At 38.7% G+C, this 72,089-nt stretch overlaps 4 protein-coding genes, 2 long non-coding RNA genes and 1 other non-coding gene across 7 annotated transcripts; 3 read left to right on the top strand and 4 right to left on the bottom strand.

The window, feature by feature from the left end:
• Positions 1 to 32,434: 32,434 nt before the first annotated feature.
• LOC118482514 lies at positions 32,435 to 32,541 on the top strand. The gene has a single exon (XR_004868548.1). It is a non-coding gene; the product is annotated as a small nucleolar RNA R71 (small nucleolar RNA).
• Positions 32,542 to 37,203: 4,662 nt separating this feature from the next.
• LOC110875224 lies at positions 37,204 to 37,971 on the bottom strand. Its single transcript, XM_022123421.1, has 2 exons — positions 37,590 to 37,971; positions 37,204 to 37,538 (listed from the first exon to the last, which is right to left on the bottom strand). The coding sequence occupies exons 1-2, from the start codon at positions 37,969 to 37,971 to the stop codon at positions 37,204 to 37,206; spliced, it is 717 nt and encodes a 238-aa protein (XP_021979113.1).
• A 3,519-nt stretch (positions 37,972 to 41,490) lies between these two features.
• Positions 41,491 to 42,539, bottom strand: LOC118481941 (disease resistance protein RPP4-like). Its single transcript, XM_035977292.1, has 2 exons — positions 42,299 to 42,539; positions 41,491 to 42,206 (listed from the first exon to the last, which is right to left on the bottom strand). Exons 1-2 carry the CDS (start codon positions 42,527 to 42,529, stop codon positions 41,835 to 41,837), a joined length of 603 nt encoding a protein of 200 aa, XP_035833185.1. The 5' UTR covers positions 42,530 to 42,539; the 3' UTR covers positions 41,491 to 41,834.
• A 111-nt stretch (positions 42,540 to 42,650) lies between these two features.
• On the bottom strand, positions 42,651 to 44,381 carry LOC110875225 (TMV resistance protein N). The gene is made up of 2 exons (XM_022123422.2): positions 43,903 to 44,381; positions 42,651 to 43,779 (listed from the first exon to the last, which is right to left on the bottom strand). Exons 1-2 carry the CDS (start codon positions 44,379 to 44,381, stop codon positions 42,651 to 42,653), a joined length of 1,608 nt encoding a protein of 535 aa, XP_021979114.2.
• Positions 44,382 to 45,153: 772 nt separating this feature from the next.
• Positions 45,154 to 46,485, top strand: LOC110874087. Its single transcript, XR_002555627.2, has 3 exons — positions 45,154 to 45,405; positions 45,473 to 45,584; positions 46,319 to 46,485. It is a non-coding gene; the product is annotated as an uncharacterized LOC110874087 (long non-coding RNA).
• A 12,483-nt stretch (positions 46,486 to 58,968) lies between these two features.
• Positions 58,969 to 59,478, bottom strand: LOC110875226 (toll/interleukin-1 receptor-like protein). The gene has a single exon (XM_022123423.1). The coding sequence runs from the start codon at positions 59,476 to 59,478 to the stop codon at positions 58,969 to 58,971; it is 510 nt and encodes a 169-aa protein (XP_021979115.1).
• A 1,306-nt stretch (positions 59,479 to 60,784) lies between these two features.
• On the top strand, positions 60,785 to 69,430 carry LOC110877129. Its single transcript, XR_002556780.2, has 3 exons — positions 60,785 to 60,943; positions 61,011 to 61,122; positions 69,255 to 69,430. It is a non-coding gene; the product is annotated as an uncharacterized LOC110877129 (long non-coding RNA).
• The last annotated feature ends 2,659 nt before the right edge of the window (positions 69,431 to 72,089 follow it).

Genomic DNA, 72,089 nt, shown 5'->3' with positions numbered 1-72,089 from the left:
CATATGAATCACCCCAAAACAATTGAAAACAGTAAAATAGGGGAACTATGTACTCACTTGAGATTGTTGGGTATCCCTGATTTAGTGAACTATCAATGCTCGAGCAATCAAGAAATCAAGTGGTACCAGTATTGGATCGCTAGTCAAACAATAGACGTCTAAATCGGAAGATCGGAAAGAATGAGGTCTTGTAAACCAAATGAGTGTAAGAACTCATGTGATATGGTTTAACAAAGCCTAGATTCTAAATCGGAACCTAACTTAAGTGCTTTTGACCCATCGCGACCCATTAAGGTAGCTTACGCCACGTTAATGCGTCGTGCGCGCAAACGCGCGTTCGAGACGTCTAACTAGTCCTATGACAAGTATTATATGCCTAAACATGTTTAAATAGGTTGCATAATCAGTTATGTGACAAAAGTTTAGGTTACATTGGCTTAAAATCCAATTATGCATGAAAAGGGCGTTTTGGTAATTTACCTAAGGCATATAATCTTCCTATCATACAACTACTTAAACTCGGTGACCATAAGGTATAACCTCGGAAGGTTATTCCCTATGCAACTATGGTCATTAAACATGCTTGGTCAGATCCTAACGATCGACCAAACGGGTCGAGTTTGAAAGTCTAAGCGGTGGTTTAGACCGCTCGACTTACGACTCTAAATAAGCACTAACTATTAGTGACGAGTTAAACATGTCAAAACATGTTTAACTTACTGATTTGGTATCAAAACAAAGTGTTTTGATACCTAAAAGTAGTTCCGTTGCAAAATGCGTGCTAAAACGCATTTTGACCGAAACTTCGACTCGTCACTACACCTAGTCAATGTGGTAATCAATTGGTATAGTCACTAAGGACTATAACTAACGTGATTACGCTCATGTTGCGAAGTTCAAACGAACTTCTCGTTGACCAACTCGTGGTCAAAGCTGAAAGTCAAACTATATTTGACTTTCAAACTAGAAAAACAATAAAAAGAATGAAAGAATGCTCGCAATGGGTCCTTGCTATCTTTTCTACAAGAAAACCAAGTTCCCAATCAGATTAGAGAGCTCCTAACACTTGAGGGAGCCTTCCAAATCAGATGGTAGAGAAGAGAAGAGTGAATGAGCAAAGAAAACAATGAAGGTCCTTGGCTATTTATACTAGAGCATGATGAACAAGATCATGCCAAGTTTTTGTGTGGCCAACAAGGAATAATCATGGCCCTACACTTGTTAAGGACTGATTGGTAGCCTTGAAGAACACTTAAACTTGCCTATCACACAAAGAATTTGCATAAACAGCCCCTAAAGATCAAACAGATTGCAGATAACAAGTTTCTGGTCGCTGGCACTATCACACGGACCGCGTAAGAATAGGTAGGGGGCTTACGCGGCCCGCCTAGCCTCCCCAGATCAGTAAAAGTTTGTAAATTGGCAGATTAGGTCCCTGCATGTGTTTGAGCTCATTTCAGGCGTTTTTGACACCCGTTAAGCCATTTTCAAGGCTCTACAAGGTCAATAAAGTTTAGAGGACTCAAAATATGCTTGGAACACTCTCGGGTGTTGGTTCGTTTGATCGTACGATCGCGTTGTTCGGTTAATTACGACGGAAGTCGTAACGAACGCAAAAACGATCCAAATTGAGCGACGAATGAAATTTTATCATGCCAATCACTAAAATAAAATATTTTAATAACTACATAAATTTTTGGATGTCCGGATATATTCAGAACGTAAGATATGCGCGAAAATGCAAACTTACGTCGTTTTTGACACTTTTAGTCCCTCTAAGATCAAATACGCATGTTTTCACACACCGAACCCCTCAAAGCTTATTTCTAAGCTATGTTTAAGATATTTATGGTATGTTTAGCTTATGATCAAGTTCCGGAATGTTCGACATCATACGAATCGGTATAGTTTCGCAGTTTGACACAAATAGTCCCTGCGATCGAACAAACTTGTTTCCGACACACCAAACCATCCAAAACTTATTTCTAAGTTATGTGAAGGTTATTTAAGGTATGTTAAGCCTATTTCACTATCCCGGAGTGTTTGTCGCGTTTAACTGATTGCGTTTATGCACCAGTTTGCGTATAACCTTCCAGAAAGAGATTTAAAGCTTGAAATCGAATCGGATCGAATCGAATCATAAAATCATCAAACACATAAAACACATATAATAACACCAAAACACATTGTATTGTTGAAAATTAACATTGTTTTGCATTGTTCATCGATTAAAGAGCACAGTTGTCACATAAAATCATACGCCGTTGGTATGTTACCCACATGGTACATAGTTCGTTAAGTTTATATCACTTAGTATCTTTTATCATTTTGAGTGTCAAGCCTATCGACATATCGCAGTAGATCCTAGTCTTTTCAGCTATGGCACCATACATGTGTTAGTCAAACCCTTTAACACAAACATTTATTTCACTTCCCATGTCATGCAATCTTTCTTTTTGGCTTTTTCATTTTTCTAATGTTTTTGTATTTATCTCATTTTCTCCCCCTAAAGCAATACTTATATATACAGCAAACTTTTTTTTGTATTTTTCTTTTCTGAGTTTTCTCCCCCTAAACTCTATATCTATCAAACCTGCAACTTCCTGCTTCACAACACCACCATTAACAACCACCATAGTCTCCGGTCATCTTTCCGACTCAATCACCTCCGTTCACCGTTCCTCCGCAGTTCTCCTTTGTCACTGTTGTCATTGATAATCGAATTGAAGAAGACGAGTAGTAGTTGTTGTGACTGCGGCTGATCATTCGAAATTAGGGTTCCGGTGGGTTTTGAACGAAGAAGACAGACATACAGACGTTATATATTCTCGTTTAGGTTTTAATATATCATTATATTATTTATAATGATAATAATTATAATAATCATTAGATCATCATTACTTAATCAATAATTATAATTTATTAATATTAATAATAGTTATAATTAGGTTTTCTTTTAATAATAAAAATTAAAAAAAGGGGGTTTGTTTGTTTTTTGGAGTAAGTTTTGACAGGATTTTGAGGTGCGGTTTAGAGAGTGGGTTCGTTCTTTCACGTGCAAAGGGTTTGAGTTAGCGAGTACTCAGGTTCTCGTTTGCTTTGTGTTTTGAGGAGAAGAAGAAAAGTATCAACCACCCACTGTATTTATGGCATTCTTCACTAAAGAAGAACTACTTTCTGTCTTTTGCACTCCTGAATGTAGGGGCAGAGTAGAATATTACCGGTTACAAAATGCTGAGTAGATTCAAGACTATCAAGATATTAAAAATAAAAACTTTACTTAATCGAAAAATGAGAAACTTTATAAAGAAAAAATTGAAACTCATCGAAAAGACATCATCAAACTTAAGGACGATGTAAGTGTAAAAGGAGCCCAACTCTTATATGTTCAGGAGAAATTATGCACATTGACTAAAGAACTGGAGGATATCAGAGATAGATATCAAAGAAATGAACTCAGTATTAAAAAATTTGATTCTTCCAGTAAATTAGTTAAAAACTTGTGTGATCAACAGCTTGAATATAAGAAAAAGAAAGGGTGTGGACTGGGATTTAATCAGGTTCCTCCTACTTATAATGACAATTATACTTATTTACCTATGACTGAGGAGGAGACGATGAATGAAAGTAAAATGACTTATGGTCCCAAAAACAATAAGTCATCATTTAATGGCATACGAGTTGAGAAACAGAAGTCTACTCCAATAAATTTTGTTTCTAAAGGCTCAATTGATCCTAACACTTTGTCTTCATGTGCAGATAAAATATCTGAAGTAAAGTGTGGAGATGTTCTTGGGAGTGAACCAGTTGTTTATTTCTGAAAATTAATTTGAACAAACTAAATCAGATATTGCTTTTAGTAGATCTTTTTTTGAGTCGTTTTGTGCTTATGTTTCGTCAAGTGAGCCTGATGTTTGGGGCATAACTGATGATGTTTGTGTTGAATCCTTGAACAATAAGTGTGGTGATGATTGTTTTTAGTTAATGCACGTGATTGTGATGTTTCTAATATTTCAGTTGTTGACAGTGTTACAGGTGACGTCCCTCAGGACACTTTTAGTGAAACCACTGAAACTTCTTCTCAAGAAAATCAAGAGTATCATGATTCTTCTTCTGAATCTGCCTCAGTGGGTGTCCATAATGTTGAATATAGTGGGACCCCGTTGGCAACTGTAGTAGAAAACAAACCTAAATCGGACTCACATGATATATGTGTTGACGAAACATGTGTTGATGAAATTTCAACTTGTTCTCAAATTGAAACTGAATCTGAATCTATAAAAGAAGAAAAAGGAGTTGAAATAAATGAATAGTCATCGAACATTGTTTCTGAAAATAAAGATAAAACTGAAACACTAGTTTTTCAAAATGATCATGATAAAAGTGTGAAGGATGAATCTCATCATCAGTCTACATCTCATGCTTGTGCTAGTTCTGATCAACAGGTATAGAAGAACTCAGAAAAGGCACATGGAACACAGGCAATGCAAGCTCGGTCATCTAGACCCATCAAATCAGCTAATTCTGCTAGCTCTCAGAATCTCCATACATTGAAACGACAGACATGCTTCAACTGTGGAATTCCTGGACACATTGCTAGAAATTGTGTTCATCGTCCAAAAGTTCAGCAAAATGCCAATACTCACTCTTGTGCTGATGTTTGTGAGCCGGTTCATAACACGCAAAAGGAGCCAAAATGAGTAGATCAAAGTCGAGGATATAAGAAGTTTGCTCACCAAGGATAAGGCAGCAATAATCCTCATAAGGCTCGTGACAAGGTGAATGAAGGCTCCAATCAAGGAGTAAAGACGAAGAATGGTGCTCATAGCAAAAAGAGTTATGCAAACAGCAAATACAAGCACCCAAATTCATCTACGTCTAAGAGTAAAGTGCAGGCACATCCAACGCAAAAAGGACCGGTTCATCCTTCAGGACCTCCTAGAGCAAGTCAAGCTGCTCAAAACGTCTTTCCGATAAAAAGACAGACTTGCTACAACTGTGGCATTGCGGGTCAAATTGCTAGAAGCTGCACACGGCATCCCCATGTATCCTATTATATGCGAAATCATAGGTTTGCACCAAAGGATAACAATCATTCCAAGCCAATGAAGGTGTCTTCACCTAAGGCAATGAAGAATGTGAATCCCAAGGTTAAATCTTCTGATGGGGATTGGAACGCTGCTAAAAACAAACACAAGGTTGTTGAAGAACAAAAACGTTTTTCTAAAACTAACAAGCCTGAATCAGCTAAAATTGCTCAACCGAAGGCAACAAACACGTTTGTTAAACCTAAACAGATTTGGAAACCCAAATCCAAAGCAACAATATCTCTAATCCATGAAACTAAAGGGGACTTATGTTTAAAGGAAGTTTCTTATTTTGATGCTTCAGGAAATCCCAGGACCACGATGGCCTGGGTACCCATGTCTTACTAATCTCCTTACTTTTCAGGAACAACCCAGGAGGAGCTGTTGACAATCTCTGGAATGTTGATAGCGGTTGTTCTAGAGATAAAAACAGGTAACATTTCACTATTGCGAAAAGTTCAATTTTTTTTTACAGATGATATGTTTCCTTTGGAGGAGATAACAGAAGTAAGAAATGATCAGCAAAAGGTACCGTTTAAATTCAGTACTTTGATTTGAATTTGATACGTCTTCAATCTGATGACGGAACGGTTCAACAAAAATATTTTTTCTCTTTCTTAGTTCATTACTTTGTACATAACATGTCCTTTCTCTAGTAAATGTTACATTTGAACAAAAATACAAGATTTATGCACAAATTTAGGGGGGAGAAGACCGGAGACTATGGTGGTTGTTAATCGTGGGGTTGTGAAGCAGGAAGTTGCAGGTTTGATGATGAGTGATCGGAGACTGTTTGCGGCGGAGTTGATGGGTTACGAATCGGAGATATAACGACGCGATGATAGAGGTTATGGTGGTGAAACAGTTTCAAAACCAGTGACTTGACAACAGTGGACTCGAAATGAATGATGATTAGAAGACAAGCAACTCGAAACCTTTATGTGTCGGAAACGGAACGCGGAACCGTGAATTGGAAAAGATGTAACTCGAAACCAAAGTGACTCGAGATCTTAACTCTGAACCAGATGAACACAAATGATGAACGTTGCAGGTGGATGATTTCGACTCGGAGATGAAGTAGTTGTCAAAACGGAGATGGTGAATGATGTTGATGGCAATTGTGATTTAAGTAGTTGTCGACTCGAGACGGAGAAGCTTGCAACTCGAGACCTTGTGAAAGATGAATGGAGGTTGCGACTAATGATTGGAGCTCTGGTTGAACGATGATTGAAGAGTCGAAACCAGTGAATGAGTCGAGACCTCCTTGAGTCGAGAACTCTTTGAAGGTTGTGAGCAGTAAGTCGAGACCAGAGGATGACTCAAGACCAGATGATGAAGTTGATGACTCAAAACCAAATATTCGCTAATGGTTACGACTCTAGAAGAAAGGTTGCTAGTCGAGACCAAATGTAGAATACTCGAGACCTCAATTGGTTGCGAGTCGAGACCTACAAAAACAGATGTGAGATAATATTGTTGACTCGTAATCCCTGATTTTCAACGCTTTTCCAAAAATTCAAAGATATCGAATCTTTGAATTTTCTTTTATCACCAAACTTCCGAGAAATCAGCAAACAAATCTCTGAAATCACACAAACCAAAATCAACACCAATTAAGTACAATATGCTAAGAACAGTTTGAAGATGTGAATCTTAAAATCAAGAAAACACATCAAAACAAACTGTGTTCCTGTAAAACAAAACTGGTAAACAATATCAGTAATAAAACTATCTTCTTGAATCCGAATGATATCAAACCGAACCAAGAATTGGTTTCTTGGCTCTGATACCAATTGTAAAACCCTTGAGGATCTTTCAATGATATCAAACAGAAACTTGTGTAAGTGCAGAAATCAAACACAAGTGGATTCAAGAACAAATATAACTGAAACACTAAAAGTAATAAAAAACAAACCAAATATCTTGCATTCACTAATTGAAGGTGACGGATACAAGACACAAAACTGGTTTCGGCTCCTTCCTTATTCTCGATAATTGATCAACCTCAACACAATGGTTAAGATTTGCTTAAATACAAAACAATTGGGTCGAGACCCTAGGCCCACTCGAAACCAATTGCAAAAACCCAAACCATACATATTAACCCAAACTATTAATGAACAAACATACTAATCAACCCCTATACTTTGAACTCCTTCATGAATAAACTTTCAGGTTCCAACAAAGATTGAAACTCATGATCTTAAACTGCACAAACAAAGCAAGATGAGCGGTTCTTCACATCAATAAAATGTGGGTCTATACTACAAAGGTAACATACTTTCAGTGAAAGCTAGTGATTCACCAAAGACCGGACTCAGCGTCGAAAAGACGAAAGAACCACAAACAAGCTCATCAAGCTACAATCAAGGATATCATTCATCTTCTTCATAAGCAAGCCCTGAAGAATCTGAAGAAGTTCTCTACAACATCGTTCTTAAACTGAAGAATTCCCCGGCTCTGAGCATCAATGCAGCAAAACAACAAATGAGTTTTCTGGCATCTGTGTTAGAGTCATACGAAGGTCTAGTGTCTGGGAAAATAGGAAACTCAGAACTGACAAAGGAAGACTACGACCAGATCGACCCAACAGAAATGGAACTCATTGACATACGCTGGTGTTTAGCAAGTTGCATCTGAAGAGCTCAGAGGTATGTGGAGATTACTGGGAAGCAGTCTATTGGTGGTCCGTCAACAAAACTAGGATTCGAAAAATCCAGAGTGACCTATTTCAGATGCAAACAAAAGGGTCATTTCAAAAGAGAATGCAAAAATTCTGAAGTTGACGAAACTGAGAAACCTTTCAATGATGATTATTACCGAAAGGCGATTTACCACCGTAGCAAAGAAGAGCCAAAAATGATCGAAAATAATCTCAAAGAGAAGTCAAGAGCATGTGCAGTAATCCATGATGATGAAGGGTATGATTGGAGTGAGATTCTTCCAGAAGAAGATCGTGTTGATGATCGATTCACAGCTCGTGGCAGAACAATATCAAAAAGCAAACATCGTGCCTTTGTTGCTGAAATAAAGGAGAAAACTAGAGAAGAGATTTTGAAGGAGAAAACACCCAGAGAAAGATATATAGTTGGATACAGAATGGATAAAAATGCAAGAAGAGTATGAAGATGCTGTCAGCAATAAAAGATGGGACAAGAAGCGAGAATGTTATGTCAACAGAGATGGTGAACGTGTTGTACACAGGAGTGACATAGTTCATTATGATGTTCTTTTGGTAATTCCTCGATCCAGCGAATACTATTCAAATGCTGAAAAAGATAAAACTTATGTGAAAAGGCTGGATAAAATCATAAGAGATGCCATGACATCAAGTTTGAGGAAGATGGATGAAGAAAGAATGAAGAAAAATGTTGACTGTATCGTGAACGATTTGAAGAAAGTTGCTAAAGAAGATAAAATCAAAGTTGTTAAAGAAGAAGATGTGAAGATTGTTGAGGAAGAGAAGGTAGAAGAAAAAGTTGTTGAAAAAGAAGCTGTTACTGAAGACCAGCAAGTTGAAGAAGCTGAAAAGAAGCTTGAAAGTTCGGTTGAAGTGAATAGTGATGATGGTGTTGGTGATGAGAAAAGGAGAGATGCTGATCAAACTCAGACAGATGCAGAAGAAAACACCGAATTGCCAATCACTGAGGTAAATTCTGATTCTGAGATCATAAACAAAAATGTTGAACAGTGCAAGCAATGCATGGAAACGTGCAGTGCTTGTACTGAAAAAGATGAGAAATTCAGAAGAAGAGATCTTGAATTCAATAAAATAGAAGAAGTTTTCAAAAATAAATGTAAAGAAATGCTAGAAAATGAAAAGGTTTTAAAAGATAATGATGAAAAACTTACACAAAAATGTAAAAGTTTAGAAAAAGAAAATGAAATTTTAAAATAAAAAGTTTTGAAAATGACAGAAGAATGGGTTCAAAAAGAAAATGCTTTTTAAGAAATGAAAAAGGAATATGATTCAATAAAGTTGGCTTATCACATTACAAAAGAGTCATATGAAATTGTGAAAAGTCAAATGAAACTTGTTCAATCCAGATTGAAATACTATTCTGAAACAACTGATACGCTTAAGCGAGAGTATTCAATAAAGAAACAAGTTGTCAATTCTTGTATTGAGGATGTTGCTAAGCTAAAGCGTCAAATAGCTGATTTAGAACAGGATAACAACAAGTTACATAGTTATCATGCGTCATCATATGTGCTTGAACGTATTTTCAACATAAAACCGGGTGATGATGATTCTAAGAAGAACAAGAAAGGTATTGGCTCAGAGTTTCATCAAGTTCCACCACCGGAAAAGTTTGCATTTTATGATGATGAAAAGGTCGAAAAAGCTTTCAACATGGTAGATCAATTGCCAGATAACATTGACGTGACCTATTCCAAATCTAATGATTCAAGTGATTCAGAGGTGGTAGGTAAGGTCGTTGAAAGTGTGTTGAAAGAAGAGTCGGTTGAAACAGGTAAATCTGAATCACAGGATGAAAATGAAAGTAGTTTTCATGAAGAATATCTGAAAAGCTCAAAATCCGAGAAAAATTTGAATGATGATTCAAAAGGATTGGTTTATACCATGATTGGATCGGACAAATTATTCTTAAATGTTGTATTCCCGATTCAGAATGTGATTTCAGAAAAGATTGACAAAGTTTTCAAAATGGTAGAGATTGAAAAGTCTGAGATTCCAAAGTTTGCTGGAAAAGGTCATAAAACTTTTTATAATAAACATGGTTACAAGAAGAAAAACATGAAGGCTGGGTTAGGTTATAAAAAGAAACAAAATTGGAAGAAAAATGAAACGCCAAATTATCAGGCAAAAATGAATTTGGTTCATGGAACAAGTTCAGAAGAAGAGAAAGAACTCCAATTTAGACGACAGTCTAATGAAGAGTTCCATGCTCAGAAAAAGCAACAACTATAGGTCAAAGATGTCTCAAAGAGAAAACGTTTAAAATGTGATCAAACTGGATATCTTGCACGCAAGTGTTCAAATCTGAAACCTGTTGGTGTTGAAACGAAAAAGAAGTCTGATGACGTTGAGAAACAGAAATCTGAGGATATGAGACAAAGGTCAACCAAATTTGATTCAAAACTAACTTGGAGGTACAATACAAACAAGTTTGCTTTAAATCAAATTTGGAAATCAAATCCAAATAGATTCGATTCAAGACAGACCAGGAATTCTCACACACCCAGATTCAGAACAACGCAAAGTTGGCAAACATCAGTTGATATGACAAAACCCCAACAGTTTTGGAAATCAAATATTGTTCAAAATCAAAATGTTCAAAAAGATTCACATTTTTATAAAAGAGGGACTCCAAAAGGTCAAACATGGTCTGTTAAGAAACAAATGACTTCGGCAAATGATGAAAAAGTTGAAGTGAAAATTGAAAAAGTCTTTGTACAAAATGACAAAGATTTAATGAAGTTAAATGAAGTATATTGTGTTGAAATGCCTAAGGTCAAACAAACCTGGGCTAAATTGTTCAAGTAATTGAATTAAGTTAAATGTGCAGGTGCTTTAGAAAGAGGACAAAAATCAAATCTGTGACAACTCAAATTTCCAAGATTCTATTTCGCATTTATTGCACGTTCATGTATTTGCACAACTGATGGCCATGGAATTATATATGTTGTGACTGTTTGATTGTGCATAGTTGGTTGTTAATTGTGAAATTGGTAAATATATGAACTTGGTGGTAAAATTATGAAATTGTTATGAGATGGTGTACTATTGTAAAATATAATACTTGAGGATGTAGAGGACAATTAGTGAAATTCTAGTCATACTTAACCCTAATCTCATTTCACTAATCACTTTCACAAAAACCAAAGCACGTACATTCACTTTCTCTAACAATCATCATCACCAAATCATTGGCAAGACATCACAAGTTTGATTCCTCTCTAGGATCAACACAAGGTAAATGATTATTGTTTATTGATTTATTGATTCTATCAAATGATTATTGTTTTCTTGATTATGTGTTCATGGAAAACCCTAGTTTCTCATGTGATAGTCTGTGATTTGATCTTGAATAGTTGAGATTATGACATGATTAGATACTTGCTGGATAGGTTATCATTGTGATAATTGTTGTTGTTGATTAGCATTTGGTGAATTGTTATGTTCTGCCGTCATTGTGTATGAAGTTAGGGTTTGTCCAGAATCGTATGAAAATGGAACGTAACTGTTACAATCTTCATTACTTGTAGTCTGAGTTTAATCCATGAAATGCTACCCGAATTTGTTAGTGATTATTGTCTGAGTTTTGTAATCAAGCATGCATGATCTGAGTTTATGTTAATATATTGCCTGAGTTTAATATAATGCCATCCAGTCCGAGTTTATTGAGTGGAACATGTCTGACCTTGTTCAAAGGATTAAGATGCCCGAGTTTAATGATCACACCATGCCCGAGTTTAATGTGATGATCACCATGTCCGAGTTTAATGTGAGGATCACCTTGTCCGAGTTTAAATAAAGCATGATGGTCCGAACTTAAAAGGGAATCATAGGGTCTGAGTTTAATTAAAGCATAATGGTCCGAGTTTATGGGGTGGCCATATGTCCGAGTTTCAAGCCCCCCCCACACCCTGTCCGAGTTTGTTGAAAGGATATGTGGACCGAGCTTAGTGAATGGATATATGTCCGAGTTTAGTATAATATCACAAGGTCCGAGTTTAATGATATTAAACCATGTCCGACTTTTAAAAACATCAAGGGTCCGAGTTTAACTCCTCTCCTGTAGGTCCGACTTTTTAAAGCTCACATGGTCCGAAAATGTTGAGGTTATGTTGTCTGAGTTTTAAACCATGACTTGTTCTGTCCGACTTTTAACAGGGGAAGCCCCCCCCCACACTTGTCTGAGTTTTAGAATGGCAAGGCTCTGCATGATATTGTTTGATGTTCACTTTGAATCAATGAATTGCATGTTACATAATGTTAACCTCTTAAGCTGTGCATGACAATTTGTAAATCCCTGACTACGTTAAACTTGTAAGGTTTAATAACGATGTTAATATGATAGGTATGTTAACGGTGACCATTAGATTATTATACATGTAAGATTAAACCGTGAAATCAGGGACGCTACGCGTGAATTACGGGAATAGGATTGCATGCTTACATGATGTATGATTCTACGTGAATGATCGTATGATATTGAATGCAACTATATGATTCTACGTGCGTGAACATTCTATGTGATATCATCATGTACACAATAAACACACACAACACAATCGCTTGGATATCAAAGATGTGTAAACCCTAATTTGATGCAAACACTTACATCGTATCATGTGCAACGCATCCTAGGTCGTGTGTTACGGACTTAGAGATTTATAAACCCTAGAAGCAATAACATACCGAGCAAACCAAGGTGAGTTCACAAAGCCAAGGCATGGGGTTCCCAGGGTGGGAACGGGATTTGATTATTTACTGGTACTTGTCTATAATGGAACGTAGTGATGTGATTTGATGAGCTATGGTACATACTCCACTGTTAGAACTACGACTAGACTAGTAACACTTATTGAACTGATCTTCGCACACCTGCCAAGGGTTGGCCGCGATATTATGACTGACTTCGCACACCTGCCTTTGGAAGGCCGCGAACTGTAAGTTACTATTCTTCGCACACCTGCCTGGTAGGCCGCGATACAAGTAAACCTAGTCTAGAATATACGGGATGAACATCCCCCTAATATCTTCGCATACCTGCCTGGGAGGCCGCGATGGAAACTATTACGATACACGACATAACGAACGAACATACTACTACTCACACTATACTATTACAGAACTGTTAACTGTGAACTCGCTCAACTAGTTTGTTGATCCTCTGTTACATGCCTTGCAGGTCGTTAGATACATGGAGCTTGCACAGGGAGGAGCAGGTCGTTGTGGAGATTGGATCGTGGATGTTATGTTATACTTACAACACTTGAACTATTTACATACATTGGATATCATTATTACGCTTCCGCTACTTAAATTATGTTTTGTTGGGACATCAATCGTATTGAATAATTGGTTTATATTTATTATACATGACATTAACTACATGTTCGATATGATTGGTGGCTTGATCCTGGTCAGTCACGCTCCCAAGCGGTGATACTCCGCAGGTGGAGTTTGGGAGTGTGACAGATTGGTATCAGAGCCATTGGTTATAGAGAACTTGGTTTTAATATGGGAAAACGTTTTTATTAAAACCAGACTATAACCAGAACAGTGCTCTCAACGATCCACAACGACGCTTCGCTCCACGTGCAAGACTCGACATCCTAGGTAATAAGGTTTATGTTTATTACCTGCTTGCTAGAACTGCATAGAACTTTGCTCGTAGTATGCTTACATTACCTTGCTCACTACTTGTTATTGCTTGAGAACACCTACGTGCTTACACTTTTCTGTCATCGCCCTACTCGCGAACCACTCTCACTTACATTACTTTTACTATGAAGATCATGTCTGGAAGAATTAGCATGACACAAGCCCAGCTAGAGGCTTTCGTTCAAGCTCAAGTTGCTGCGGCAGTTGCAGCAGCTCAAGCAGGTCAACACGCGCAGCAGCCTGTCTGCACTTTCAAGAACTTCATGGACTGTCGTCCAAATTCTTTCAGTGGCACCGAGGGGGTAGTGGGACTCCTCCATTGGTTTGAAAAGCTAGAGTCAGTATTCGAAATGTGCGAGTGCCCTGAGGCTCGCAAGGTCAAGTATGCAACTGGCACCTTGGAAGGAATCGCGCTAACCTGGTGGAACGCTCAGGTGCAAATTCTGGGGTTGGCAGCTGCTAACGCCACACCCTGGAACGACTTTAAGGAACTTATCAAGAGAGAGTATTGCACACGTGAAGATATTCACAAGTTGGAAGACGAGCTGTACAATTTGAAAATGGTTGGATCTGAGATCGAAGCGTATACTAAACGGTCAAACGAGCTGGCCGTGTTGTGTCCAACTATGGTAGACCCTCCGTACAAGCGCATTGAGATGTATCTCAAGGGATTGGCGCCAGAGATCCAGAGCCATGTGACATCGGCCAATCTTGACAACATTCAGGCTATTCAGCGCCTCGCTCACCGTATTACAGATCAGGCAGTGGATCAGAACAGACTGCCAAAGCGTGACAAGGCTACCACTGCTGCTGTCACCACTTCTGCTACTCCCAGTGACAACAAGAGGAAAGGGGAGGGGGATTCCAGCAAGGGATCGGTTACTGTTCAGTCTCAGCAGCGCAAGACAAATGACTACCAGAATTCGACTCAGCAATCATCTGGCAGTCAGGGGCAGGGTGGATATCGGGGAATTCACCCACTGTGTAATAAGTGCAACCGACACCACAGCGGAAGATGTCGCAGGGAACAATGTCAAAGATGCCTCAAGATGGGTCATGAGGCGAAGGATTGTAGAAGCTCTCGACCAGCAAATCAGAACCAGCAACTCCCACCACCAGCTCCACAGAACCAGCAGCAGCAACCACAGCGTGGAAACCGGGGATGTTTCCAGTGTGGGGCAGAAGGTCATTACAAACGCGATTGTCCTCAGTTGAACCAGAATCAGAACCACAACAATAACCAGGACAACGGGAACAACAACAGGGGAAACAACAACAACAATGGCAATGAGGCAAGAGGTCAAGCTTTCGTGTTAGGACGAGGAGACGCAATGAACGATATTTGAACTTATAACTTATTTTGGGTTTTCAGTATTATGTTTCCGCTACTCAAACAAAGTTTGGTTTGAACGTTAATCGTGTTGGGTTTTATGAATTATTTTACCTTCTATATTTTATGTTTGATGTGATGGATGGTTTGATATTATTGAACGCACCTGCCGTATTTATGGACCTTACGAACAGGGTGTGCAAACCCTACCTGGACAAATTCGTCATCGACGACATTCTGATCTACTCCAAGAGTCAGGAGGAGCACGAGCAGCATTTGTGACTTATTTTGGAACTTCTTCGAAAGGAGCAACTGTACGCCAAGTTTTCAAAATGCGACTTCTGGCTTCGTGATGTCCACTTCTTAGGCCATGTGGTGAACAAGGATGGGATTCATGTCGATCCATCCAAGGTTGATTCGATCAGAAACTGGCCTGCACCGCGTACACCGACTGAAATACGCCAATTCTTGGGTTTGGCGGGTTACTACAGGCGATTTATCAAAGACTTCTCCAAGATCGCGCAGCCGCTTACTATGCTGACACAGAAAGGTGTCACATACCGTTGGGGTGATTCCCAGGAAATCGCTTTTCAGTATTTGAAGGAGAGACTATGCAGCGCACCTATACTCTCATTGCCAGAGGGCACGGATGACTTCGTGGTTATTGTGGCGCATCGATACAGGGGCTTGGTTGTGTATTGATGCAGCGGGATAAAGTTATTGCCTATGCCTCTCGTCAACTCAAGGTACATGAACGAAACTACACGACGCACGATTTAGAGCTGGGAGCTGTTGTTTTCGCGCTTAAGATATGGCGACACTACCTGTACGGTACCAGGTGCACAATTTACACCGATCACAGGAGTCTCGAACATACCCTTAAGCAGAAGAATTTGAACACGCGTCAACGGAGATGGGTTGAACTTCTGAACGACTACGAATGGGCCATCAAGTTTTATCCAGGCCAGGCCAATGGTGTGGCCGACGCCCTCAGTCGAAAGGACACTCTACCTAAGCGCGTGCGAGCGCTACAGCTTACAATTCAGTCAAGTCTTCCTGCACAGATACGAGCTGCTCAGATAGAAGCATTGAAACCCGAAAACGTAATGGCTGAAGCCTTACACGGTTCAAGGCAACAAATGGAACAAAAGGAAGACGACGCCTACTATGTAACGGGGCGTATTTGGGTCCCACTTTATGGAGGTTTACGCGAACTTGTGATGGATGAAGCGCACAAGTCTCGCTACTCGGTACATCCAGGGTCGGATAAGATGTACCACGATATCAGAACAACTTACTGGTGGCCAAACATCAAAGCTCTTATCGCAACTTACGTCGGCAAGTGTTTGACTTGTGCAAGGGTTAAAATCGAGTATCAGAAACCATCAGGCCTACTTCAACAACCCGAGATACCACAATGGAAATGGGAGCAAATTTCCATGGATTTTGTTACTGGCCTACCTAGATCCCAGCGCGGGAATGACACTATTTGGGTGATCGTTGATCGACTCACAAAGTCTGCTCACTTCTTGGCAATCAAAGAAACGGATAAGTTTTCTACCTTAGCATACATTTACTTGAAAGAAGTTGTTTCGAGGCACGGAGTGCCAACCTCTATCATTTCGGATCGGGATGCATGATTCACGTCAGAGCTATGGCAAGCGATGCACAAAGCATTTGGCTCTCGTTTAGACATGAGCACAGCATATCATCCTCAGACGGATGGGCAGTCTGAGCGCACAATACAAACTCTCGAAGACATGCTTCGGCATGTGTTATCGATTTCGGCAACGGCTGGGAAAAGCATCTCCCTTTGGTGGAGTTCTCGTATAATAATAGTTACCACACCAGCATACAAGCCGCTCCATTCGAGGCATTGTACGGACGTAAATGCCGGTCACTTCTCGGTTGGGCAGAGGTGGGGGATAGTTAGATTTCAGGCCCAGAAATGGTAGTTGACGCTACTGAACGAATTGCACAGATACGACAACGCATGGCGGCAGCACGCGACCGTCAGAAAGCCTACGCGGATAAGCGTAAGAAGCCACTGGAATTTCAGGTCGGGGACCGGGTATTACTTAAAGTCTCACCCTGGAAGGGTGTGGTTCGATTTGGTAAACGAGGCAAATTCAATCCACGGTATGTTGGACCGTTCGAAATCACTGAAAGAATAGGCCCAGTAGCCTACAGACTGAACCTACCAGCTGAACTCGGTGCAGTTCACAATGTATTTCACGTGTCGAATCTGAAGAAGTGCCTGTCAGATGAGACCCTTATAATTCCTTTTAAGGAACTCACTATCGACGAGCGGTTGCAGTTCGTCGAGGAACCAGTTGAAATCACGGACTGGGATGTTAAGGTCCTCAAACACAAGAGAATCCCTCTTGTTCGAGTTCGTTGGAACTCCCGACGTGGCCCAGAGTACACCTGGGAACGCGAAGACCAGATGACAGAAAAGTACCCCCAATTATTCGAAACCAATGCATCCACTACTGAGGCTGAAGCTACTACTACTGAATTTCGGGACGAAATTCCAAATCAACGGGGGGATGATGTGACACCCCAGGAAAACCAGTGAACGATATAACTTACCTAGCTTCCTCAGTGAGTGCGTACCAAATTTCGGGACGAAATTTCTTTTAAGTCGGGGATAATGTGACAACTCAAATTTCCAAGATTCTATTTCGCATTTATTGCACGTTCATGTATTTGCACAACTGATGGCCATGGAATTATATATGTTGTGACTGTTTGATTGTGCATAGTTGGTTGTTAATTGTGAAATTGGTAAATATATGAACTTGGTGGTAAAATTATGAAATTGTTATGAGATGGTGTACTATTGTAAAATATAATACTTGAGGATGTAGAGGACAATTAGTGAAATTCTAGTCATACTTAACCCTAATCTCATTTCACTAATCACTTTCACAAAAACCAAAGCACGTACATTCACTTTCTCTAACAATCATCATCACCAAATCATTGGCAAGACATCACAAGTTTGATTCCTCTCTAGGATCAACACAAGGTAAATGATTATTGTTTATTGATTTATTGATTCTATCAAATGATTATTGTTTTCTTGATTATGTGTTCATGGAAAACCCTAGTTTCTCATGTGATAGTCTGTGATTTGATCTTGAATAGTTAAGATTATGACATGATTAGATACTTGCTGGATAGGTTATCATTGTGATAATTGTTGTTGTTGATTAGCATTTGGTGAATTGTTATGTTCTGCTGTCATTGTGTATGAAGTTAGGGTTTGTCCAGAATCGTATGAAAATGGAACGTAACTGTTACAATCTTCATTACTTGTAGTCTGAGTTTAATCCATGAAATGCTACCCGAATTTGTTAGTGATTATTGTCTGAGTTTTGTAATCAAGCATGCATGATCTGAGTTTATGTTAATATATTGCCTGAGTTTAATATAATGCCATCCAGTCCGAGTTTATTGAGTGGAACATGTCTGACCTTGTTCAAAGGATTAAGATGCCCGAGTTTAATGATCACACCATGACCGAGTTTAATGTGATGATCACCATGTCCGAGTTTAATGTGAGGATCACCTTGTCCGAGTTTAAATAAAGCATGATGGTCCGAACTTAAAAGGGAATCATAGGGTCTGAGTTTAATTAAAGCATAATGGTCCGAGTTTATGGGGTGGCCACATGTCCGAGTTTCAAGCCCCCCCCACACCCTGTCCGAGTTTGTTGAAAGGATATGTGGACCGAGCTTAGTGAATGGATATATGTCCGAGTTTAGTATAATATCACAAGGTCCGAGTTTAATGATATTAAACCATGTCCGACTTTTAAAAACATCAAGGGTCCGAGTTTAACTCCTCTCCTGTAGGTCCGACTTTTTAAAGCTCACATGGTCCGAAAATGTTGAGGTTATGTTGTCTGAGTTTTAAACCATGACTTGTTCTGTCCGACTTTTAACAGGGGAAGCCCCCCCCCCCCCACACTTGTCTGAGTTTTAGAATGGCAAGGCTCTGCCTGATATTGTTTGATGTTCACTTTGAATCAATGAATTGCATGTTACATAATGTTAACCTGTTAAGCTGTGCATGACAATTTGTAAATCCCTGACTACGTTAAACTTGTAAGGTTTAATAACGATGTTAATATGATAGGTATGTTAACGGTGACCATTAGATTATTATACATGTAAGATTAAACCGTGAAATCAGGGACGCTACGCGTGAATTACGGGAATAGGATTGCATGCTTACATGATGTATGGTTCTACGTGAATGATCGTATGATATTGAATGCAACTATATGATTCTACGTGCGTGAACATTCTATGTGATATCATCATGTACACAATAAACACACACAACACAATCGCTTGGATATCAAAGATGTGTAAACCCTAATTTGATGCAAACACTTACATCGTATCATGTGCAACGCATCCTAGGTCGTGTGTTACGGACTTAGAGATTTATAAACCCTAGAAGCAATAACATACCGAGCAAACCAAGGTGAGTTCACACAGCCAAGGCATGGGGTTCCCAGGGTGGGAACGGGATTTGATTATTTACTGGTACTTGTCTATAATGGAACGTAGTGATGTGATTTGATGAGCTATGGTACATACTCCACTGTTAGAACTACGACTAGACTAGTAACACTTATTGAACTGATCTTTGCACACCTGCCAAGGGTTGGCCGCGATATTATGACTGACTTCGCACACCTGCCTTTGGAAGGCCGCGAACTGTAATTAACTATTCTTCGCACACCTGCCTGGTAGGCCGCGATACAAGTAAACCTAGTCTAGAATATACGGGATGAACATCCCCCTAATATCTTCGCATACCTGCCTGGGAGGCCGCGATGGAAACTATTACGATACACGACATAACGAACGAACATACTACTACTCACACTATACTATTACAGAACTGTTAACTGTGAACTCGCTCAACTAGTTTGTTGATCCTCTGTTACATGCCTTGCAGGTCGTTAGATACATGGAGCTTGCACAGGGAGGAGCAGGTCGTTGTGGAGATTGGATCATGGATGTTATGTTATACTTACAACACTTGAACTATTTACATACATTGGATATCATTATTACGCTTCCGCTACTTAAATTATGTTTTGTTGGGACATCAATCGTATTGAATAATTGGTTTATATTTATTATACATGACATTAATTACATGTTCGATATGATTGGTGGCTTGATCCTGGTCAGTCACGCTCCCAAGCGGTGATACTCCGCAGGTGGATTTTGGGGGTGTGACAAAATCAACAGAGGAAGCAGCCTGGCATGAGAAGAGAAGGCTGTTCATCCCTGCGATGGTTAAACAGGGAGTTTGTGTTTCTGTACATAAATAAACAATATTTCATAAACCCTAAAAATTGAAAAATTTAAAAAAACCAAATTTTTTTTTATTTTGTAAAAAAATTGAATAAACCAAAAATATGTTTGTTTTTAGATTTTTTTCAAAAATTCAAAAAATTAAAAAAAATATGTTGAGTGAATATGCCGAAACCCTCACGGCTGAACAAACATGATTAATTTCACAAGATTGAAAAATGGTTTTCAAGCTGTAAAAAAATCATTATGTTGTAAATCATAGGGGTACATTATATTTTCTGCACAATCAGTGCATGAGAAGCAGAAAATGGATGGCGAGACAAAGCTATCTGTGTCGGTTTGTCAAATTTTCTTTAAATGTTTTGGATTTTAGGGGGAGTAAAAATTTTGAAAACACAAAAACATTAGAAAATTTGAAAAGCCAAAAACATGAGAAAATGAAAAAGAGTTTTTGTGTAAAAGGAGGAAATGATAGTACATCAGTAGACAATCACAGTACGCTAAAGAAATGGAATGTTTTAATGTGATAAACGATCTCACTGATGATATGCCAGTAGGTTTTTACACGCTTAGTAGATTGTATTCGAGATATAAACCTAAATATCAATACTTTACTTATCTCATGGGGAACATCTCTCGGATATATGAGTAACCCCCGAAATCTTGTTTGAGAGATTGCCTGATTCTGCGATACTAGGTCTTTATAATGTTTGATATCTGGGGTATTATGCCTGGTCTACTGATTTTACGGAAGCAATGGCCTAGACCTCGTTTAATACTTTATATGCTTTAAAAGCTTACCCTCTACATAAAAGATTCCCTAAAGGGAATACACGTAAAGTCGAGCCTTCATCTCTTTGACTGAACGGAAGTTCATACCTGAGCTCTCAAGGTCTCGCACTAACCCAGATATAGATATCAAATTGGTATACTCACCTGTAAGACTGAATCTAGGGAATTTTGATACGGGAGTATATTCTTAGGTGGGACACGCGAATATGTTTAAGTTCTTAAAACACTAATCTCATATCTCGAATCAATTGAATTTTGTGTGAAAATTTAAGTGGATTAGTAAACTGACAATCTAAGGGAATCCTTTAGAACTTAAAGTGTTGAAAGCTCAATGGTACTAGTGATTTGTCATAAACTGATATGATCCTCTGACACGAACTGAAACAAAAATATTGTCTGTAAATATGTTTGTAAATATTTCTTTATTGCTTTACATTTTAGAAAAATACAAAAAGATTTTGATTTCTGCTTTATTTTCGACAACCGATGTCTGAGTGCTGAGTTTCAAAAATAAATTGACACTTGAGCTTTTAAATCAAAAATAAAAAACAGGTTGTGATATCTCCAACGTCATTAATTTGGACACGAATGATTATTTGTGAGGGATTTGGATGCTTAAATTGTTAAAATCTATTGTTAAAGAGCCAGTTTCCGATCCTATTCGCTGAAACTGCCAAATCCATAAAGATTATTGATAGGGGGAGTGAATCAAGTATTTTTGGATATATTCATATTATTATATCTTAAAGCCAGAATCTTGATTTAGAAAGTTTAATTGATCCAGGTTACAATTCCTAGACAATTGGATGATCAAAATGTTTTACTTATAAATGTTTGAGGATTGCAGATGATTGTACCAGACTACGATCCCGATAGCCGAGTCAAATGTGACACCTGTGTCACTTCAACCATCAAACAAATACCAAACCAATGAAATATTGTGTTTCATACTTGGGATTTGTATAAATATGTGTATCATTTGCACATATCAATTCTTGTTCGATTTCAGGCTCTAAATCGCTTTCTAGAAGGTTATACGCGCACTGATGCGTAAATATAACTAGTTTAATGCAACAAACACTCCGGAATAGTGACATAGGCTTAACATACCTCAAATAACCTTTACACAACTTAGAAATAAGTTTTGGAAGGTTTGGTGTGCCGAAATTAAGTTAATTCGCTTACAGGGACTAAAATTGACAAACTGCGAAAGCATATCAATTTATACTGTAACGAACATTCCGGAACATGACCATAAGTTAAACATATGCTAAATATCCTTTACATAGCTTAGAAATAGGCTTTGAGGTATTCGGTGTGCTAAAATAAACTTTTTGGTCATTCAGGGACTAAAAGCGTCAAAAAGTGCATAAGTTTGCATTTTCACGCATAACTTACGTTCTGAATACATTCGGACATCCAAAAATTTATGTAACCAATAAAATATTATGTTTTAGGGATTGGCTTGTCAAAAATCCATTCGTCGCGCAATTTGGATCGTTTTTCGCGCTTATGCGCATTCCGTGGTAATTAAGCGAACATCGCGATCATACGACCAAACGAACCGACATCCGGCATATTTTTGAGCATGTTTCATGTACACAATGTTTAATAATCATTTTAGGGCCTTAAATTTGGCTTAACGGGCCTTAAACATGTTAGAAATGGCTTTAAACACCAACAGGGACTGAAACTGTCATTTTTCAAACTTATTTGCTGATCAGAAGGCTCAGGCGGCCCGCGTAAGCCCCCTTAAAACCTTACGCGGTCTGCGAGAGAGTGTCAAACTTGCAAAAACAGTTTTAACAGCTGTCAACAGCTGTTATGCACTCCAAAACCACTTGCAAATGGTATTTTTAAACCATGGGCTGAATCTATGGGTTCTAATGCTTTTGCAAAACAAGGGGCCCATGTGTACGGCCTAGATCGAAGCACGTTTCTCAACGAACGATCTTAACGGTTGTGCCATGCCTATATATACCCCATCCTATTCACTTGCAAAACCTACTTGATTTCTGAGATTTCTCTAAGTTGGGGTGTTTCATCACCTCATACCTCAGAATACTTGGAAAATCAATCTTGCAGGGACCCTTTGTAAGTATAGCATGCATTTCCACAAAACATAACATTGATTTAAACCACGTTTTACTTCAATACATTCTTTTGTGCATTTTTACCTATGGTTTAGTTGATACATATTTCACTTGCCATACATGACATTTTGTTTACACATTACATGATTGACATTTGACATAGACATTATCACATGGTTTTCACAATGACATTTGACAATTGGTTTAGACATGGGAAATTTACATTGATGGTTTGTTTGGGTAAGTGACTTAAGTAACGAGACGTGTGTAATGTGATACAAGCATGGTGGATACGCCGCTGGTACTTCCTTTATATAAGTGCTTGTATTATATTACATGTCGTAGCGTTATTTAAATCATTCAATTTGGATTTACACATTTTTACACAAATGACATATTTTTCACAAGACATTGTTTTACAAAACAGTTTGTTTTATACAAATTCATTTTACTTGGTTATTCATTTAACCTTACAATCATTCTTTTAACTATACAGATCTATCATCGCTTTTCAAACGATTTATAAAACAAAACATTTTACAAGGATCATGACTGATTTTTGTTAAACAACTTTTTCTAAACTCATGTACTTGCCGGCATTTTTATGCTGACGTACCTATTTTCACATGTGTTTCAGGAGATGATGCATAGGATTGATCAAGATACACATAGGCGAACTTGGGTCTTAGTGACAATAAAAGATGCAAGACTAGTTAATTTTGTTATACTTCTTTGTTTGTTAAGACATTGTAACTCTTTTTATCAATAAAACAACATTTTAATTTTTCCATGTGTTATGAAACAATGATTCTGTTACAACACTCCCCGACGATTCCGCCACGTTTTGTTGTTTTACGTGGTCGGGGTGTGACAGAAAAGTTGGAAGAGCTCATGCTTATAGGGAATTAGGTTATTAGTAATGCTTTGACCTAGTCTATAACTTTCCTAGGACCCTAACGCGAGTTTACTTGCGTTTAGTCATAAAACAATACCGTCACCTATCCTTAGGCGACAACCACAACAAGAACACAAATTTCAAAACCGCTTTGAAAACTAATCATCTGTTCTAGGATGATTGATTACTAGGTTTTGAACCCTCTAAGTTTTCAAATCTCGTCAAAGTTTGGGTCTTTTGATGTGAACACGTGCAAACTGGAAGGGTGATTGCCTGTACTCTGAGTTTTCTATCTAAGGCTAGAGTGTTGGTACAAAACCGCAGTATCGAACCAGTCACTCTTACCTGGAAACTCTTGGGGTGAGTGTTCACTTATAGGCGAGCATGTCTTCAGTGATACATTAATATGACCCGTTTACTTTGATTAGCCAATGTCTCATTTGTTTGCCTTAGGTAACAAACAAATGATCGCAATTTCTATGCATTGCCATTTTGTTTTGATCACCCGATAACCTTTCACTTGTTTCTTCCTATATCTTTCATTTCCTTCTAGAATGTCTCTTCATCTCAACAACGGTTAATTGTCTGAGCAAACAGCCAAATTTGCCTAGCAAATAGGCGAAGTGATTCTGAAGTCTGTGGATCTAGGCATTGCCATGTCTCGTCTCAAAAATGGAGCTACTCAAGAGTCACCGAAGGAAGTAGAAGCCAGGCCTGCACCAAAATCAAGAAAGCATAAGGCTTCAAAGAAACCCGCAGCAGTTACACCCAATCAAGCGGGACCCAGCCAGGTAGTGACACCACCAGCTAGGAAGCCGTACTTGGGAGCTGCCCCATGGTGCAAGCGATGCAACCGTCATCATTTAAACCTCATACCCTGCTCCAAATGTACCTATTGTGGACAGTTGGGACATTTGATTAACATATGCCGCTTTGCTATCCAAAACAAAGTTGTTGCAAACCTTGCTGCTACCCAACTCCAAGTCAACCCTACTCAAGCTTGTTTCCCGTCTGGTACTTGCTACAACTGTGGTGAGATGGACCATTTCCAGAGGGCTTGCCCGAAGATTGTCAATGCGAATCCAAGCCTTGGATAAGCATTTGGCCGAGCAAAAGATGTTGCCGTCTTATGCCTTTGTTTCTTTTGTTTTCTTGTGTTGTGAAACAATCTATGTTGTTCATAAATAAAAGTCGTTGTTCGCAATTCTGATATATAAATGTAGTTACATGTGTATATGGCATTTCCCTATGATACATACATCAAGGAACTATGCTTTTTACAAACTACTCTTGTGATTCTCCCTTTCAAGTGAACGCTAATGATTTTCTCAAAAATTTTAAGTACTCGTTTCATTCTAAGAAATGAAGTACATGAAATAAAGTGACGTTATGAGTAATCGTGCTTTTGCACATCTATACCTTTGAATCCCTAGTTAGATAACTAAGGGTATTTTCAGATCTCATACCCAATACGTTCTGATTTCTTTCAACATGCATAACATAAGTTTTCAAAACAACCTTCATGCTTTCAAAAACATTTTATATATAGTTCAAAAACGTTTTTAATATAGTGTATTTACTTAACATATCATTTGCATGATTTCAAAAACATTGTTTATATTTTCCAAAAACAACCTCCATGATTTCAAACAAAAAAAACATAGTCTATGTTTTCAAAAACGACCTTCATGGTTTCAAAATGTTATTAATACAGTATAATTACTTATATCAAGTGCATGATTTCAAAAGCATCATACATGTTTTCAAAAACCTTATACATAATTTCAAAACTCATCTTGCATGATTTTAGAACATTTTTTTTACCTACCTAATACACCTACTTTATCTACTTTATGATTTCAAAAGTATTATATATAAGGTTTCCAAAAACATTGAACACATTTTAGAACCCCATGCATAGTTTTCAAAGTATTTTCCTCATACATTGACTTAACCTTCAAATTCCGCTTCATATGTTACCTTGGCATATCTAGAATCTCAACTTCATAAACATTTTTATTTCATGTTTTGACTTAAGCACATCCAGTGCAAGGTTTCAAAACATCTTCAATTCCCAAAATCCATATGGGATCTTTTTATCTTCACAATTAGATCCTAGTGGATAATTGTCATTCAAATCAGATTCCTTAATTGGATTCCTTGTGTACCTTAATTTGAATATTTTGGTTCCATACAATCGAAATCGAATTTCCTCTTTAAGATCTTTCTATCTTCATAGTTAGATTCTTGATAACGTTTAAAATACCAAATGAAATCCACAGAATGGATTCCTAGTGTGCTTTAAATACTTGTGCACAATTAACAAAATGATGACAAATTTAAAATAAACAATTGTGTGATTATGTGTCTATGCATTTTGCGTTTTCTTTTATGCATTTTTGTGTTTTTATACTCTGGATATTCGTTATCCAAATCCTCGTAGAAACTTTCATCTCTTCATATGAGGGATTCGTAGTAGGATATTCAAAAAGGTACTATCTTAAATCCTTATTGGGCTTCTACACGGTAGTCAAGACCCTTGGATTATATAGTACCATTCCATGATTCAAAAGAGACCCTTTGAGTGGTCTAGTCAAAAGATTGATTCAGAATCTGGTTAAGAATGACATGTGATGATATAATCTGAAAAGACTCCTTGGCAGTCTAGAGATCATTTATTGACTCAATTAAAAAGGACCCCAGTATGATCTAGTCACACTCATCACAGGTTTGTTCATTTGGTTTCTCCTACATGTTATAAAATGCACTGCGCGAACTATGCAAGGAATTACGTAATTATGGACGCGTACATAATTATGGAATTCAGTGCACAGAAACCTAGTAAAAATTATTATGTGTAAGAACCGATAGTGATGACAATAACAAAATGTGAACAATGTAATGGAGGTACGGTGGACGCACAAATAACACTTTATATACTTGTATATAAGTCTCCCTCTCACATTGCAAGCATGGTGTTATTCAAAGCTACTAAAAGTTCAGGACTCTAACTAGTGTTGTTTGATCTTTTCAACCTCATGTTCCAAACTCTCACAAGTTTCCTCTAAATAAATTTCGGGACGAAATTTCCTAAAGTAGGGGAGACGGTGACACCTGTGTCACTTCAACCATCAAACAAATACCAAACCAATGAAATATTGTGTTTCATAGTTGGGATTTGTATAAATATGTGTATCATTTGCACATATCAATTCTTGTTTGATTTCGGGCTCTAAATCACTTTCTGGAAGGTTATACGCGCAGTCGCGCACATATGGGTAAATATAACCAGTTTAATGCGACAAACACTCCGGAATAGTGACATAGGCTTAATATACCTCAAATAACCTTTACACAACTTAGAAATAATTTTTGGAAGGCTTGGTGTGCCGAAATCAAGTTAATTCGCTTACAGGGACTAAAATTGACAAACTACAAAAGTATGTCAATTTATACTATAACGGACATTCCAGAACTTGACCATAAGTTAAACATACCCTAAATATCCTTTACATAGCTTAGAAATAGGCTTTGAGGTATTCGGTGTGCTAAAATAAACTTTTTCGTCATTCAGGGACTAAAAGCGTCAAAGAGTGCATAAGTTTGCATTTTCGCGCATAAATTACGTTCTGAATACATTCGGACATCCAAAAATTTATGTAATCATTAAAATATTATGTTTTAGGGATTGGCTTGTCAAAAATCCATTCGTCGCGCAATTTGGATCGGTTTTCGCGCTTATGCGCATTCCGTCGTAATTAAGCGAACATCGCGATCATACGACCAAACGAACCGACATCCGGCATATTTTTGAGCATTTTTTATGTCCACAATGTTTAAGCATCATTTTAGGGCCTTAAAGTTGGCGTAATGGGCCTTAAACATGTTAGAAATGGCTTTAAACACCAATAGGGACTGCAACTGTCATTTTTCAAACTTATTTGCTGATCAGAAGGCTTTCTGCGTTGACCAGTTTATGGTTAACGCAAAGTTCGTTTGAACTTCGTAACGTGAGCGTAATCATGACGGTTATAGTCCCCAGTGACTATACCTACTGACAACCACGTTATCTAGGCTCAGTGACGAGTCGTAGTTTCGGCCAAAATACGTTTTCTCGCGTATTTTGACCGAACTACTCTAGGTTATTAAAACCGTTTGTTTTAGTACTAAACCTATTTTCTAACTTAACTAAACATGTTCTAGCATGTTTAGCTCGTCGCTTTTAGATTTGTGCTTATTTAGGGTGGTAAAGGTAAGTGATCTAAACAATCACTTATGCTTTCGAACCCGACCCATTTGGTCGATCTTTAGGATGCGACCAAACACTTTAGGTGACCATGGTTGTATAGGGAATAACCTTCCGAGGTTATACCTTATGGTCACGTCGTTTAAGTAGTTGTATGATAAGTAGTTTCTATGCCTTAGGAAAATTACCAAAATACCCTTTTGTCGCCAAAATTCATTTTAAGCCTATGTAACGTAACTTTTGACATCTAAACTGATTTAAAAACAATATTAAAAAAGTTAAGGCATATTTCACTTGTCATAGGGCTAGTTAGGCGTTCCAAACACGTTTTACGCGAACGACGCGTTAAAGTAACATAAGCTACCTAAACGGGTCGTAATGGGTCATAAGCACTTAGGTTAGGTTTCATTTTAGTATATGGGCTTTGTTAAAACATATCATATGAGTTCCAAAACTCATTTGGTTTACGAAACCTCATACTATCCAATCTCCCGATTTAGGTCCGGTTATTTATGTAGTTATCTATATAGGGTGTCGTTTGATTCCGTGATCCCTCTAGCTTTGCTTGGTTGTTGTTCAAGACTTCTACGCACCCTCAAGTGAGTACATAGAGCCCTCTTTTACTTTTTTCAAACGTTTTGGGGTGAAACACATGTGCCTACTTGATACTTTCATGCTTTCCATGTTTTCATATCATATACTTGCTATGTTCATTAGTACACTGTTAGTACACGATTTCATTATGTTTTTGCTATGTATGTACATTGTGTGCATAGTTAGTGCATCCTTTTACATGACATTTTATGCTATGTATGTTCGCTTAGAACACACTTAGTACATTTCATTTACGTTACCTTTTTATGCTATGTATGTTCATCATACTAGAACATTGTTTTACATCACATCACATGCTTACATTTTGGTATGACATTTGGTTTGTTTAAATGGGACAATATACATTCATTAACATTGATCACGCCACTCGGTAGTAGGTAGTGGTACCATAGGACTTGACAAATCCCGTTCCTAAAATCCTAGGTTTGTTTGGATGGATGGAATGACCGAATCCGAAAACATTTATTTTGATAACTTTTACTCTAAGGTTATCCTGCTGTCTCAAGGCTTGGATGTATGCATTTTCACAATACCGCATAAATGTTTGTATTAAGTATAGCATGCATTTCCACAAAACATAACATTGATTTAAACAACGTTTTATTTCAATACATTCTTTTGTGCATTTTTACCTATGGTTTAGTTGATACATATTTCACTTGCCATACATGCCATTTTGTTTACACATTACATGATTGACATTTGACATCGACATTTTGACATGGTTTTCACAATGACATTTGACAATTGGTTTAAACATGGGCAATTTACATTGGTGGTTTGTTTGAGTAAGTGATTTAAGTAACGAGACGTGTGTAATGTGATACAAGCATGGTGGATACGCCGCTGGTACTTCCTCTATATAAGTGCTTGTATTATATTACATGTCCTAGCGTTATTTAAATCATTCAATTTGGATTTACACATTTTTACACAAATAACATATTTTTCACAAGATATTGTTTTACAAAACAGTTTGTTTTATACAAATTCATTTTACTTGGTTATTCATTTAACCTTTCAATCATTCTTTTAACTATACATATCTATCATCGCTTTTCAAATGATTTATAAAACAAAACATTTTACAAGGATCATGACTGATTTTTGTTAAACAACTTTTTCTAAACTCATAAGTCATGAATCCTAAATCAATAAAACTTATGTACTCGCCGGCATTTTTATGTTGACGTACCTATTTTCACATGTGTTTCAGGATGATGCATAGGATTGATCAAGATACACATAGGTGAACTTGGGCCTTAGTGACAATAAAAGATGCAAGACTAGTTAATTTTGTTATACTTCTTTTTTTGTTAAGACATTGTAACTCTTTTTATCAATAAAACAACATTTTAATTTTTTCATGTGTTATGAAACAATGATTCTGTTACAACACTCCCCGACGATTCCGCCACGTTTTGTTGTTTTACGTGGTCGGTGTGTGACATCTAAGGGGGAGTCTGAAGACGAGCTCAACACAAGAGGAAGCATGGATTCAAGGAGCCATGAAACTATCCCAGAAGAGCTTGTATACGGAAAGCAAGGTGTCGATCCCAAAAGCACGAAAGCTTGACGAAAGGGGGAGCCTGAAGAAAAGAGTCTAGTGGAAGGGGGAGCTGAAGCAAGCAAGAGGGAGTCTACGTTGATGAAAACGTGTTAAAGCTTCAAGAAGACTCAAAGAGAGAGAGAGAAAGACAAGACGCTACGAGATTGACTGCGGCAATATCCAAGGGGGAGTCTGTTGGTGAAGTAATGTCTATCGCCTCCGTCAATTTAGTCCGTAGCTGAAACAATTTAAATCTAGGTTTATATTATAATATCTAGTTAGAAATAGCAAGGTGTCATTTTGGTAATTAATGAGAAGTCTCATTAATTCCAAGGCCTATAAATAGAAGTCTTATGTTAGATTTTAAAGACTTTTGGCCTTTGGAGATTTGAAGAGCTTGAGATCTAGAGAGAGAGTCTAGAGAGAAAGCTCATTGTACGTGATTCGAGGTGCTGTACGATTTCAGATTTCTAATAGAATCACAGTTATATTACTTCTCGTGTGTTCGATCATGTTTGTGTACGGATTCCGCACGTCACATGTTCGTTTCGCAATCGTTTCGGAGTCAAAACCGGTCCTAACACACGTTTATAAGGGTCCTTGGCTAGACCCAAAGCCTGGTCATATGTTACCCAAGTGGGATGTTTTGTATCCCATGTTGCACCGTCAGAGAGCATCATCCAAACTTGAGTCTATGACCTTCATGTAATTGACCAGGTCGTCGTCTTCTACTCTCCTCCCAAATCCAAACTTCATTTCCTTGTCCCCAATAGATTTTGACCAATAGATTTTCAGCGACACCTTGTGGATATTTGACGGACCTATTGGCGAGTTGTATGCTCATTTTGGTAGGCCGAGTCGGTTGAACATTGATGCTGGCATGAGGTTGATGCTAGCCCCAAGGTCGGATAGTGCATTGCGAATGGGGGATTCCCCAATCGAACAAGGAATTGTGAAGCTTCCAGGGTCTAGCTCTTTTGCGGGAGTTTGCTGAGTAGCAAGGCAGAGCATTCTTCCGCCTAAATTAACTAATTGCAATGATTCAATTTTGCTTTATGAGTGAGGAAGTCCCTCATAATTTTGAATATTTAGGCATTTGAGTTAGGACTTCGATAAATGGAATATTAACATGCAATTGATTTAGCAAATTTTCAAACTTTGCGAATTGCTCATCGGTCATTTGGCGAATTAACCGACCGGGGGTATGGAACCGAAGGGTTTTTGGTGGGCTCTTGAATTAGTGGAGAATCCTTCTCTTGTTGGGGCTGGGTAGAGTTGTGGTTTGGCTAGATTGGCTTCTTTCAGTTGGAGGCAATGGAGCTTCCTCATGTCCCACGCTACGATTTCTCAATGTGATGAGATGTACTTGTGCCTTTGGGTTGGTTTCGATATTACTTGGTAACGCGCCTTGTGGTCTCTCAGAGAAATTTTGAGCTATTTGATTTAATTGTTTTTCAATGTTTTGAATACTAGCTTGTTTATTTCTAAAATTCGATTCCAATTGTTGAAATCTATCCGAGTTTTTCTTTTCGGTGTCAGAGATGAGGCGAGATACGGTGTCTTCAAGCCTTTCTTGTCCCCCTTGTTGTTGAGAGAAATTTTGTGACTCGTTTCTTGGTTGTTTAATGTTTGTTCTTTGGTTTAGATTTTGTTGGTTACTACTCTTGCCAGGTTCTCTCCAACCATGGTTAGGGTGGTTACGCCATCCTTGGTTGTAGGTACCCGTTGGAGGACCCGACGACATAGGTCTATTATCAATGTAGTTTACTGATTCTGTTTGATTATCTACTTCTTTCATACAACTCCAACTATCATCTGGCCCACCACACCCCTCACAAGCCATAACCGAGGCCGTTTTTGCCATCTCTAGCTTTTTGATTTTTGAAGAAAGGGCCACGATTTGGGCTTGTAAAGAAGTGCTTTCATCAGCCTTATGGGCGCCCGGGGCAATAGATTTACTGCCTCGGGGAGTGTGCCACTGAAAATTGGTTTGAGCAATTTCCTCAATATGATTATATATTTCATTTGGGCGACGATTACCTAAAAGTCCCCCGGAGCTAGAGTCAAGTGTTTGTCTTGTTTGTGGAAACAACCCATTATAGAAAGTGGGTACTTGTTGCCATACGTCAAGACCGTGATCAGGACACTTTCTTAGTAGCTCATTGAACCTTTCCCAAGTTTCATATAAGGATTCCCCATCCTCTTGTGAATATGTATTAATTTTAGTCATTAATTTAGCCCTTTTAGCAGGAGGGAAATACTTATATAGAAACTTTTAGGCTAGTTCATCCCAGGTGTTTACCGAGCCAACTGGGAGAGTATTAAGCCAAGCCTTAACTCGGTCTTTTAGTGAAAATGGAAACATTCGAAGGTGGATGGCGTCGTTTGATGCTAAATTGATCCGAAAGGTATCACATATTTCTAAGAAATTAGTAATATGTAGATGGGGACCCTCGTCCGCAAGCCCATGGAAGGTTGCGGAGTTTTGAAGCATGTGTATCAAATGCGGCTGAAGTTCGAAGTTGTTGGCTTTGAAATTCGGTGCATTGATAGCGGCGCCGAGGTTACCTACGGTGGGTCGTAGGTAATCCATGAGGGTATGTTGGTCCGCCATTGGAAGTGGGTCCCCCGAGACTTTCTCTTGGTTTTTAGCTTTATGTCTTCTTCTTAGAATGCGTTCGGGTTCGTCTAGGGGTTCTTTTATGTCACTACTAGAACTGGAGCTCATACACTGCATGAAAAGTTCAGATCTGGCACCTGGGCTCCAAGTTCTGCAATAAAAACAAAAAGAACGTTGGTTAGAAGCTTCACCACGGCCCAGTGCTAAGATGAACACGGCCCGTGGTCGGAGATACAATGATTGTTTTCGGGATCCTTGTTACTGGGGAGCTCGACACGGGCCCGTGTTGCACCGACACGGCCCCGTGCTTAACTCTCTGTAACTCGGAAACTAAAAACTGTCAGTGACAATGCTGGGCACGACCCGTATTCGACCAGGCACGGCCCGTGCTAAGCTCTATAGAAGCTGAAAAATTAAGATAAATCCTTAAAAAGATAGAAAATTAAGAAAAACGATTAGGCCGTTGATTCCTAACTTTCTTAAAATCCTTGTGTCCTCGGAAACGGCGCCAAAAACTTGATGCGCGTGTGGTGTCGTATATTTATATATATATATTTTTAGCCCTTTTTACATGTTAGTCAAGTTTTAAATTTATAAAACACGATATTTTACTAACACTAAACACACATATGAGCAAGTGCACCCATCGTGAGCGTAGTATAGTGTTGGCAAGAAACCGAGGTCATCCAAGGACAAAAGAGATTTTAATACCGATTTATCCTCAACGTCTAATCAAATCAAAAATTTAGAAAAATGTTTTAAACTACAAAATAAAAACTAAAAATGATGAAAATAAAAAATAAAAATAAGGGAAATTGGCCTGTAATAATCCCACTTATACCTTATTGGCCATTAATAATCCCACCTCAGAATATTCCCCCCACCAGTCCCACCTTTCACCTATTTTTCCTACAATGGTCCCCCGTTAAAAAAACTTAACGGAGTTAAGTTTTTCCAAATTACAAACACATTTTTAGGGCTATAGATTAGAACGACGATACGAGTCCATTGATGTAAAACTTGTTTCGAAATGGTGCTCCAAACGATGAAAACGGCGCTTCAATTCGGGTGTTTAAATTTCCAATTAACCAAAATCAAGTCACTTGGAGCACCATTTCAAAGTAAGTTTTACATCAATGGACTCGTATCATCGTGCTGATCAAAAGCCCTAAAAAATATGTTTGTAATTTGGAAAAATGCTTAACTCCGTCAAGTTTTTTTAATGGGGACCATTGTAGGAAAAATAGGTGAAAGGTGGGACTGGTGGAGGAATATTCTGAGGCGGGATTATTAATGGCTAAGAAGGTCTAGGTGGGATTATTACAGGCCAATTCCCCTAAAAATAAAAACAGATAGACAAGATGAATCACTTGGATCCGACTCGTGTTTAGTGTAACCTTTGATTATTTCCGCAGTTTTGCACTTTTTAAGAGATTATCTTAATTATTGTAGTAGGCCCCTCTTTTGAAGGTGACGTTACCCAGTAGTTTGAGACAGCAACGATACAATCCTAAAGGGTCGGATTATTGAAAGATAATTAATTAATTTATTAATGTGTAATGTGGTAGGCCCCTCTTTTGAAGGTGGCGTTACCTTCGGCTAAGTAGTCTGAGTCAGCAGGGATACAGTCCAAAATAGCCGGGTTAAAGTTTTAATAGTAGCTTACATATGATGGCATCAAAGAGTTTGGACTCCCGCCATCCAATACCAGTGGGTATACAAGGAGGTCCTACTAAATTTGACCCAGGTCATTGCAGGATCCGTACTCTGAACAAGGCAAGACTCTTACCAAACCATTCCCTTAACCCCCGACCAGGTAGCCAACATATCTCCATATAGACCGTGGAGATATGAATGGTGTAAATCTTTCATTTTATATAGACAGTAAAATAACGCCAAGACACCACAGACAAATGATAAGGAATATTCACCTTCAAGATAAGAAACTAGTTATTAAAGTCATTAATACATAACCAAATAAAAAGTGCGAAAAGATTAAAAATAAAAAGTATTACACTAGACACTTGTCTTCACCAAGTGATGTAAGAGACTTAGGCGAACATGGCCTTTGATTGTCAAGAATTCTTACGATCAATTTTGGATCCCGAGACTACTCACACACTCTATGATAGATGATGGATGATGGTGGTGAATGTAGGTTGTGATGGTGGTGGTGGGTGGGTGAAGTGTCAGAGAGGTGATTTGCCAAGGGATGGTTTGCAAATGAGCCAAGCACCCCTATTTATAGCCTGCACAGAAGCCCGGACACGTCCCGGTGTCCATTGGGCACGACCCCGTGTCCACTTGCCTTCTCTTTCTTCATTAATTGCAGTTTGTCTACATTTGTTGACCACGCCCCTGTGTCCGCTGGGCATGACCCCGTGTGCAGGAGCGTATCTGTACTATCAAGATTTCCCTAGATTCAGCGAATCTTAGAGTTGACCACGGCCCCGTGTCCGCTGGGCAAGCCCCCTTGGTGGGTGATAGAAGCATCTAGAACTTTGTCTTTTCTGCAGACACTTGGGCACGACCCCGTGCTCATTGAGCACAGGGCGTGTTTAGCCTTCTGTTCTCTCGTTTTTTCTTAGGAAGATACTGTCGGGGGGTCGGGCATGCCACGTTTGTTCCTTTTTTTTGTATTTATGTTAGATTTAGCTGCCTTTTTGCATCTTTTGTTCATTTGAGCTCATTTAATCCTGAAAATACAAAAGGAAGGCAAAAGCATACTTTTTCCAACATTAGTTTTATGCCACATTTGATGTAATTTATATGTTGCATTTCGCGCACATGAATGTCCAATTAGATTACATTTGAAGCATGTCCTGTTGGAAACATCTTTAACCTGTTGTTGTTTCTTTTGAGCATAAAACTCTTGTCGTCTAAATTGGAGTTCTTTCTCTTTCTCAGAACTTATTATGTGGACAAAGTTCATCTTTTTCTGATAATTTGGATTTTCAAACCATTTCTGATTATGTTTCTTCTCATAACCCAACCCAACCCTCATGTTTTTTTTTTCTTGTAACTAGGTTTGTTATAAGAACTTTTCTTGCTCTTTTCAGAAAATTTTGAAATTTCAGTCTTTTCAATTTCTACCTATTTGAAAACGTTATTGATTTTATCTGAAATCACATTTTGAATTGGAAATTCATCATCCAAGAATAGTTTATCTGATCCAATCATGGTATAAACCAATCCTTTTGAATCATCATTCACAACTTTCTCAGATTTAGATTTTTTCAAATAACTTTCATGATAACTTCCCTCATTTTCATTATGTGATTCAGACTTATCTGAGTTGGTAGACTCCTCTATGAGAACACTTTCAACAACCTTACTAACCACCTCTGAATCATCAAGATCATCAGATTTGGTGTAAGTCACATCGATGTTGTTAGGTAATTGGTCAACCGTGTTTATTGCTTTTTCCACCTTTTCGCCATCATAGAATGTATAGTTATCCTCCAACGGTGGTGGAACCTGATGGCATTCTGACCCAATTCCCTTTTTGTTCTTTTCTGACTTTTTATCATCCGGTGTGATTTTGAGAATACGTCAAGAATATATGAAAAAGCATGATAACTTTGAAGTTTGTTAACCAATTTTTCCTTTTTAGCCAATTCTTGTTTAAGTTTAGCAACATCATCGATGTAATTATGGAATACCATTTGTTTCCTCCATGTCTGGCTTCAACAAATTTGGTTGTTTTCTAGCATGCAGACAATCTGTCATCCAGACTTTTGACTCTACTTTTTAAAGTTTCATAAGCTTCTTTTACAGTGTGATATGACAATTTCATTACATCATATTCTTTTTGCAATTCTTGAATAGTTTTATCTTTTGGAACACATTCTTTGCATGTAGCTGAACACTTTTCTTTTAAAATTTTGTTTTCGTTTTCAAGATCTTCACATTTCTATGTCAGCTCTTTTTCTTTTTCTTTTTAAAAACTTTTCATTTTCAAGCATTTCGTAACATTTTTCTTTAAAAATTCTTTCTATTTTAGTAAATTAAATATCTCTAGATCTCAGATTGTTATCATTTTTAGTACAAGCACTACACGTTTCCATGCGTTTCTTGCACTGTTCATCAATTATATGATCAGTTTTATTTAACATTTCAGAAGATTCAGTTTGTGTTACCTCAATATTTGGCATTGCGGCTTCTTTCGCCTTCTGATCTTCCTCAGCCACTTGCTGTTTCTCAGCAACAACTTCCTTTGCCTTCACCTCAGATTTCTTGACCTCTTCCACCATCTTCTGACTTTCATCAACAATTTCCTCAACAGTCTTCTTTTTTTTTCTCAAGGCTAGCATAAATCACCTTTCTTATGCCTTCCTCTACTTTTTCTCTGTATCTTGGAATTTCTTTGAGACCTTTACACCAAACCCTTACAGTTGGAACTGCAGCAATTAATGCTTCAAGATTTACCTCATCAAGATCAACTATCGGGTTTCCTTGAGGATCAACAAAACACTCTTTCTCTTCACACCATCTATTTTCTCGCCTTGCTTCTTTAAAAGCATCATACACTTCTTCCAACCTCAGGCATGCATGTCTTTCCTCTCGGCTTTGTTTGATTTCAGCAACCAACCACCATTTTTCTTTTCTCTCATCTTTAATTTAATTGTTCTAATTGAAATCATCATCTTCTTGAATCATCATACTGGGTCCACTGCATTCATCATTAATTGTCAACATAGCTTGTTTTTTCTCTTTAGATGACCCTTCCTCAATTTGCGTTCTTGATGGTTGCTTGTTGTTGCGATGATAGATGGCCTTTTTGTAGTATTCCTCATGAAAAGGATTCCCATTATCATCAGCTTTGTTATTTGTGCATTCTCGTTTGAAGTGCCCCTTCTGTTTACATTTAAAACATGAAACTTTAGCTTTATCAAAACCTATCATCATGTCAGGGCCTTCCAAACACTTTCTCCTAGTAATCTCCATGAACCGTTGAGCCTTCCTGATGACACTTGCCATGCACCAGCGAATATCCATCAGCTCCATCACCTCCCGATCAACTTCATCATAATCTTCCTTTGTCATGTTTAGATTGCCTATCTTTCCTGCTATCAGACCTTCATATGACCCTAGAATAGAAGCTAAGAAACTCATGTGCTATCTAGCGAAAGCCGTGTTCAAATGCGGAGAATCTTTCCAATCTTTGATTCTGATTAGATTTGGATGACGCAGAAGATGAATGATATCCAGTATCATAACTTGAAGATTTGTTTTTAGATGAATTACCAAAACTATCTGCACTAAATGATGTACTGATCTTTGGTGACTGGCTGTTTTGCAGCATACCTCTTCGGTAATACAGATCACATATGTTTGCCATCAACGTGTGGTAAAGCCTCAACCAGTTTATCAACAATTTGTTCTCTATCTTTGTTGATTCCAAATCTTTCCATCTCAATTTTCAAATGGCAAAATTTTCTATCATTTGTTGGACAGATTCCCCTTTCATGGAACTAAATAAATTAAACTCCTTTTGTCAATAGAGAAATCTTTACCACCTTCGGCTTTTACTTTCAATGCTTCCCACATTGATTATGATGTTTCACCATGCTGAAGTAAAGAAAGAATATCCTCTCTAACAGATTGTTGAATCAAAGTAATCATTCTCAATTCACTAGAATGTTCTTTTTTATCATCAACTGAAAATTGTTTAAGTGTAAGTAATTCATGTTTATCATTTTTTGGTTTTTCGTATCCCATTGTTAACATGATCCAGCTATCATAAGCATATGCCTGCACCCAGTTTTCAAATCTTTTACTCCACCAGTGATAATCTTCCATAGTAATTAGTTTCGGTGGCTTTTGATGATTTCCGTAAACATTATCATGGTTCAAACTCTTAGAGATCATATATGTAGCAGTCTTTAGTGTTATTGGAGTTTCTTCAGTTGTGAACGCATTGTAAAATGTGTTGTAAAACTCTTCAGCCGCGTTTCTGATCTTTGAACTTTTTATCTGCAAACAAGCACACACTTGATTAAATCTGAAATTCAAACAATATAATCTTCGTTCATACGAAGCTGGAAGAATGCCTTCGTATGAAGCTGCAAATAAAAAACAATCAGATAACCAACAGTGTGTTCGTACGAAGCTGGATATGATGGCTTCGTATGAATGTTTAAATTCTCAAAACCAAGTATATTATGGGTTTGTATGAAGGTGCAATGTGTGGCTTCATACGAAGCTAATCTGCGATAAACAAAGTCACGTTTTTCATAGTTTTTTCACTTATTTGAGTACGATTTTGTTTGAATTTTAGTCTGAAACTTTGTAGGATTGATTAAAACTGGTTCTCACATGTTATATAAAAAATCTAGTCTAACCCTGAAATCTCCCTAGATTTGAGTTTAAAGTTCAAAGAAAATGAGAATAAGATGAGTAGAAGAAGATGAGTAATGAAGAAGATGAAATCAGCTCTGAATTTGATGTAGATGCTTGAATCTTCGTGTCTTTAATCCATGCAAACAAACACCCGCTCTGATACCACTCGAGAATTCAGGATCTGGATCGAATTCCTTTACCGTTGAATGCGTACCGACACGTGAAATGTGCGAAATCCAATCACGTGTGTGGATAGAACACGAAGATGTAATTATCAATGTTTACTATTACTGATTTGACAGTACAATAACATGAAAACAAACGGGCAAAGCTTCGCCTCAAGAATATCCAAAAGTTACAAATAATAAAGACCTCACTCCTATATATAGAGAACTAGCTTTGTACGAAGCCTTGATTGGTGCCTTCGTACGAAGTTGCTGGCTTCTTATGAAGCTGCCTAAACTTCATAACATGCTCCCTTCTATTCAGTACCAGTCTTGTATCATATGTTCAGGCTATGATACGTGATTGACGTAAGCGATAGACATTATGCACTTACAATATCTAAAAAACTACAGCTCGTAGCTAGTAGCTAACAACTACAGCTACCAACTACCAGCTTTTAGCCACCAGCTATTAGCTTACAGCCACCAGCCACAAGCTACTTTTGCCAAACATACCCTTAGTGTGTTGTGGCACCACATTGTTAACTTTGCACTAACTTTGTTATTTTTTTTCTTTTTGACATGGCCAACTTTTGATGACGTGACTTGTTTTTTATAAGGTGTCATGATTTGGTGACCAATTATATATATAACAATATGTGTATGTATATGTACAGAAGGCAATAAATCATCCCCAAATCAAACAACCCTTATCAATATAACGAATCAAATCAACATCATCTTCATCTTCAACCCCTTATCAATATACAAAATCAAAACATCATCATCTTCATCGGTTCTTCATCTTCATCACTGGCGATGCCGGATTCGAACGTTTCCAGCCAACAGAATCGTTAGGTGTTGCAACCGCCAGTATGTTCAGCTCCGGAAGATGATATTTCAACAATTTCTCCGTCGTAGTTATGCAGATCCATTGCTAGAGGATCCGTACACGTTATAGATCTGAAACTAATCGCTTTTTGATGTTCTGAAGCTCTGTTACAGTGTACGAGCTGATTCAGAACGTAATCTACCTGTAGCTGTTGCCGTACGAGCTCATCGAAAAGGAATTATCCGGTGGATTGATCGATGAATGGATGAATGCGGTTTGCTGTTGATTAGGTTTACAAATCATGTTTCTACTGGTGTTTCCGACAAAGAAATTATCACAGTTAGGTTTTAGGTTGGTGATGTAATGATTCTGAATTAACAAGGTTTTAGGGAAGTTTGACGAATCAGAATGTTAATTTATGCCTGGTGTTTTGGAGTTCAATGGGCAGAATAAAACGTTATGTGTGAGAGATTGATTGTTGTTATCAGTTGAAATTGAAGTAGAAATAGGTGAGTCTAGGGTATGAGATGAGGCTGGGGAGGAAGATGAGGGTTCCTGAGACATAGTGTTTTTTAAGAAACAGATCCAGATTCGATTTTGTGTTTTTATCATTAGAAAAGGTTTCTGATTTTGTGAATTTGAGGGAATTTGGTTCTAGGATTTCATAGAGAAAGGGGGTGGTTTGTGGTGGTTCGGTGGTAGAGAGAGGGGCGGTGGGTGGCGGTTTGTGGTGGCAGAGAAAGGGAGAGAAGGAGAGAAACAGAAGGGGAAGATATTCTGTACACATAATATATTATATTAATTATAATTAAAATGTGCCACGTAATCGCCATGTAATCATGTCCAATGTCCACCTTGGAAAGGTGGTGACACGTAGGTAAAAAAACTAACAGAGTTAGTAATCTGTTAACAGAGTGGTGCTAACACAAACTTAAAGTCAAGTTGGAGGTGCCGGGCGTCAGAGTGTTAGTTGGGGTTGGGCAACGGCCAAAGATCGATAGTTGGGGGTGATAAAATCCAATAACCCTTTTATTTTTATTAACTGTGTCAATCAACCTATAAAAATTAAGCTAGATAGGCAATGGCATTTTGTTTCTCATAAGTAAGTAAGGTTGATAATATTGGACGGATACCTGGCAAAACAGATCGGGTAGGTAAATGAAAAAGGGTACGGTCAGAATGTGTCATCTAAATATTAAGTTTATATCTTTCTCTGCTCTATATAACAAGCACTCAAAGCTAATTGGAGTTTCTCCAATCCATATATATTATCAATCAAAAAACACCATAACAGATTGTCTAAAGTTACATTATTGAAGTTCTACAAGTTCATTACATCCTTAAACGTATTACTCATCAAGATGTGCTGTCAGCCAAGGTTAAGGTTACTCAACTTAGTTACCAAATAAGTTGAGGAATTGGAACCTTCAGCATTCACTGGGCCTCTTTCAATATCTTACCACTCCAGACATGGAGCTAGCCCTAGTTTACGTTATTTTTTCACCTTAGATTGACAGAGCTTCGGCGGATGAGGCTTTTAAGCTTGGGAACCTCAATGGGCATGTGGAGTTCTATACTAATCTATAACCATATAAACCCTCGAGATGTGGAGTTAGCGCAAGATTATGGTTTCTCACCTTAGTACCGCTTAGGTTGAGAAATTTGAGCTTTAAACATTCAACGGGCATGTGGAGTTCTACAAAGGCACTACAATCTTTAAGATCTAACGTATCCAAATTTGGAGTTAGCCCAAGATTAAGGTTACTCACCCTAGAACCACTGAGGTAGAGGAATTTCAGCTTAGGACAATTAACAGGCATGTGGAGGTCTACAAAGTCATAACAACCTCCAAGATCTAATGTTTCGAGATTTGGAGTTATCTCAAGGTCAAAGCTTCTCAAAGTTGACCCTTTGAGGTTAATGAATCTGAGCTTATTAAGAACCTGTCATAAGAAGAAATAAAAAGATGAATTTTCGTGTAACGACAAAATACAGCTAGCATAATCTAAAACAAACCGGTCAACCATTTTTCTACCTTTCTTTCTCTCCCTTCCCATAGTTGAGAGATAAAGCTGCCCTCCATTTCCAGGTTAACAAGCATATTTGCCTGAAATGTTTTAGGTAAACACCAAAAAGGGTAATAAGACCATTGTAGATATTGTAGAGTATCTGGTAGGTATTGGCGAGATTCATCAAATTTTTGTACTATACAATCACAGTCCACAGAGAAAAATCTTAGTTCCTTCATCTTCCGAAGACCTTTCATAATCTTAGCTGGATGGAGATGCGTATACCCAAATTTAATATTTCTAGTTGCTTCCGTACCCTGTAAATAAAAAAATGTTGTGAATAAAAAAAGCGGACTTGTATCTTTTGTCAAAAAAGTGTTATATTTTCCACCTTACAATAACTTTGACCCTTACCAAGTCATTGACGAATATGTTTTCAATTTCTTCTTTAACCCATAATCGATTATGTTTTTCAGGATCATCAGGGTGTAAACGCCGAACAATATTCTTGCCCATTTCTTCTATATGGTCATGCAAGAGCAGCCGATCATCAATAGATATAGTTATCAATGATTTCTGCTCAAGTACTCTTAAACCAATTTGAGCACGAAATCCACAGCTTTCAAGTATTCTAATTGCCGTCTTCTTTTTTTCACCTTTCAGTAAGCATGCTACGTCAAGAAATATTTCTTTCTGATCATTCTCTAGACCATTATAGCTTAGTTCCAATTTTTCCAAAGTTTCCTTCAATGGAATTGTTTTAAGTCTTTCAATGGCATCTTCCCATTCACACTCATTTCTACCACAAAGAAATGAACCCAAAACTTTGATTGTTAATGGTAGCCCAGCAGCATAATGTACAATTTTTCTTGATAGCTCTTCATACCCTTTAATTGGAGTTGTCTCAAATGCATGCCTACTGAAGAGGGAAATTGCTTCCTCATTTGATAACAGATTGACATCATGAATGAACTTCACTCGGTGTGCTATCAATACTTGCTCATCTCTTGTTGTGATGATTATCCTACTCCCTTGCTTAAACCAATTTGGATTACCTGCTAACGCCTCAAGCTGGCTTATATTATCGACGTCATCTAGAACAATAAGAACCTTTCTACTACCCATCACATTTTTCAACCTGTTTTTCCCATCACAAACACTTCTTATAACAATGCTTTGATCATTCAACACATCTGAAAGGAGTTGTTTTTGCAATTCCTTTAAACCAGAGCCTTTTATAACTTCTTTGACATTTTCAACAAAGCTTTTACCTTCAAACAAAATGGATATATGATCAAAAACAGCTCTTGCCAACGTGGTCTTCCCACCACCTCCCATACCCTTGATCCCAATCATGCGAACATCATCAGAACCAGTTTCTAAGGATGAAACTACATCCTTTACACGCGTCTCCATGCCTACTAAATTCCCATCTATGCTTGAACTAATGGAACATAGCTTCAGTGAAATATATTTAACAATTCCTTGGATAAACTTTGCTTCGTGCCTGTATTAAATTTTGATTACATGAAGAGTTAATTTCAAATTTGGGATAGATTCATGTTTCAGGTTAATTCATTCGAGAGATTAAAAAGAAACATAATTATTGACTATAACATGAAGGAATTACCCGTCAAAAGTTGTCTTTAACTCCCACCCAGCCAGACCGGCTGCTTCTTTCAGAGCATCTCTCCATATCCAAGCAGCCTCATTGTCTACATGTTTTGCAAATGCTTCTCCAACTGCCCCACATTGGTACCGGACTTCGGTGGGTTCCACATCATAGAAGATCGGGTGAGCAGTCTGCACCATCGTCTTTTGGCATTCCATAATCTTTACCAGCTCATTTAAGCACCATGACGAAGATGCATAGTTCTTGGAGAAAACAATGATGTAAAATCTGGAGTCTTCAATGGATGTGATGAGCTGATCACTGATCCTTTCCCCTTTCTCAATTCTTTCATCATCTTTGTAAGTCGTAATGCCTTCCCGCAGAAGAGCATGATAGAGATGATCAACAAATGTCTTACGGGTGTCTTCACCCCTGAAACTCAAAAAGACATCATACTTGAAGGGCTTTTGAACTAATGAAGCTGAAGTCCATGCCATTGAAGGATTGAATAAAAATGAAATCGTTACTAATAGAGAGAAAATAATATTAATTGATAGGAGATTGATGATCCAGCCCGCTAGAGCGTTAACTAAGTTTAAGGTGGGTTGAGGAATAGAGGCTCTAGCTTTTATAATAAAAAATCATAAAGATAAAGATCATAAGAATAAAGGCAAATACTATATTAACACTCCTTTATAATTAGTTATTGATTATCGATTACGCGTAACCCGTTGTTGGGGTATTATTATTATTATTTATATATTCTTAAAGAGAAAGGTCGGTGATAATAAGACAAACACCTGACCTTTCTCTTTTAATCATACCAAACACTAATTTTTTGGTACCAGCCGCTACTTATGGTGTCTTCACCCCTGAAACTCAAAAAGACATCATACTTGAAGGGCTTTTGAACTAATGAAGCTGAAGTCCATGCCATTGAAGGATTGAATAAAAATGAAATCGTTACTAATAGAGAGAAAATAATATGAATTGATAGGAGATTGATGATCCAGCCCGCTAGAGCGTTAACTAAGTTTAAGGTGGGTTGAGGAATAGAGGCTCTAGCTTTTATAATAAAAAACCATAAAGATAAAGATCATAAGAATAAAGGCAAATACTATATTAACACTCCTTTATAATTAGTTATTGATTATCGATTACGCGTAACGGAACATTCCCCGTTGTTGGGGTATTATTATTATTATTATTTATATATTCTTAAAGAGAAAGGTCAGTGATAATAAGACAAACACCTTTTCTCTGTTTCCTCTGCAAGTATCAACCACACACACCAGCCATCGCTTACCTCCTAAAAATTGTCCTCACATCCCTCTCACTTGGAAGACCGGCCGACCACCTCCTTTGTGGCGATGCACGGCGGCTGTGGAAGAAGGACGACGGGCGGAGATGGGCGGTAGTTATCAGCGGCGGAGAAGGTGGTGGCATAAGGAGGGAGAATGGCCGTGGTGATCTCTCTCCGCCGTCTCCCTCCCTCTCCTCACCGTCTCTTCCAGCTCCGAGGTACCTTTTCATTATCCATGACTTATACTAACTCCTCACTCACTCACTCACACTTCAATTATTACAGGTGTTGTGGCCGAGATTGTTGATAAGGAAGTGGCTCAATCGGTCTTCCAGAAGCTCCGAATACGACGCTGATTCGGAGGATGATGATACTGCTTACGGAACCGACGGAGACGGTAAGATTTCCGTCATTTAGCTTCTCTTGATTCAGCTTTGTTAGTTAGTTTTAGACAAAATCTGTTGTAAATTTGGATTATCTGTCAAGGAAGGAACATGATTTTGGCACATACACTTCACGCGTCTTTAGTACCAAACCAATGGGCTAATTGGGGAATAGGTTAGGGTTACATACATAGCTAATTCATGGATTCCAAACTAAGTATAGGCTTCTTTGTTCAACTTTAATTCAGGTATTTTGTTGTGGTTTGCCCTGGTAGATTTTAGATAAAAATTATTGAATTTTAGGTTTTTTTTTTAACACAAGATAGGTTCAATAAAATGAGGATTGAGATTCTGTTGATGAATTTTGGGTTTATTATTAATTATTATGCCAAATATGTTAAATAAAATGAGGATTTAGATTAAATTGCTTTGCTGATGAGTTTTATGATTCTGATTTTTTTTCTTATGGGTTGCTTTGTTACAAATCCATGTAAGGTCTATGAATTTAAGAGGTTTTAGGATTAATTAGACAGAGATGATTGCATCTTAATTGAGATTGATATCAAATTTATTTATTAGCTTGATGTGGAGGAACAACGGATTCTATCTTATGAGTCTTTTGGGCTTTTATTCTTTGATTTATTATATAGGGAACATATCTTGAAGCACCAGTTCTGATTTTGTCTTGGTATGTGTATGCATTCTTCATACATTTTTGGGGTTTGATGGTTTTGTTTTGGGCTTGCAGTTCTTTCATACGTTTTGATTCGGTGGTATTTAATTCGAGTTAGTTTCTGTTTAAACCAGCCGCAATGAGGAAGGGATTGGTACGTTTTCTTTATCTTTTACTTGGTTCAACTTTCGATATAAATTTTGCTCAAGAACCACATATCTACGTTTCGAGTTAGTATAGTTTTTAACATGCCATTTTTTGGGCAAAAATAGAATATGTTTTCATTCGACAGTATAAATTCCAGTTACTCTATTTCGACGTAAATATAGTTTGGAAAGAGTCAAGTACGCCGCCGCAACGCGCGGCGGGTACAAATACTAGTATAACTTAAAACTAAATGTCTGTGATATTTACATGTTTAGTCCACATGCATTTTCCACGTGGCCCTTCATGTTTAATTTTTTGTTTCCTTCGGTCCCTGTGCCTCATTTGTATACTCCCTTTTTTCCTCTGTGTTTCTCAATGTCAGTGTTTGACAGACGAAGACTGTTGGTGCACTTGTGTCTGTGCTTTGTCTGTATTCGGTCACGATGTAAACGATGTCCTGATTTGTGTTGTAAGTTGACCAAGTCAACCATCCTCCGGTTTGACTTGGAAAACAGTTGAAAGATGTTGAAAGATGCTCTGTGTCGAAGGATGGCCAATCGAAGGATATTGCAGATCCTTCGATGACATCGAAAGATATGTTTCGAATGTTGGACCTCGAAAGGTGATCTTTCGAGGTCAATGCTGATCCTTCGAATACATTGTCTTCGATAGATGATCCTTCGGACCATCTATCGGATCCTTCGGACCATACATTATGAGCTGGGTATATATACCCATGCAGTGTTTGTGTTGTTTCAGTTCTGAGTTCACACACCCGAGAGATAGAGCTTTGAGAGCATTCTGTCCGAAACTCACACACACACTTTGAGAGTTTGCAAGTTAGATTTGTAAACATTGTGCTTGTAACCGGAACCTTCATTTGCATTAATACAACTAGTGTTAATCGGTGAATTCTTGTGTGTTTGTGTTTATACTTGTCTCATCCCGGTTTGCTTGCTAGCTTGGATTCCGCACTCGCTAGTGGGTTAGTATAACAAGGTTTAGGTTTGTTCTCGATCCTCCGTCGAGGGACCTACAAGTGGTATCAGAGCTTGGCTCTTTACCTTGTTTAAAACCGGGTTTTGTTCAAGTGTTTGGTGTGTTTGGACACTTGGTTTAGCACCCGTTTTTGTGGTTTTTCTTGCACTATTAAACTGAAAAACGGTTCCTAAACCTTCGGGAGTGTTCAAGGTTGGGTTGGGTAACTTGAAAACTTGTTTTTGAGTGTTTTGGTGTTTTTCCGGCGAAAATTCCGGTTAAACTTCCGGTGACTGGTTTTAGGATAAGGTTATCCTTTTTGGGCAACCTTTTCAAAGTTGGTGGGAAAGATAGGCCTGCACATACCGTCTTGCCGAAAGTTGACTTACCAACCCATCACCTTTTCACCAACCTTTCACATCAGTGTCAGTTGTGTCAGAACCTCTCGAAAGATATCTTTCGACATCGAAAGATCATCTTTCGATCAAGGAAGGCTCGAAAGATCATCATCCTTCGACCCATCCTTCGAAGTCAGAAACATATCTTTCGACAAAGGAATCTTTTCGAAAGACAAGTGTCCGAAAGATAAGGATTTAGCTCGAAAGATAAGGATCTTTCAAAGGTGAATCCTTCGAGCTCTTGAATCTTTCGAAATCATTGTTCGAGACTCAACAGTAATCTTTCGAGTACTGTTGATCCTTCGAACAATAGTTGATCTTTCGATTGTGGTCAGTTTACTGTTAACAAGTTTCTGTGATTTCAGATCTTTCGACCAGGATCCTTCGGCTGTGATTATCTTTCGAAATTCTTACTTAGCATTTATTTTGCTTATCAATCATGAATCCGAATTGGTGGAATCCGGCCCCCGACAGCGGTAAATATACAAGTTCTGGTTCCACTCCCTCATGGTGGGGTACACCGGCACCAGACAGTGGAAAGTATACGTCTACAAGTCTATCGCCTTCATGGGCCGAGTCTCCGGTATCGACATCTTCTCAGGGAAATCAGTGGGCGTTGGTATCAAATCAAACTCCGAGCATCCAAAGTATTTTATTGAGCGAAAGTGAAACAGGAAGTTTGAATCGACCTCCTAAGCTGATGCATCTAAAGGAATATCCGGGTTGGGCTGATCGTTTTCGTACATATGTTTTGGGTCAGAATACAGAACTGTGGATACGTTTCACCACAGATTTTGATCAAGCTATCGAGGTTGCTGCTTCTTCAACTGCAACATTTGCAGATCTTCCAGAGGATCAGAAGAAAACATATGATCTGGAGAAGAAAGCTTACGCCATTCTCACTCAGGCGTTAAGCAAAGATATATATCATCAGTTTGTCAGCTTCAAGACTACCAAGAAGTTGTGGGACGGTTTAAAGACCAGAGGAGTAGGGAATGAGGCAACACGTCAATTGCGTCATGATCTGCTCAAGAAGGAATTTGACGGTTTTGCATGCTTAGACAAGGAGTCTTTGGGAGATATGACAAGAAGATTTTATCATTTGCTTACTGAGTTGAACAACTTTGGCGTAACCACAACTCAGACAGAGGTTGTGAAGAAGTTTGCTGATGCATTGCCTCCCCAATGGAACAGTTTTCTGGAGATCTTAAAGTATAATGGGGTCATGGCTACTACAAACATCAACGACTTCGTGCAGTTGTTGGAGAACAAGGATCAGGAAGAAACCTTGAAAGCAAAGAGAGTTCAAGTGCCACAGAATCCAGAATTGTATTATGGAACTACAAGTTCTTCTTCCTCAAGAGCCATTGTGCCAAGCAGCCAACATGCTCCACTACAGACAGCATTTGTCACAAGCACTGATATGTATGGCAATACAGTGCAAGTTCCTGTTAAGCCTCCTCCAACTACAGACATGTATGGAAATCCAATACAGCCACCTCCTCCTCCACCTGCTCAACACAACGTGCATGTTATGGAGGAACATCATCTGCTGGTCAACCAACAAAGCCAAATACAGTGCAGCTTGATACTTCAAGCTTCTCCAAAGTCAGTGTAGAAGTAGCTAAGGAACACATGGAGCTACTTAATACTGTAGTGAGCGCGTACTGTGGGTTAATAGAAGGTCAGATTGGTAACATCAATCTGACACAGGAAGATTATCGGCAGATAGATAAGGAAGAGATGGATCTGATGGATATCAAGTGGGCCTTTGCGAGTGCTGTGAGAAGAGCAAAGGATTGGATGGAAAGTACTGGCAGAACCAGCTTGGAAAGTAAGCGAGACACCAAGTATGGGTTCGATAAATAGGCAGTGAAGTGCTTCAACTGTGGTGAACGGGGCCATTTTAAAAGGGAATGTACAAGGCCAGCCCAGCACGGGAACCAAAACCCCTTCAGAAACCAAGGCAACCAGCAGAACAGAAACAATGAGCGTACATTGGTGCCTGTCAACAACCAAACCAACCGGGCACTTGCAGTTCAGGTGGATGAAGGTTGTGACTGGTCAATCCAGTTGGGTAGTGATGCACCCGATGGAACAGCTTGTTTTGCTCAAGTTGTGAAGGAGCTAGTTCACACCAGTGGTGGAGAATCTTCCGCCAGTGGTGGTGAATCGTCTGAAGATGAAGACTCTTCTGGGTACAGCAGGAGTGTTGATGAAGAATCATCCAATTCTGGTGATGATCATGTGGGTGAGACATCAAATGCAGAAATTGATGCAGATGTTGATGAACTTTTGGAGGAATCTGCAGCAGAAACTCAAAGAAGATCTATTCTGGTGGATCAAGCTGCTTTTACTTCGTCTTCTCTTCATTCAGCCTTTATGGCTAATGTCGGCAGTTCATCAAGTCAGGTATGTGTTGATGAACCCACTACTGATAATTGTGTTAACTGTGATAGCTTGCGTGCTAAATGTGCTGATTTAGAAGGAAACATGTCTGAGTTGCAAGCCAAACATGATGCTTTACAAGCTAGTTTGTTTGACCTGCAAGACAAACATGGTTCCTTAAGTGCTAAGTGGTGTGAATTACAAAGCAAACACGAAGCTTTGCAAGAGAAATATGATGTGACATTCATCCACAATCAGAAGTTGACTGTGGATCTCTCAAAATGCACAGAAGCCAACATGTTTTATGAAAACCATGAAAAAGATTTTAAGTCAACGATTGAAACTTTAAAGAAAGATAAATCTGAATTGACTAAAATGGTTTCAAGAAAACAAACTGACATTAATTTGTATATATCTCGACTTGAGATTATGCAAAAAGAGATGGCTTGTGTGAAAACCGAGAGTGATGCGATCCAGCTTAAGCTAGAGAGTTATTTGAGTTCTAGCTATGTGTTGGACCACATCATCGACGTTCAGAAAGAGAAAAGGGATGTCACATGCATAGGCTACAAGAAATGTCCACCACCAGTTAGACACAATTATGATGCCATGCCTGATGAGGAGTACAGAACTCATTTTGAGCCATCTGTACCTTTAGATGTTAAAGAGTTTGCTGCAGGGCTCGGATATCAAAAAGAAGTATCCTCAGATTCAGATGTGTCAGCAGATACGAGTGTGTCTTCTGCTGAACTGAATCAGGATCCTCCTGTCATTGAGGATGCTGATTCTTCTGATGATGAATCTGATGATGCTGTCACAGCAAAGTCTGATGCGGTGGTTAAAGATGAGGACATACCTCTTGAGAATTACATTCTATGTGATCCTCCAGCAAAACCTGCTAAGACTGTTGCAATCGAGCCTATGTCTGAGAAAGAGTCGGAGAGTGTGAATTTGCTGTACACTCTGGTTGGTGATGAGAAGATTTATTCAGACAAAGACTTTCCGATTAAAAATGTTAATCAATCTTTAATCAGCAAAGTTTTTGAAAATTCGACGAGTAAGTTCTTGGGAAAGGCAGGACCTAAGGTTACAGTTACACAGTGTCCTCCTATTCCCAAGGCCGAAGTTCGAAAACAATTTGGCAACAAGAAATTACCAACAGTGCCAAAACAGCAAAATCACACCAAACCTAAAGGAAAATCACCGGCTCAAGCTGAAAAGAAGCCGAATCAGAAAAGGAAGAAAAATGTTAACTTTGTGAAATCGACGGGAACAGACAAAATAGAAAAGTTTGAGAATCAATCTAACTTAGATTTTGTCAAGAAAGCCGTTGTACAGAAAAGGAATGAACTAAATAGTTCAAAACCTAGTACCTCGGGTTCACAAAGTTCAACATCATCGGCTAAGAGATCACATGATACTTCGGGGTTTGTTGAACGAAGATCATGTTTTGAATGTGGAACCATTGGGCATATCATTCGGAACTGCCCATATCTTCATAAGCTGAAAGAGAAAGTTGATGCTCCCCGTGACCACAATGACCGTAGGCGATCTGTTTCTGTAAAACAAGATCCCCGCCTTGAAAAAGAAAGGGAAAAGAAACAGAGACGCCAACATGTTAAGAAACTTGAAAAGGCAATTAAAACCGATGTGGTTCAAAAACAATCTGTTGCTGTAAAACCAGAAAATTCTAAAACTTCAAATAATCAAGAAGTTAAAATTTTAAAGAAAAACACTGGTGACACAAAACAGACCTGGAAACCAAAAACGGTTACAAAATCAGGGGGACCATCACAATTCACCAACCATCAAAGACAGGAAGTTATTGTCATTGATGAAAATGGAAGACCCAAGACCACAATGGCTTGGGTCCCCATCTCCAACTAATCATTTGAGTTCATGTGCAGGGTGTTCCAGGAGGAACTATCAGTAGTCACTGGATTGTTGATAGTGGGGCATCCAGGCACATGACGGGCGACATGAAGCTTCTTTACGACGTAAGATCTATTAGAGGCGGTTATGTTGCTTTTGCTGGAGATAAAGGTGGATACATAACGGGAGAGGGAATGATATCCAACGGGGTTGTCAGCTTTGACAAGATCAATTTTGTGCAACAACTTGATCACAATCTTCTTAGCGTTTCTCAAATTTGTGACAAGCAATTCTCAGTGCATTTTGATGCTAACGGATGTTATGTGCTGAAACCCGGCTTCAAAATTCCAAAAGAATGGATTCTCTTGTCGGCTCCAAGGATAAATGATTTGTACGTCCTTGATATGAGCCAGGCTATTACTACGTCTGCACAAGCAACATGTTTCGTTACAAAAGCCACATAAAAAGACACTATCTCTTGGCATAGACGTATGGGCCACATTCACCTGCGCAAAATGAATCATTTGGTTTCAAATGAATTGGTGAATGGTGTTCCTCTCAAAAATTTCCATCTTCAAGACGTCTGTGTTTTGTGCCAAAAGGGTAAACAAACGAAGAAGAAGCACCCTACAAAGAAGATCAACACGGTGGCAGTTCCCCTTGAACGTTTGCACATGGATTTGTTCGGTCCTGTGAAGCACAAAAGTATTCGGGGTGATCAATACTGTCTCGTTGTTACAGATGATTATTCAAGATTTTCTTGGGTCGCGTTCATGGCACACAAGAGTGAAACCTTTGGTATTATCAAAAACTTGATCGTTCAGATTGAGAATTTGTTCAAACTAAAGGTTAGGCGGATACGTAGCGACAATGGTACTGAATTCAAAAATCATGCCATGGCGGAGTTTTGCACTGAAAAGGGTATTCTTCATGAGTTTAGTGCAGCTTACACTCCTCAACAAAATGGCGTCGCTGAACGTAAGAACCGCACATTGATCGAGACTACTAGGACAATGTTGGTAGAGTCTCAGCTACCCATTCCATTCTGGACTGAAGCTGTGGCCTCTGCATGCTATACATTGAACCGAGTCCTTACAGTCAAAAGGCACAACAAGACCTGCTTTGAGCTTATCAACAAACGGAAACCGGATTTGTCTTATCTTGAACCGTTTGGAGCTCCTTGCACAATGATCGATCCTAACGGAAAGTTTGGGGCAAAAGCAATTGAGGGATACTTTCTTGGGTATGCCACCCCTAACTTACGTGTCTGGAATCTAGAGACAAAAAGGGTCGAGGAATGGTCTGAGGTCAGAGTACAAAGGCACACCTTGCCAGTCAAATGTCCTGGTCAGCCTTGGATGTTTGAGTACGATGACTTTTTCAATTCGATCAATGTTGAAGCCGTTGAAGAAAATGCTGCGGCAAGGATGTTTTTCGAGAGTGACAATGCAACAGTTTCACCGGTGGTTCGTCCAATTCTTGTTAATCAAGAACCATTGTCTTCGGTGAACAACAATACTCTCAACAATGAGGATTTTCATGATGCAACCGAGTTGAACGAATCTTCAGAGGATGATGAATTTCTAGATGCAGATCAAGAAGCTCCTACAACAGCAGTTCATGGTACTTCAGAAGGTACTCCTCCAGTGGATACCACCAGAACAGCTGAAGCTACTGCATCATCCTCTTCGTCAATTCCGGGTCTTGATTTGGTTGTTGAGCTTAATCTCAACAACCTGGGTATCAATATTCCAGTTAGAGATAATCCTGAAACAAGGATTCATAATACCCATCCTCAACAAAATATCCTCGGTAATGTGCAAAGTGGCGTTCAAACGAGAAACATGTTGCGAAACAACAACAATGCAGGCCTGTATGCTACAATCAGAGAATCCGGGCAGCAAAACGATTGGTCTTTCGCGTGTTATGTCTCACAGGAAGAACCAAGAACTTGGAAAGAAGCCTTGAAAGATAACTCATGGGTGGAAGCCATGCAGGAAGAATTGCAGCAGTTCCAGAAGTTGGGTGTCTGGAAACTTGTAGAGAAACCTCCTGGATACAAGAAGATTGGTACCCGCTGGGTTTTCAAATGCAAAAAGGATGACCGCGGAGTTGTTATCCGAAACAAAGCGCGTTTAGTCGTTCAAGGTTTTCGTCAGATAGAAGGCATCGACTACAACGAAGTGTATGCACCGGTGGCACGTCTCGAAGCAATTCGAATCTTCTTAGCCTATGCGTCCTTCAAGGGATTCAAGGTTTATCAAATGGACGTGAAGAGTGCATTCTTACATGGTGTGGTAGAAGAAGAAGTATATGTCGAACAGCCTCCAGGTTTTGAAGATCCTATCCATCCCGATCGGGTTTGGTTGCTCAACAAAGCTCTCTATGGTCTTCATCAAGCACCGCGAGCTTGGTATGCAACCTTATCACACTATCTGCTGGAGAACGGTTTTCGTAGAGGTCTTATCGACTGTACTCTCTTCATCAAAGAACAAGATGGAGACCTTCTTCTGGTACAGGTATATGTTGATGATATTATTTTTGGTTCTACTAATGATGTCTTGTGTAGGGAATTCGAGCGCATTATGCAGGAGAAATTCGAGATGAGTGCTATGGGGGAAATGACCTTTTTCTTGGGCCTTCAAGTGCAACAAACGGAGTCTGGGATATTCATCCATCAGACTAAATATGTTGGTGACATCCTGAACCGGTTTCAGATGTCTGATGCAACGCCCATTGGTACCCCATTGCCAACTAATCACGGAATTACTCCAGACTTGAAGGGTGACGCTGTTAGCCCCTCAAACTATCGCGCAATGATCGGATCTCTTATGTACCTCACAGCATCAAGGCCAGATATAATGTTCCCAACATGCCTGCTTGCCAGATATCAAGTTAATCCGAAGGCCTCACATCTTGCTGCTGTTAAAAGGATTTTTCGTTATTTGAAGGCTTACCCGGACACCGGTCTGTGGTACCCTAGGGATAATAACTTTGAATTGGTAGCATTCAGTGATTCTGATTTTGGCGGATGTAAGATCGACGGCAAATTCACAACGGCTAGATGTCAGTTTTTAGGAAATCGCCTAGTCACATGGCAGTGCAAGAAGCAGACGTGTGTCGCTACTTCAACATGCGAAGCTGAATACATTGCTGCCTCAAGTTGTTGCTCCCAAGTTCTTTGGATCCAACAACAATTGCGGGACTACGGTTTTGAATTTCTAACTACTCCTATATACGTTGATAATTCTGCTGCTTTAGATATCACTAGAAATCCTGTGCAGCATTCAAAGACCAAACACATCGAAATCAAGTATCACTTCATACGTGATTGCTTTGAGAAAAGGCTAATCGATGTTGTTAAGGTCCACACCGATGACCAACGTGCCGACTTATTTACCAAAGCTTTTGACAAATCTAGATTTGACTTTTTATTGTTGGTAAACGGCATTAAGGTCAAGCAAGAGTAAAACCAATATCGGAAAATCATTTTTGTAAATATCTTCGTGTTTTTAAATTTGTCTTAGTTTATTGATTTTAGGGGGAGTAAATCCAAAAATCAGAAAATCCAAAAACATCGAAAAATTTCAAAAACACAAAAACAATAGAAAATCAAAAATGAGTTTCCTGGCGAGAAAAAGAGAAAATGATAGTACATCAGTGGTCTATCCAAGCCTCTTTAAACCTTAAATGCAAAACGACAAGCAGCTCTATATAAGATGTATCGGTAGGCTCACAATCATTTTAAAATGTGCAGGGTGATATAAATCTTAATCCGACTGAAGACCAGGTGGGAACCATTCATTGGCATATGGTCTTAGTACCGAAATTTCGTTTGATAGATTGCCGAGGTTCTGAGATATTCGGTCTTTATGCTGCTTATCATCTGGGTATCATGGTTGCTTCTATAAATAGACTAAGTCTAAGATCTTCCATAATACTATACATACGTGTACATATTGCATTCTGCATTCGACCTCAATAAGTGATCAACAATCACATGTCCAAATCAAATAAGTGATAAAATATCACATTTATCCGGGTGTCAAGTTCGTCTCTCTGCTGTACGGAAGTACTGACCTGTTCACGGACTTGCACCTGTGCCCTCATGCATTGAAAATCAAGTTCCTCATAAATAAGTGATTCTATCACATAGGGCTTGTTTTCAAATCAAAATAAGTGAGAATCTCACATCAATATACGGTCAAACAGATGATAATCGGTATACTCATCGGTAAGATGAACCCTCGTGCATACCTTGATACGGGAATGTGTCGTGATGTGGATGAACACCGGTCGGTAAGTATAAATCATACCTTAATGTATCTCCTAAACATGCTTACATCTGATAAGTTGAGCTTAAGTGGACAACAATACCGATAATTGTTATAGGATGCTTATCTTAATGTTAACTAACTGAACAACAAGAGCGTTTTGGCATGACCGTACACTGATATGATTCTCTTACCCTCGAAACTCGCAAAAAGAATGTCTGTATATATTTATTTACTGCTTTCAACCTTTACATTTGAAAAATTCAAAAATCCAAAAAGATTTTATTTCTACTTTATTTTCGATCGTACGATGTTGGAACTCGAGTCTTCGTTGCCTGAAACCTGAACGAAAACCGAATTGACTAAATCTTCATAACGGTCGAAATTTGCATGTTTTGAAAGTTAGAAATTGAAATTGATAAATTTTATTAAACTTTCAAACTGTCGGACGGTGTTTGATTGTGACAATGGTCATACGTGTGTCATTTGTTTATGATTAACTATATTCCAAGCAGTTGTTCTCATTACGCGTTTAGATTTCTTGCATGTGCAGATTCTAAAGGCTAGGAGAACATGGTCGATGACAAAGCTTTGGAATGAAGACACGACGTGAAGGCGCTCAAGTGATGAAGATGATCGAGTTGCCGCTGGCCATCATCAACACCTCAAGGATCTCACTTCATAAAAGTTAAAGTATTTCACGAGCATAACTCAAGGGGGAGCTTATGTTAAGGGGGAGTTTGTCAACACACTTCCTACATGATACGGGTAGTTTGTTGATACACTCTCTGCTTTCAAGACGTGAAGACTTTGAAGATCCTCCGACATTGAAGACTTGAAAGGACATCAGAGTTTTGGGAACTCGAAGACCAAAGACCGTCGCAGTTCGAGACGAGTCTACAACCATAGAAGATCAAGACAAAGCTACAGCCAAGGGGGAGTTTGTTGGTGCACTTGTGTATGTGCTTTGTCTGTATTCGGTCACGATGTAAACGATGTCCTGATTTGTGTTGTAAGTTGACCAAGTCAACCATCCTCCGGTTTGACTTGGAAAACAGTTGAAAGATGTTGAAAGATGCTCTGTGTCGAAGGATGGCCAATCGAAGGATATTGCAGATCCTTCGATGACATCAAAAGATATGTTTCGAATGTTGGACCTCGAAAGGTGATCTTTCGAGGTCAATGCTGATCCTTCGAATACATTGTCTTCGATAGATGATCCTTCGGACCATCTATCGGATCCTTCGGACCAGACATTATGAGCTGGGTATATATACCCATGCAGTGTTTGTGTTGTTTCAGTTCTGAGTTCACACACCCGAGAGATAGAGCTTTGAGAGCATTCTGTCCGAAACTCACACACACACTTTGAGAGTTTGCAAGTTAGATTTGTAAACATTGTGCTTGTAACCGGAACCTTCATTTGCATTAATACAACTAGTGTTAATCGGTGAATTCTTGTGTGTTTGTGTTTATACTTGTCTCATCCCGGTTTGCTTGCTAGCTTGGATTCCGCACTCGCTAGTGGGTTAGTATAACAAGGTTTAGGTTTGTTCTCGATCCTCCGTCGAGGGACCTACAAAGACCATGAAGAAAGTGCACCTATGCTGTGTGTTGAGCTGTTTTACGTCGCATCAGAGGGAAGTTAATTCTCGTCGCGTGTGTGCATTTTCCGTTTTTTACGTCTTAGGGTTCGTGTCGGTGCCTATTTGGTTGTTTGCATGTACAAAATTGGACTGTTGTCCATAGGCGGAGTGGAAGAAGAAAGCACACCAAAGTTTGGCGTATTGCATCCCGCACGTAGACATTACATCAGACGGAAGGTAATTTTTGCTTTTGTTTGTTTCTTACATTCCGGCTAAAGAACTCCGACGTTTTCTTTTTCCTTAAAATTTCTTTGTCTAGGTAACTGAAAACAACCGACCCAAATTTGTGTACATATGCGAACAATGATCATGGTAATCCGGAAATAAGAATTGGGGGTCTTCATTCTTGAATTTGAAATTTGCAGTTAAGATGAATTAGAGTAGTGACAAGGGTTAAATAAAGGGGGATTCAATTTCTAATCGGGACTTGACCGGAATGATAAACCCAGCCATGCATTAACCCTAGATCACATGTTCAAGGTTGCCTTTCCTTTATTTTTGCATTTGAGTTTGGTAGTCAAAGAAATTGCAGTTTGACTTTGTGTTTGATAAATTTTCCACCTGGGAATTTGGTGTGTGAGCATGCAAGTAAGTGGCATATTAGTAAAACTGTATTTATGTTTTGGATCTTACATTTCTGAGAAACCATTTTTTGCTAACTGCTTTGAAATTTAACATCAGTTTTGAATTTGTAATGCCTAGCTTTGACATCAAAGTATGGGTTTTTTTGTATTATGTAGTTCATATTTTCGCATCTGTAACTGGTAATCCAGAATAAATTAATCAGGGTAGGGAAAAACATGTATTTTGACTTATTTATAAAGGTCAAACTAAAACTCAAAGCCAAAGCTTACCAGAAGTGCCAATTTTGTTGGGAAAATGATTTTAAATAAGATTGCATGATAATTTCTTAGTCTTATGAAAAATAAAGGGGAAAGTTTTTAGAAATTTTGTGTCCGACATAGGAGAGAAGCATGTTGGAATTAATCTTGATGTTACGGGTCATTTACGGGTCAAGTCGGTTACCGGTTTTGTTTAACTGGGTCACCAAATAGCAAACGGGTCATAGGTAACTCCCACCCAGCCAGACCGGCTGCTTCTTTCAGAGCATCTCTCCATATCCAAGCAGCCTCATTGTCTACATGTTTTGCAAATGCTTCTCCAACTGCCCCACATTGGTACCGGACTTCGGTGGGTTCCACATCATAGAAGATCGGGTGAGCAGTCTGCACCATCGTCTTTTGGCATTCCATAATCTTTACCAGCTCATTTAAGCACCATGACGAAGATGCATAGTTCTTGGAGAAAACAATGATGTAAAATCTGGAGTCTTCAATGGATGTGATGAGCTGATCACTGATCCTTTCCCCTTTCTCAATTCTTTCATCATCTTTGTAAGTCGTAATGCCTTCCCGCAGAAGAGCATGATAGAGATGATCAACAAATGTCTTACGGGTGTCTTCACCCCTGAAACTCAAAAAGACATCATACTTGAAGGGCTTTTGAACTAATGAAGCTGAAGTCCATGCCATTGAAGGATTGAATAAAAATGAAATCGTTACTAATAGAGAGAAAATAATATTAATTGATAGGAGATTGATGATCCAGCCCGCTAGAGCGTTAACTAAGTTTAAGGTGGGTTGAGGAATAGAGGCTCTAGCTTTTATAATAAAAAAACCATAAAGATAAAGATCATAAGAATAAAGGCAAATACTATATTAACACTCCTTTATAATTAGTTATTGATTATCGATTACGCGTAACCCGTTGTTGGGGTATTATTATTATTATTTATATATTCTTAAAGAGAAAGGTCGGTGATAATAAGACAAACACCTGACCTTTCTCTTTTAATCATACCAAACACTAATTTTTTGGTACCAGCCGCTACTTATGGTGTCTTCACCCCTGAAACTCAAAAAGACATCATACTTGAAGGGCTTTTGAACTAATGAAGCTGAAGTCCATGCCATTGAAGGATTGAATAAAAATGAAATCGTTACTAATAGAGAGAAAATAATATGAATTGATAGGAGATTGATGATCCAGCCCGCTAGAGCGTTAACTAAGTTTAAGGTGGGTTGAGGAATAGAGGCTCTAGCTTTTATAATAAAAAACCATAAAGATAAAGATCATAAGAATAAAGGCAAATACTATATTAACACTCCTTTATAATTAGTTATTGATTATCGATTACGCGTAACCCGTTGTTGGGGTATTATTATTATTATTTATATATTCTTAAAGAGAAAGGTTGGTGATAATAAGACAAACACCTGACCTTTCTCTTTTAATCATACCAAACCCTAATTTTTTGGTACCAGCCGCTACTTATGGTGTCTTCACCCCTGAAACTCAAAAAGACATCATACTTGAAGGGCTTTTGAACTAATGAAGCTGAAGTCCATGCCATTGAAGGATTGAATAAAAATGAAATCGTTACTAATAGAGAGAAAATAATATGAATTGATAGGAGATTGATGATCCAGCCCGCTAGAGCGTTAACTAAGTTTAAGGTGGGTTGAGGAATAGAGGCTCTAGCTTTTATAATAAAAAACCATAAAGATAAAGATCATAAGAATAAAGGCAAATACTATATTAACACTCCTTTATAATTAGTTATTGATTATCGATTACGCGTAATGGAACATTCCCCGTTGTTGGGGTATTATTATTATTATTATTTATATATTCTTAAAGAGAAAGGTCAGTGATAATAAGACAAACACCTTTTCTCTGTTTCCTCTGCAAGTATCAACCACACACACCAGCCATCGCTTACCTCCTAAAAATTGTCCTCACATCCCTCTCACTTGGAAGACCGGCCGACCACCTCCATTGTGGCGATGCACGGCGGCTGTGGAAGAAGGACGACGGGCGGAGATGGGCGGTAGTTATCAGCGGCGGAGAAGGTGGTGGCATAAGGAGGGAGAATGGCCGTGGTGATCTCTCTCTGCCGTCTCCCTCCCTCTCCTCACCGTCTCTTCCAGCTCCGAGGTACCTTTTCATTATCCATGACTTATACTAACTCCTCACTCACTCACTCACACTTCAATTATTACAGGTGTTGTGGCCGAGATTGTTGATAAGGAAGTGGCTCAATCGGTCTTCCAGAAGCTCCGAATACGACGCTGATTCGGAGGATGATGATACTGCTTACGGAACCGACGGAGACGGTAAGATTTCCGTCATTTAGCTTCTCTTGATTCAGCTTTGTTAGTTAGTTTTAGACAAAATCTGTTGTAAATTTGGATTATCTGTCAAGGAAGGAACATGATTTTGGCACATACACTTCACGCGTCTTGAGTACCAAACCAATGGGCTAATTGGGGAATAGGTTAGGGTTACATACATAGCTAATTCATGGATTCCAAACTAAGTATAGGCTTCTTTGTTCAACTTTAATTCAGGTATTTTGTTGTGGTTTGCCCTGGTAGATTTTAGATAAAAATTATTGAATTTTTGGTTTTTTTTTAACCCAAGATAGGTTCAATAAAATGAGGATTGAGATTCTGTTGATGAATTTTGGGTTTATTATTAATTATTATGCCAAATATGTTAAATAAAATGAGGATTTAGATTAAATTGCTTTGCTGATGAGTTTTATGATTCTGATTTTTTTTCTTATGGGTTGCTTTATTACAAATCCATGTAAGGTCTATGAATTTAAGAGGTTTTAGGATTAATTAGACAGAGATGATTGCATCTTAATTGAGATTGATATCAAATTTATTTATTAGCTTGATGTGGAGGAACAACGGATTCTATCTTATGAGTCTTTTGGGCTTTTATTCTTTGATTTATTATATAGGGAACATATCTTGAAGCACCAGTTCTGATTTTGTCTTGGTATGTGTATGCATTCTTCATACATTTTTGGGGTTTGATGGTTTTGTGTTGGTGCACTTGTGTCTGTACTTTGTCTGTATTCGGTCTGTATGTAAACGATGTCCTTGGTAGTCTGTAAGTTGACCAAGTCAACCATCCTCCGGATTGACTTGGCCAACAGTTGGAATATGTTTGATATGTTTGTCTGAATCGAAGGATAACCTCGAAGGATAATGTTGATCCTTCGAGGTGCTCGAAAGATATGCTTCGAATGATTAGACCTCGAAAGATGATCTTTCGAGGTCCCTGCTTATCCTTCGAAAGCATTGTATCCGAAAGATGATCCTTCGGACCATCTATCGGATCCTTCGAGCAGACCTGCTGTGTTTGGGTATATATACCCATGCAATGTGTTGAGTTCAGTAGATAGACAGACACACAGACAGAAAGATACTGAGAGATAGGCTGAGAGCATTCTGTCCAAAACTCACACACACACTTAGAGAGTTTATAGAACATTTCTGTAAACATTGAGCTTGTAACCGAACCCTCATTGCATTAATACAAGTTGTGTTAATCGGTGAACTTGTGTGTTTGTTTCTCTACTTGCTACTAACTCGGTTTGCTTGCTAGCTTGGATTCCGCACTCGCTAGTAGGTTTGTATAACAAGGTTTAGGTTCATCATCCTCCGCGAAAAGGGACCTACAAGTGGTATCAGAGCTTGGCTCTTTACCTTGTTTAAAACCGGGTTTTTACAAGTTTTGGTGTGTTGAAACACTTGGTTTTTGCACCTGTTTTTACTTAGTTTCTTGCATTTTATTTGAGTAAAAACGTGTCTAAACTAACCGGGAGTGTTTAAAGTGGGTTGGGTAACTTGAAAACTTGTTTTTGAGTGATTTGGTGAATTCCGGCAATATTCCGGTTAAGGTTCCGGTCACCGGTTTCTGGGTTAAGTTTTCCTTTTTGGGCAAATTATCTTTCAAAATCTTGGTTGGTGGGAAAGTTGTCAGCCTGCCATACCTTTCTGCCGAAAGTTGACTTACCTACCCATCACCTTTTCACCAACCCGTCACATCTGTGTCAGTGTGTCAGTGCACATTCGAAAGATATCCTTCGACTTCGAAAGATATCCTTCGACATCGAAAGATCATCTTTCGATCAAGGAAGGCTCGAAAGATCATCATCCTTCGACCCATCCTTCGACGTCCGAAACATATCTTTCGATAAAGGAATCTTTTCGAAAGACAGTGTCCGAAATATAGGGATTTAACTCGAAAGATAAGAATCTTTCAAAGGAGAATCCTTCGAGTTCTTGAATCTTTCGACATCATTGTTCGAGATTCAACAGTAATCTTTCGAGTACTGTTGATCCTTCGAACAAGTGTTGATCTTTCGATTGTGATCAGGTTATTGCTAACAGTTTCTGCTTTCTTCTAAGATCTTTCGAACTAGGATCCTTCGGCTGTGTGATCTTTCGGGTGGCTATTGTCCTTCGAGACATTGATATAGTATTCATTTTTCTGATCAAAAATGAATCCAGCATGGGGTAATCCGTCAACTGCAGAGAGCAGTACGTTTTCTGCAAGATCCAATGTGCCATGCAATTCTGATATGCATTTTGGAACTTCCAGTACTTCATTTGCAAGACCCGTTCCACATGCTCAATTAAAAACGGAGTACGTCACAATCACAGATTGTTTTGGCAACCCAAAACTAGTTCCTGTAAAGCCAGCTCCCACCACAGACATGTATGGAAATCCATTACCCCCAGTTGCCGTGCAACACCATTATTCTACTGTAGAATCGTCATTTCTTAATCCCAAGAACAGTAGTCAGACAAAAACGGCGTTGTATGCTGAAATTGTCAAAGATGTCAGCAAGGGTGGATCCTCGGGGAATGATAACAGTTCTGAACATGTTAGAAGTTCAGATGAAGATGTTTCAACTTCAGTTGAGGGTGATACAACTTCAAGTTCAAGTGCGGATGGATTTGAATGTGAATCATCAAGGGAGATTGTTGATTCTGATGCAGAAAGGCCAACACCTGAGAGTAATTCCAGTCAGGTATATGTTGATGAACCAACTGCTGTAGATTGTGATAATTGTGCTAGATTAAAGGCAAACATGTCTGAGTTGCAAGGCAAACATGATGCTTTACAAGCTAGTTTGTTTGACTTGCAAGACAAACATGTTTCATTGAATGCCCAGTGGTGTGAATTGCAAAGCAAACACGAAGCTTTGCAAGAGAAATATGATGTGATTTTTATCCACAACCAGAAGTTGACCGTGGATCTTTCAAAATGCACAGAAACCAATATGTTTTATGAAAACCATGAAAAAGAATTTAAGTCAATGATTGAGACGTTAAAGAAAGATAAAACTGAATTGACTAAAATGGTTTCCAGAAAACAAACGGAAATTAATTTGTATATCTCACGTCTTGAGACAATGCAAAAAGAAATGGTCTGTGTAAAAACGGAAAGTGAGGCAATCCAACTCAAGCTAGATAGCTATTTGAGTTCTAGCTATGTGTTGGATCACATCATTGACGTTCAGAAAGAAAAACGGGATGTCACATGCATAGGATATAAGAAATGTCCACCACCTGTGAGACACAATTATGATGCGATGCCTGACGAGGAGGATAGAGTGTTCTTTGAACCATCTGTTCCTCTAGATGTAAAGGAGTTTGCAGCAGGACTCGGATACAAGAAAGATGTATCACCAGACTCAGATACTTCAGCAGATGCATGTGTGTCTTCTGCTGAACTGAATCAGGATCCTCCAGTCATCATTGAGGATGCTGATTCTTCTGATGATGAATCTGATGATACCATCCCAGCAAAGTCTGATGCGGAAGTCAAAAATGGGGACATACCTCTCGAGAATTACATTCTATGTGATCCTCCTGCAAAACCCGCTAAGACTGTTGCAATCGAGTCCTCGTCTGCAAAAGAGTCGGAGGGTGTGAACCTGCTGTACACTCTCGTTGGTGATGATAAAATCTACTCGGACAAAGATTTTCCTATTAAAAATGTTAATCAATCTTTAATAAGTAAAGTCTTTGAAGATTCGACAAGTAAATTTTTGGGAAAGACAGGACCACGTGTTACAGTTACACAGTGTCCTCCTATTCCAAAGGCTGAAATTCGAAAACAATTTGGGAATAAGAAATTACCAACAGTACAAAAACAGCAAAATCATGCCAAACCTAAAGGAAAGGCACCGACTCAGGGTCAGAAGAAACAGACCCAAAAGAAAAACAAGAATGTGAACTTTGTGAAATCTAAGGGAACGGACAAAATCGAAACTTATGAGAACAAATCTAACTTAGATTTTGTTAAACAAGCAACAGTTTTGAAAAGAAATGATCCAAACTGTTCAAAACCTAGTACCTCGGGATCACAAAGTTCATCATCATCGTCAAGACGAGCACATGATGCTTCGGGGATTGTTGAACGAAGATATTGTTTTGAGTGTGGAACAATTGGACACATCATTCGAAATTGTCCATATCTTCATAAGTTGAAAGCAAAGGTTGATGATCCCCGTGAACAAAATCATGCCGCCCAAGAGAATAGAAAAGGCAAACAGGGCGAAAATAAGAAAAAGGTTCGGAAGATAAACCTCGTGAAATCAAGAGGGACTGATAAAATTGATACTTCCAAAAACAAATCCAATAAGGATTTTGTTAAACAAAGTAAAATTTTGAAAAGAAACAGTCAAAACAACTATACACAACACACAAACGGTTGTGATGTAGGACCAAGTACCTCAAGATCACGAAGCTCATCATCCGGCTATTGCAGTTATGATACTCCGAGGTTTGTTGAGCGGAGATCATGCTTTGAATGTTGTGAGTATGGACACATCATTAAGAATTGTCCATATCTCACCAGAAGAAAGTCAAAAATTGATGCCCCCCATGGTAACAATTACCATAAAAGATCTGTTTCATCAAAACAGGATCCTCGTCTTGTTAAACAGCGAGCAAAGAAACAGAAAAAGAAACAAAGAAAAGAAGTTGAAAAGATTTTAAAACCGGAGATTATCCAAACAAAATCTGTTAAATTGGATGTTAAACATGAAAAACAGAAAGAGATTTGGATACCAAAACCGGTAACTGTTTCAGGGGGAGCTACATCAATTCCGAATCATCGGGAAATGGATGTTACAATTCTCGATGATGACGGACGACCCAAGTCTGTGAAGGCTTGGGTCCCACTCTCCAACTAATCTCTGAGTGAGTGTGCAGGAAGTTCCAGGAGGAACTATTGATAGTCTTAGGATTGTTGATAGTGGAATGTCCTTGCACAAGATAGGCGACAGAAGAAATTGTTGCCTTTGATGGAGAGAGAGAAAAGAAAAAGAAAATTTGGATGAATGAAGTTGCAAAATTCGACCAAATGAAGAACATGTCAAAATTTGGTCAGTATGGTTTTTGATCGGGTCCACAGGAACGAATGAAGTGAAATGTGTGTCGATGCCCTTGCATGGATTGAACATCCGCACACCATTTCTGAAAGAGAAAGTCAAGACCTTCGCTGGTACAATGTGGAAGACCAGCCGGACCCGGAGGTTTATGAGCTTGTTGCTGTCAAGAGATTTTTCAGTAGTTGCAAATTCGACTTTGAAGTCCACACCGGGTGGATATCCAGTTGGGAGAGTGCTTAGATTCCTTGCAATGCACGGAACAGTTGCAGGATACGCCTTTAAATTCTTAATCTCTCCTATACTTGTCGATATTTTAGCTGCTTTGTGAATTGTTATTATCTCGTACAGCACTCTTTGACATGACACGTTGATCTCGGATATCACCTCACACGTGATTGTTTCAATATGAAACTCATCAATGTTGTCATGGTCCGCACCGCTTACCGACATGCCAACTCATTTTTCCAAAATTTGTTAAATCTTTTCTGATAAAACTTAATTTTGGTAAACGGCATTAAGATCAAGCACAAGAGTAAACCAACATCGGAAAATCATTTTTGTAAATATCTTTGTGTGTTTTTAAATTTATCTTAGTTTGTTGATTTTAGGGGGAGTAAATCTAAAAATCGGAAAATACAAAAACATCAAAAAATTTCAAAAACACAAAAACAATAGAAAAACAAAAATGAGTTTCCTGGAGAGCAAAAGAGAAAATGATAGTACATCAGTGGTCTATCCAAACCTCTTTAAATCTTAAATGCAAAACGATAAGCAGCTCTATATAAGATGTATCGGTAGGCTCACAATCATTTTAAAGTGTGCAGGGTGATATAAATCTTAACTGACTGAAGACCAGGTGGGAACCATTCATTGGCATATGGTCTTAGTACCGAAATTTCGTTTGATAGATTGCCGAGGGTCTGAGATATTCGGTCTTTATGCTGCTTATCATCTGGGTATCATGGTTGTATCTTTTACCGAAAAATAACGGGGACGCAAGTCTAGATCTTCCATGATACTATACATACGTGTACATATTACATACTGCATTCGACCTCAATAAGTGATAAACAATCACATGTCCATATCAAATAAGTGATAAAATATCACATTTATCCGGGTGTCAAGTTCGTCTCTCTGCTGTACGGAAGTACTGACCTGTTCACGGACTTGCACCTGTGCCCTCATGCATACGAAAATCAAGTTCCTCATCAATAAGTGATTCTATCACATAGGGCTTGTTTTCAAAACAAAATAAGTGAGTATCTCACATTTTATACGGTCAAACAGATGATAATCGGTATACTCACCGGTAAGATGAACTCTCGTGCATACCTTGATACGGGAATGTGTCGTGATGTGGATGAACATCGGTCGGTAAGTATAAATCATACCTTAACGTATCCTCTAAACATGATTACATCTGATAAGTTGAGCTTAAGTGGACAACAATACCGATAATTGTTATAGGATGCTTATCTAAATGTTAACTAACTGAACAACAAGAGTGTTTTGGCATGACCGTACACTGATATGATTCTCTTACCCTCGAAACTCGCAAAAAGAATGTTTGTATATATTTATTTATTTACTGCTTAACTTTTATTGTTTTCTTTTTAAACAGTTTCGTCGTTTGGTGCATATCAGCACGACATTAGCGGTGATGTCGTTTGATAACACTCAAAGGATTTTAAATTGTTGTCTTAAACTTTATAAAATACCAAAAAGATTTTATTTCTACTTTATTTTCGATCGTACGATGTTGGAGCTCTAGTCTTTGTTACCTGAAACCTGACTGAAAACCGAACTGACTAAATCTTCATAAACGGTCGAAATTTGCATGTTTTGAAAGTTAGAATTTAAAATTGATAAATTTATTAAACTTTCAAACTGTCGGACGGTGTTTGATTATGACATGGTCATTCGTGTGTCATTTGTTTATACTATATTCCAAGCAGTTGTTCTCATTATGCGTTTAGATTTCTTGCATGTGCAGATTCTAAAGGCTAGGAGAACATGGTCGATGACAAGCATTGGAATGGAGACACGACGAGAAGGCGCTCAACTGATGAAGATGATCGAGTTGCCGGTGGCCATCATCAACACCACAAGGATCTCACTTCATAAAGATAAAGTCTTTTCACGAGCATAACTCAAGGGGGAGCTTATGTTAAGGGGGAGTTTGTCAACACACTTCCTACATGATACGGGTAGCTTGTTGATACACTCTCTGCTTTCAAGACGTGAAGACTTTGAAGATCCTCCGACTTTGAAGACTTGAAAGGACATCAGAGTTTTGATAACTCGAAGACCAAAGACCGTCGAAGTTCAAGACGAGTCTACAACCATAGAAGATAAAGACAAAGCTACAGCCAAGGGGGAGTTTGTTGGTGCACTTGTGTCTGTACTTTGTCTGTATTCGGTCTGTATGTAAACGATGTCCTTGGTAGTCTGTAAGTTGACCAAGTCAACCATCCTCCGGATTGACTTGGCCAACAGTTGGAATATGTTTGATATGTTTGTCTGAATCGAAGGATAACCTCGAAGGATAATGTTGATCCTTCGAGGTGCTCGAAAGATATGCTTCGAATGATTAGACCTCGAAAGATGATCTTTCTAGGTCCCTGCTTATCCTTCGAAAGCATTGTATCCGAAAGATGATCCTTCGGACCATCTATCGGATCCTTCGAGCAGACCTGCTGTGTTTGGGTATATATACCCATGCAATGTGTTGAGTTCAGTAGATAGACAGACACACAGACAGAAAGATACCGAGAGATAGGCTGAGAGCATTCTGTCCAAAACTCACACACACACTTAGAGAGTTTATAGAACATTTCTGTAAACATTGAGCTTGTAACCGAACCCTCATTGCATTAATACAAGTTGTGTTAATCGGTGAACTTGTGTGTTTGTTTCTCTACTTGCTACTAACTCGGTTTGCTTGCTAGCTTGGATTCCGCACTCGCTAGTAGGTTTGTATAACAAGGTTTAGGTTCATCATCCTCCGCGAAAAGGGACCTACATTTTGTTTTGGGCTTGCAGTTCTTTCATACGTTTTGATTCGGTGGTATTTAATTCGAGTTAGTTTCTGTTTAAACCAGCCGCAATGAGGAAGGGATTGGTACGTTTTCTTTATCTTTTACTTGGTTCAACTTTCGATATAAATTTTGCTCAAGAACCACATATCTACGTTTCGAGTTAGTATAGTTTTTAACATACCATTTTTTGGGCAAAAATAGAGTATGTTTTCATTCGACAGTATAAATTCCAGTTACTCTATTTCGACGTAAATATAGTTTGGAAAGAGTCAAGTACGCCGCCGCAACGCGCGGCGGGTACAAATACTAGTATAACTTAAAACTAAATGTCTGTGATATTTACATGTTTAGTCCACATGCATTTTCCACGTGGCCCTTCATGTTTAATTTTTTGTTTCCTTCAGTCCCTGTGCCTCATTTGTATACTCCCTTTTTTCCTCTGTGTTTCTCAATGTCAGTGTTTGACAGACGAAGACCATGAAGAAAGTGCACCTATGCTGTGTGTTGAGCTGTTTTACGTCGCATCAGAGGGAAGTTAATTCTCGTCGCGTGTGTGCATTTTCCGTTTTTTACGTCTTAGGGTTCGTGTCGGTGCCTATTTGGTTGTTTGCATGTACAAAATTGGACTGTTGTCCATAGGCGGAGTGGAAGAAGAAAGCACACCAAAGTTTGGCGTATTGCATCCCGCACGTAGACATTACATCAGACGGAAGGTAATTTTTGCTTTTGTTTGTTTCTTACATTCCGGCTAAAGAACTCCGACGTTTTCTTTTTCCTTAAAATTTCTTTGTCTAGGTAACTGAAAACAACCGACCCAAATTTGTGTACATATGCGAACAATGATCATGGTAATCCAGAAATAAGAATTGGGGGTCTTCATTCTTGAATTTGAAATTTGCAGTTAAGATGAATTAGAGTAGTAACAAGGGTTAAATAAAGGGGGATTCAATTTCTAATCGGGACTTGACCGGAATGATAAACCCAACCATGCATTAACCCTAGATCACATGTTCAAGGTTGCCTTTCCTTTATTTTTGCATTTGAGTTTGGTAGTCAAAGAAATTGCAGTTTGACTTTGTGTTTGATAAATTTTCCACCTGGGAATTTGGTGTGTGAGCATGCAAGTAAGTGGCATATTAGTAAAACTGTATTTATGTTTTGGATCTTACATTTCTGAGAAACCATTTTTTGCTAACTGCTTTGAAATTTAACATCAGTTTTGAATTTGTAATGCCTAGCTTTGACATCAAAGTATGGGTTTTTTTGTATTATGTAGTTCATATTTTCGCATCTGTAACTGGTAATCCAGAATAAATTAATCAGGGTAGGGAAAAACATGTATTTTGACTTATTTATAAAGGTCAAACTAAAACTCAAAGCCAAGGCTTACCAGAAGTGCCAATTTTGTTGGGAAAATGATTTTAAATAAGATTGCATGATAATTTCTTAGTCTTATGAAAAATAAAGGGGAAAGTTTTTAGAAATTTTGTGTCCGACATAGTAGAGAAGCATGTTGGAATTAATCTTGATGTTACGGGTCATTTACGGGTCAAGTCGGTTACCGGTTTTGTTTAACTGGGTCACCAAATAGCAAACGGGTCATAGGTAAGGAACAAGTCTTAGATTGACCGAATTTGGAGGATAAATAGCTGGAAAAATGGACGTTGAATGAAGCTCCACGTTGAAGGTTGTTGAGATAAAGTAGGAGCTTTATTATTATGCATGTGGGTTTTGTTTTGTATAAATAGGACAATATTAGTTTACTAATGGTGTACTCTCAAGTCTAAATAATAAGAAAGTTCAAGTAGTAAGCATATTTCTTGTTCGTGAGTTTTTGAGTAGGTGTTATATTGGTGCCTGAACCAACATTTGGTATCATAGCGGGTCGAGAAACGAGGGGCCGTTTTGAGAGTCGGTGGCGAGAAAGAGTCCAGCCCTTTTCGCTGCAGGGCAAAATGCAGCAGTAGGAGGAGCCGAGGTGAAGACCGTGAGGCTGTTTTTTATAGTCTACAGAAGATTAGAAAGCAAGGCAGCCGCTGTCGCCGGTTTTAATGTCACCGAAAGCAAGCCGCAAGTGAAAGCAAACCACAGCAGATGTGGAAGGCGCATCCCTTTTGGCTATAGGGGTGAGAACGAGCAGAAGAAACCGGCGTGAAGATAAAAGATAGGAAGACGCAAAGGTTGATCTCTAATCTGATGATCAGCAGAAGAAAGTAACCGGAGAGTGAAGAAAGAGACCGTAGTCGGAAGGAGATACCGGCGTAAGAAAGACCGCTACCGGAGAAAAAGAATGGAAGCCGTGACAGACCGAACGGCGTGACCGAAGACCGAATTTGTTCTCTTCACCGGGAATAAAGACCGAAGACCGAAGTAGGTAACCGAGACCGCAGTTTGCCCAAGAAAGAAGACCGATAAGCTGCAACAAAACGGCGGCTAAACTAGACCGAGACCGTGGGTGTGACGGTGACTGAAGGTTCGCACCATGATAGACCGAAGAAAGCTTAGACCGAATGGCCAAAAGTAAGATCGAGAATGTGTACAAAGACCGAGAGTTCACATTTGACCAAAATCGTGAACGAGAGACCGAAAGAGTTCACGTTAGAAAGAAAGAGAAGACCGAAACTAGAGCGAACCTACGAGGTTTGTGTAGCAAGTATGTCATGTGTGGCTCGTAGCAAGAGAGAACGATTTCGAGTTAAGCAAGAAAACCGATTCCGATTTTAGTATGGAAAGCAAGAACGAATGCGACCAATACACGAGTATGTAGCAAGAACCGTATCAAGATTAAGGGGGTGAATGTTGGAATTAATCTTGATGTTACGGGTCATTTACGGGTCAA

This window comes from Helianthus annuus, chromosome 9 (genome assembly GCF_002127325.2).
Source record: "Helianthus annuus cultivar XRQ/B chromosome 9, HanXRQr2.0-SUNRISE, whole genome shotgun sequence".
NCBI classification, from domain to species: domain Eukaryota; kingdom Viridiplantae; phylum Streptophyta; class Magnoliopsida; order Asterales; family Asteraceae; genus Helianthus; species Helianthus annuus.
This window is presented reverse-complemented; position numbering and strand designations above follow the sequence as displayed.

Bases quoted from the DNA above. Each gene is read 5' to 3' on its own strand.
- LOC110875226 (XM_022123423.1), bottom strand. From the start codon at position 59,478: ATGGCATGGACTTCAGCTTCATTAGTTCAAAAGCCCTTCAAGTATGAT.
- LOC110875225 (XM_022123422.2), bottom strand. From the start codon at position 44,381: ATGGCATGGACTTCAGCTTCATTAGTTCAAAAGCCCTTCAAGTATGAT. The intron at 43,780-43,902 runs GTAATTCCTTCA...AATTTAATACAG, and splicing joins TTAAAGACAACTTTTGACGG to GCACGAAGCAAAGTTTATCC.
- LOC110875224 (XM_022123421.1), bottom strand. From the start codon at position 37,971: ATGACAAAGGAAGATTATGATGAAGTTGATCGGGAGGTGATGGAGCTG. The intron at 37,539-37,589 runs GTATGATGATTC...ATTAAATTAAAG, and splicing joins TGATGAATGCAGTGGACCCA to ATGAGAGAAAAGAAAAATGG.
- LOC118481941 (XM_035977292.1), bottom strand. From the start codon at position 42,529: ATGAAAGGTCTTCGGAAGATGAAGGAACTAAGATTTTTCTCTGTGGAC. The intron at 42,207-42,298 runs GTAGAAAAATGG...TTCTTATGACAG, and splicing joins GGGAAGGGAGAGAAAGAAAG to GTTCTTAATAAGCTCAGATT.